Below are 72089 nucleotides of genomic sequence, written 5' to 3' on the forward strand. Positions count from 1 at the left end.
AGAATACGCCTACAGGTATAAAAATGGGCAGGAAGGCAACAAACATAACATTGATCAGAAAAATGAGAAAACACTGAAAGGAAAAAATGAAGTACTTAGTTGCATAAGAAATTAAGGGATCTTTTAATCTGACAAGGATTTTTTTCCCCAGACCCAAGGATTAGAAAAGCAAACACAGAAACTGAGCGCAATGCACAGTACACTGGTTTGTAAACTAAATATGAGGGTCTAAAAAAAAAAGTTAACTGTTTATAATGCAATGTGGTAAATTTGGAAAAACTGCAAATATTAACACACCTTTTTCTTTCATCACAGAAATGGAAAAAGTGATACTTCCGCCAAGTACGATAACCAATTTAAAAAAAAGTTTATGGATTCTGAACAAAGTAAGGAGTAAGTATATTGGCAGGCATTTTCTACACATGGGAAGCTACTCGTCTAATCTATGGTAGTAATATGCTGCAGTGCCTGTATGCTGGCCTTTCATCTGCGGTGAGTAACCTACCACCTACGCCTTACAACCAAGTTTCAAGGAGTACAGTTCCTATCCACAACCATCGCTGCATATGTAAAACATGGTCCTTGTAAATTAGCTGCTTATAAATTTTCTTTTTTCCGGACCATCGTCTGCAGCCATGAAGTGAAGAAACTAGGGCATCAACACAACAACCACAATCCACCACACCCATATTAACTTGTAACTCCACTGCTTATGACTTCAGTCTTGCGTGCATGGGCTTTTGCCATGCACCCAAGACTGCAGGGTCTCCCCACAACCACCTTGGTGATGTGTGGTAGTGGGGGTTATTCTATAGGTGTGTTATCCTTCAGTACCTCTGCCCAGAGGCTTCCCTCCTAGGTGTATGTCTGTAGATCTTACATGGGATGGGTGTGCAGGGTCTTCCAAGTCTAGTACTTACCACTTTGTTCTTGGTTGCATGGCCTTCGGCCATGCACCCAACACTGCACGCACTCCCCACAACTTGCCAATGAAAATGCAACACAAGGGGTATATGCATGGGTGCCACATGCGGTGGTGGTTGTGGCCAGGGCCTACAGTCTTGGAAGTAAGGCCTTCGGCCGACGGCCATGCATCCAAGACTCTAGATCCTGGCCACAACCACCATAGAATGTGCCAACCATGGCAGCGTACTAATGAATATAATAATAGCCATTGGAAACAGTAATGTACGTGTCCTTACAAATCTAACAACTCCCCCGCGCACTGCACGGGCTGAAATACTGGCCTTATTGGACCCCTCATTTTCTGTGCGTACAAGGAGGCCACAGAGCATATGTCATAAAGTAGGTATAAGTGTATTATTGGGTGCATGGCCTTCGGCCCTGCACCCAAGAGTGCAGGATCTCCCCACAACCACCTCTTTGTTCTTGGGTGCATGGCCTTAGGCCATGCACCCAACACTGCACGCACTCCCCACAACTTGCCAATGAAAATGCAACACAAGGGGTGTATGCATGGGTGCCACATGCAGCAGTGGTTGTGGCCAGGGCCTACAGTCTTGGAAGTAAGGCCTTCGGCCTTTGGCCGACGGCCATGCATCCAAGACTCTAGGCCCTGGCCACAACCACCGTAGCATGTGCCAACCATGGCAGCGTACTAATGAATATAATAATAGCCATTGGAAACAGTAATGTATTCACAGAATGTTGGCAATTTCAATGTTCCCTAACACCACACGTGTCCTTACAAATGTAACAACTCCCCATGCAGTGCACTGCCCAAATACTGGCCTTATTGGACCCCTCCTCTTCTGTGCATACAAGGAGGCCATAGAACATACGTCATTAAGTAGGTATAAGTGTACTGTACGTACAAGATGTCCATACACATTACATCATGATGACCGACCCCCGGAACAAGTGCATTAATCTCCCATATGTTAAGACTGTAGCACCTGGCCACAACCACCGTAGCATGTGCCACCCATAGCGGTGTACTAATGAATATAATAATAGCCATTGGGAAAAAATAATGCCTTCACGGCATGTTGTCAATTTCAATGTTGCCTACCTATACCCATGTGCTTTCAAGAGTTACAAATTTCCTGTCCACTACATGGACTGAAGTGTTACAAATTTCCTGCCCACTACATGAACTGAAGTGCTATTGTTATTACCCCCCACATTTACTATACGTACAAGGTGTCCATAGAAATTACATCATGACGGCCGAAGAACAAATGCATAGGTCACCCATTATTTACTGTGTGAACCTTTCCCAATGCTCTGTGACACAGCAAAATAGGGTAATGAAAAAAGCATGTGTACGCTGGTTGTTGCTCCGCTTTCCGCGGATCCAAGATGTCGAGCGCATCCAAACCATCTGACGCAGAACACGTCTCGCAGCAGCCAATGGGCTGAGATGTTGCGCGTATGCGGTCATGACGGCAGCCCCTTAGCCTATCGGTTTCTTGTTCGTCGACCGAACAAGGAAGTGTGACCGCGGAGCGACCATAGATATCACTAATTATTTCAGACCTACTTTTTCATAATTATAAATAAACGTACTGCACGTATGGTGGCGAAATTTACAAAAGCACGCTTTCTGGACCAAGCCCCTGTACCTGCCGCAGATTTCGTCAAAATCCGTCCAGCGGTTTCATCTGTAGCTATGCGCAAAGTTTTTCCCCCATTCAGTCTATGGGGAAAAAAATATGTTTTGGGACCCCCCCTATAACTCCGCTCCCCCTGGACGAATTCTCACCACACTTTACAAAAATATTCAGAGTGGCCCATATACTTTTTTTGCAAAGTGCGGTGAGGATTCGTCCAGGGGGAGCGGAGTTATAAGCCGCCCAAAAAGTGCTCTTCCTATGGAAACAGCAACTTAACCATAACTACATGGCCACTACTGTGTCCATGTAATATATATATATATATATATATATATATATATATATATATATATATATCTGACATGAGAGAAGCTATTTTGACAGCCAGCAATGATATTAACAAACTAGGTCGTGTAAATGGTGTAAGGGCTTGCAGATGATCTAATGATGTGTCGTGTTACACCTGTTGACCGCCAAAGAACATAAAATAAGGCAATGGAATATGCACATGTCAATTTTTCAAACCTTAGAAGTGAAAAGATAAAAATAATGGGAATTTCCAATAAGGAGAACCAATATCATTATACATGGAAATTAGCAATCGCTAATTTGGAAGAGGTCTTGGAAATGAAGTACTCAGCAATGAATGGCATTCATAATATAAAACCTATTGCACTCTATTGGCTACAAACTTAAACAATTAAATCGCTTATATTATCATATTAATTTCATATGGCTACACTGGGTATATATATAAAAACTTATGAAATTTAGTGAAAAAGACTTTGTTATGGTTCAAAGTAAAACCAAAAACCCCCTGAAATTCGGCAGTTATGGTAAGATAAGCAACCATAACTCGCGCCACCGTACACTGCTAACACTAACACCCAGGACATCAAAGATGACATCACAAATGTCATTGATGACATCACTGATGACATCACATGGCTGGCTCTCCCTTTTTTTCCTTTACTGACCTATCTAAGCCACATAGTTTTCTTCAGTAACAGTCAGGAAGTAAACATTGAAAAGGTACTATATTTGTAGACTTATGGTCAAGTCAAATCATATGAAACATATACATAGCGGAAGACACAGGCTTGAAAGAGAGCAATCCTTTCTGTGCATGAAGATAATCATTAGGGTTATCAGCACTTTCTCATAGTTTTATTTTTATTACTCTACCTTCCCTGTATATGCTCATATTTGTATACATTATACTCACTCTCCTTTCCTTTGGGTGCAGTCACATCATGTGATGCACATACATATGGTAAGTAGCAGCTTTGAAACAGAGCAATAGTTTCTCTGCATAAAGACAATCAGTTAGGTTATGAACTCTTTCTGCTACTACTTCTGCTTTTTTGTTTACTTCACTGTCCCTGTATATACTCATATTTGTATGTGTTGTTGTCTCTTTGTGTTTTGTCTGTAATAATTATGTATTAAGTGGGTTTTATTATCTGTTTATTACATGTTTCATAGTACGGAAAACTCTAATAAGAAAGCAGTTATCATTTCACTATTCAACATGGCAAGATTATGAATATGGCACCTTCATCATGTATGCTGCACACACTGCCTATGTTTCTGCATGAGTAGCTTAGTATACTGGATAGAACTTCATAATAGAATGCTATTTATATCAATGCATTGCTTAATGCACTAATTAGCTCATGATATTTATCCCAATGATCCTTGACAGTTTTTGGTCAGCATTATAAGAATCCCTTGTACAGAGTTTTTATGAAAAGTAAATGCACATGTGATGTCATCAGTCATGTCATCAATGACATTTGTGATGTCATCTTTGATGTCCTGGGTGTTAGTGTTAGCAATGCACGGTGGCGCGAGTTATGGTTGCTTATCTTACCATAACTTCCAAATTTCAGGGGTTTTCCGGTTTTACTTTGAACCATAACGTCCCTTTATTTTTTTTTTTTATTTATTTTAAAGTGCTTTTGGTTAATTAAAACCTTATACACTACAAGAAATTTTTACGTTAACCATACCTAGTTACATATTTCACATGGAAAAACATTAGCCAACACATTTAATAATAAATTCTAATAACGTCCCTTTAACAAAGTTTTTTTCACTGAATTTCATAGGTTTTTAGTAGCGCAACTTAACCATAACGTCCCTTTAACAAAGTTTTTTCACTGAATTTCATAGGTTTTTAGTAGCGCAACTTAACCATAATGTCCCTTTAACAAAGTTTTTTCACTGAATTTCATAGGTTTTTCTTGGTGCAACTTAACCATAACGTCCCTTTAACAAAGTTTTTTCACTGAATTTCATAGGTTTATAGTAGCACAACTTAACCATAATATCCCTGACTTCATATGCATGTAACATAGAACATACTGAACCCCCAGGTAGTGATTTTGATGTCCGCGGACTACCGCCATGTCCGCGGACATATCGAGAATCTGAGCGTGGTGAATGTAAATTTAAATAGTGTGCCCCATTTCCCCTTTGAAGTTGCCTCTGAAAAGAGCCTTTTTTTTGTTTTTTTTTACAGATGCTTGACAGACACCTGTTATTTTGTATTTTTGTTCCTGTTTTTTTTTCTTACTTTACTCCTAAAATCTTCACATAACCTTCTCCAAACCAACCCTTACATTCCAAAATAGAAAGGCATTTCCCGTAAAAGATAAAGAGATGCCATCTTCTTTAAAATTAACAGTATTACTAGCATCAATATTCTCATTATTACAGAAGAACATACCAGCTCTAAGCATGAAGGCACACATGCCTCGGTTGATGACACACCTAGCAATGTTTTGCTTAGGACAAAAAACTGAACTATTGTCCCATATTGCCCTAGGTAGTAATCCTGAAAAAATTACTTTCGCATTTGGAAGGATCTTCATTACAGCTTGAACCAAGCGTTCCAAATCAGCCAACAAAGTAGGGGCACTGACGTTGCCCAAATGGAAAGCACCATAGTGCAAAACTACCACATGCGGACTGTTCATCGTGGCCATATCCTCACAAACTTGTACAATTCCCTGTACATTGCAATCAGGCACAGTGCTCCACACCACCTCCACTCCTTTCACAGCAAAGTTCTTTTTCAACATGACTGCATCGAGCGTACTGTTGTAAACCATGCACAAACATATCTCCAAGCACCAACACCCTGACTTTCTCTACTTCTGCCATCTTCACCACACACGGTCTCTTTCAACACAAATCCACAACCTCGACATCTGATTGGCTAATCCGTACAGTCTTCTTTCCATGTTGGATTTGCTGGAAAACCCCGGATGTAGCACACCCTGTCCACAGACAGCCGCGGTGTCCGCGGACCGCGTAACTCTTCGACACCCCTACCATTTCCACTTTACTCTCTGTGCCATTCCCTCATTGCATAGAGCTAAGCAGTCACACAATGCGAAGAACGTCCTCAGAACACCCCCATTTTGTTTATTTTCGAACATTTCAGGACAATTATCATTTCTTTATTCAACATATTAACATTACAAATATTATACTTTCATCTTGTACGCTGCACACAATGCTATGTTTCTCCATTAGTAGCTCAGTGTACTAGATAGAACCCCATAATACAATGCTATTTATATCAATGCATCGTTCAAAGCACTAATTACGGTATGATATTTATTGCAATGATCCTTGACACTTTTTTCGCAACATTATAATAAAAATCCCTAGTACACAAATTTCATGAAAAGTAAATGCACATGTGATGTCATCAGTGATGTCATCAATGACATTTGCGATGTCATCTTTGATGTCCTGCGTGTTAGTCTTAGCAGTGCATGGTGGTGGCGCGAGTTATGGTTGCTAAGCTTACCATAACTGGCGAATTTCAGGGGTTTTTCGGCTTTACTTGGAACCATAACGTCCCTTAAACAAACTTTTTTTATTAGCACGCAAACAATATACAAAGATGTAGTGTAAACAGCAAGTTCTCACAGATGGCTTTACACAGAATGTTGCAAAGTAAGCATTTATGCTCGTTCACAGTGAAGGTCAGCTGCTTCCATTTTTTTCTCGCGGCCCGGAGAGGGCCATGACTCCCAGTATAAAGTTCTATTTTCTTTTTACCTTGACAGACAGGGATTGTGCTAAAAGACCTCTTTTGAAGAAGTGTAGCAAAAACGTAAGACACGATAAAGATGAAATTTCTGAAACGAAACCACTTTTGTATATTATATCACTTTGAGAAAGATCGTTGGCACACGCGGAGTCGTAGTTTGGGACTGCACTACACTTGGACAATGGAAAATGCAATTATAATGTAAGTAACCCTTTAGAATATTTTATACCGGAATATAATAACAATAGCGTGGCATTAAAGCCCGGTCAAGTTGTACTTGTTCGTTCAATGTGGCATATTGTTTTCTACCGTGCACTATCACTGCTGAATTGATCCCCTGTCGTTTAGAGGGCTCTGAAAAAGGCAGACGACACAGGATGGGTTAATAGAAATAATTTAACCGGTCTGTAGCCGGTCAAGTGCTCTACTCGCTGTGCCACTTCACTGTAGCCGGTCAAGTGGCACAGCGAGTAGAGCGCTTGCTTTGACATCTGTGCACAGCTTGCTAACGCAGGTTTGAATCCCGGCACGGCCAAACTCAGCCTTTCATCCTTCCGTGGTCGATAAATGAGCACCACACACCGTGGGTAATAATAAGCAGCGCTGAGATACCTGACGGTTCTTAGCGCTATATAAATGCGAAAATATTATTATTTTATTATTAACATACTCTGTTGCACTATCTTCGCTAGCAAATAGTTTCATGCCCTAATAAATAAAATGAATATTTTTAATAAAGATTGGCTGGTGAGACTAATTTATGTTTTTTAAAACAGGTACGCTGCCCCATTTTGCCAATGTCACAATTTTCAGACTCCAGCGGATGGATTGTTCAACTGCCAGGTGCAGCTCCATGTAAGCAACTTCATGACCCTCACCATTTTATGGGACAATCGCCAAGGACCAATATGCCCTTACACAGTACTAGCGGCTAGAAGCAACATACCAACCATTATGGTGGTGTAATGCCTCGTTGTTGGAGCAACCTTCCGATTATCAGTGCGACCATTTACTGCTTTTATCATAAACCAACAGCCTATCTACTGCAAAGGAACAGCGCGTGGCTCAAAATAAACTTTTGCTGATCGACAGCAGAGACAATTGCAAATCGCTGAATATTCACTAAACATTTCATGCGAAATAAATGTACTTTACCAAATGTACAATCATGCTGTTTACTTTTGAACCACAGTTTCATATTCCGAAATGTGGTGCACTGTGTTCTAAGCTGATCTAACACCCTCTGTACCGCAAAGGAACATCGCGTGGCTCAACATGAACTTTTGCGGATCGACAACAAAGACAAATGCAAATCGCTGAATATTCTCTAAACATTTGATGTCAAATAAATGTACTTTACAAAATGTACAATCTTGCTGTTTGCTTTTAAATCACAGTTTCATATTCCGAATTGTGGCGCGCTGTGTTGTGACATAATGTGTGTTGTCTTCCGGGCTCTGTGTAAAGTCGCGTAGGATTGGAGACGACTGGGCGCGTTTGATGACGCACCCTGTAACGTCACGGAGAGAGGCAGGGAATATGAATGCTTTCATAATGTCAGGCTTAGGGGCGGGAGATATGATTTAGTGTCGCAAAAGCAAGTCAGCCAGGTCAATAGCGCCAGTCATAAGATTATCACATAATGTCGGCGCACACCAGCCTGATTTATCGTTTCTTTAGTGGACAAAAAGTCGGTTGAGGCCCATAGGAAATTGTACTATCAGCGGACAAAAGGAGGGTTCGTAGAATACTTTCAACCTGACAACGAACAATACAAACAACGTTCTCAGAACACCCCCATTTTGTGTAATTGCAACCATTTCGGGACACCGCGAGTGTTCTTAGAACACATTCAACTTGACAGATTACAATACGGATAGCGTCCTCAGGACACCCCCAGTTTGTGTATTTACGAACATTTAAATACACTGCGAGTGTTTTTAGCTCAATTTTACCTTCCTTGCGAACAAAAAGGACACATACTCCGTCCTCTGAACACCCCACCATTTAGTTTATTTACAAAATGTCAGAACAGCTGTGTTCTCCGCGGACAAATCGAACACAAAAAAAGCGTATAGCACATAAAAAAAAAACATTGAATCTATCTCATACTCCCCCACCCTTCCCAAACATTCTTACACACCAACACACTCCACTAAATACAATTTTTAATCCAAGTTTCACCGCGCTGTCCGCGGTCGACGGCGAAAACAAGATGGCGGGCGCCACAGAAAATCTGACGCGCTCCACGCCCCACGCCGTCCAATCAGCGAACACGTCGCATGTCCGCAGACATGACGCAAGCCCATGGGCCAATCAGGGTGCTGTCCGCGGAGCGAACAGGGAAGTCCGTCCGCGAAGCGAACACAGTTATCACTAATTTTTTTGCCTTACATTTTGGTCATTTTAAAAAAAACTACTGGACGGATTTACACCAAATTTGCAAATGCACGATTTCGGGACTAAGCCGCCGCTCCTGCTGCAAATTTGGTGTAAATCCGTCCAGCGGTTCGGGCTGTAGCCGTGCGCAAAGTTTTTTCCCATTATTTCTGTATGAAAAAACAAAAGTTTTGGGACCCCCCCTATAACTTTGCCCCCCCTGGACCAAACCTCTCCAAACTTTGCAAAAGAATTCAGACTGGGCCATATACTTCTTTCGCAAAGTTTGGTGAGGATTCGTCCAGAGGGAGCGAAGTTATAAGCCACCCAAAAAGTGCTCTTCCTATGGAAACACCAACTTAACCATAACTACATGGACGCTACCGCGTCCATGTAATATATATATATATATATATATATATATATATAATGTTAGCCATGTCATTGTATGGGGAATTTAGAATACAAGACATTTGTGGGTCTGGGGTTTCGCCAAGTTTGGACTGCATGTGCCCACGGGAAGGAGTGAAGCAAGCGTAGACTCCCACAGTGCCTGTACAAGATGGCAGGTACTCCTTCTGAAGCTCTGTAGGCAGCCCAACGCTGAGTGGCATACCCTGCTCCCACCACAGCACAGGAACCGCTCTCACATCGGAAAGGACCATAGCAAGGATTCAGAAGGCAGTGGGAGCCACCCCTGGGAGCCGGAGCATCCACTAATGCTGATATAGAACAGGTGAGTATAGAGATGAATATATGTGCTTAAAGCGGATGAGTGCGGGGAGCAGATGAGTGCGTAGAGGGGATGAGTGCCTAGAGGGGATGAGTGCCTAGAGGGGAAGAGTGCCTAGGGGGGATGAGTGCATAAAACAAGTGAATGTATAGTACATGTGAAGGGCAGACAAGAGTACATGCGTGGTGGCTGACTGGAGCGTGCAGAGCGCGAGGGACGAGCCGGAATATATGAGTGCGTGGAACAGACCACAGTGTATCGAGCAGACTGGGATGCATGAGTGGATAGGAGTGCATGGAACGGACTGAAGCGCATAGAACTGTGTGATGTATATAGTATGATTGAATACAGAGAACGCTTGAAAGACCATGCAACACACCATATCACATCACCACGCTTACTCTCTCCTTTACATCACCACTCAACTAGAACACAGAGATACTATGACACCGTTCGGTATAACTGTTCTCATACCAACATCCGCCGCTCACTCCACATCATTCTAAGTAAACACTGCTGGTTACTCACCCCCCAGCCAGGCGTTCTCCTCAGGCCTAACGCAGCCACCTCCGCTCTGGATGAATCCTGCCAGAACGAACACATACTCCTGATCTCTCAACCACCACACCTACCGCTAGGAAGCAGCTATTACACTGATACCGCATGAGCTGCACACATACCCGGTGCCCACATGCACCTTTTTGACTCTCCCTACTCTCTCTACTGATCTGAACTTCGGTTCCCAAGGGCGATCAACCTACCAGCGCCTTCAGACCATACCAATGGTATATAAGGTGCTATATAAATGCAAAATAACAATAACAATAACAATAACATTTAAGATGGTATATTTGGAGGCCTCGGTAAAAATGACAGCAATGGATGCCTTGTGCAGCTCCCAGAATAGAGTTTGGGCAGGAATACCGGCCAAAGCAATTACCGTTACCACCACTTGGTCCGGCGGAATTACCGCCGGATCACAAGTGGTGGTGGCGATGTATGTCCCTATTTTTTCTTGGTCCATAGGTCTCAATGGTGCATTTTCGGCGCAATTACCGCGGCAGTAATTGTGCCATGATAATTGCGCCGAAAATGGGTGGCCCTTTGTTCTAACCTCCCTGGCACGGCTCGAGAAAGTATGGACAATCTCACTATATGTATAATTCCTGAAGGCAGATCCCACATCATTACTATGCAACCTAAGTAGAGCTGATACCGAATTAGACAGCACAGTTTTTCAGGGAATATATTCAGATCTGTGAAGAATTAGTCAGGGAAATTGGTTGTTACACGGAGAAATGCAAAGAGACAACATTTACGCAAAATGTGAAATATAAAATGTGAAATTATGATTGGTGTCAAAGCCAGATTGTTTCAAGCAAGGTTAATACAATGGAAGATAACATCCAATCCATCCCTTAATTGAGTACTCCCCAATCCTATATATTGAACACTTTCCAAGGGCTGGAGAAAAAGCTTATTTAATGAAATGTCACTTTCATTAGCTTGATACCTTTGAAAGACTTGGGGTGCAAATGGGCAAACCAAGGCACGAAAAACATTGCACAATTTGTTTGCCAAATGAGACAGTGGAGACGTTGAAACACGTGTGTGCGGCGTTCCTTACTACTATATCACTCAATATTACTCAAACGTAGAGCTGCCATCCCGCGTACAAGTATTCTGAAGAAGGGCGGCAGTCGAGACGCAGTGTAATGCATTTACACTTCCTTCCGTCCATGCACTGTGCTCCTGGGAATACAGGAAGCCTGTACATTGGACCAAATGACAGACAGCATCATTCTATGGTGCTGGGCAGTTCACTAATGCCGTGCAATTTTGCACTTAAATTACCACCGGCTGCAAAATGTGATAGGGGTCCTTTCAAAAAGTGTTTTTTTGTATTCATATATTTATTGATAAACAACACACATCAAATGAAATGTAATATAACATTTTACAAATATATATGAACGCCCACCCCTCACAGGAACAGCGAACAGTACAACTAAATACAATTTCTAGATAAATGAAGCTTGCACATTTTAAGTATGTCACCACCCATAACCCGCAGCATCATGGTTGTAGTCCCTTGACCACATATATAGTTGGCATTGCAACATTTACAATTCCAAGCACCTCTCCCAAATGCCTTCATAAAGGTTTATTTTCTTATTCCTGTACATAATGACCCATTCCATTAGAGATATTTGATGCATATCCTCTAACCACACAGAAGCAGAAGGCACTTGTTCACTTTTCCAATCTCCTATTACAATTTTCTTAGCAGACAATGACGCCCTGAAGAATCAACACCTCTGTGGCTATGATAAATCTGCTATTAAATCCTCCTCCCCCAATAAAATGGTCGTAAAATCATAATCGATATTGAGCATCAAAACTTTGTTCGTAGTCGATGTGATTTAATTCCAGAATACCCTCAACTTGTAGCACTCCCACAAAATATGTTCGAGCATACCCACTCTGCGTTTACATCTCCAACATGCCTCTTAATATAGCAAGCCCCTTTCAAATAGCTTAAAGGAATGGTGCGGTCAGAAATATTGTATCCCGAGGTTTCGGGCATGTGTTTTTAACCATGCGTTGATCGATTGTAAAAACATTTCCTATGCACCTTACCATAGTTTTTGTCTTTTGTACACAAGCAAAATCAAGCTATAGTGTGCGGCCATCTTGTGATAATCTTATCCGTTGCCGCATCGCCCAAGCAGGACTGCCTTTGCAGCACTAAATCGTATCCCCCGCTCCTGAGCCTGAAATCACCAAATCAGTGATATTCTCCGCCTTTCTCCCTGACGTTACTGGGCAGTGTTGCCAAACGCGCCCAGTCGTCACCTACGCGATATGACGCAGAACCCGGAAAACAACACACATCGTCTCACAACACAGCGCATCACAATTCGGAATATGAAACTGTACTTTAAAAGGAAACAGCAAGACTGTACAATTTATAAAGTACATTTATTTCACAGTAAACGCTTCAAGAACATTCGGTGATTGCCATATTCAATCAAAATTGAACTTTTTTTCCTTTGCTCTCCATCCGCAAATGTTTATTGTGAGTCACTTTTTGGTACACAGGGTGTTCGTTTTGGATAAAAGAAGTGCTTTGGTCGCACAGTGAATTGCAAGGCTTGTGCATCAACTTGGCACTAGACCACCGTAAAGGTTGTTATGTTGCTCCTAATCGCTGGTACAGCATAAGGGTATATCGTCCCAAAAAATAGTCAAATAAAACCAGTGATTGACATGTAGCTGCAGCTGGTGGTTGAAGAAACCATCGGTTGGGATCTGGAATCGATGACAATCGCAGAATGGCAGGATGTACCTATTTGCAAAACATAATAATAGAAATGTGTATCATTAGCCGATCTTTATTACAATTTATCATTTTACTTATTAATTCGGCATCCAGTTACAACGAACGATTAGCACAGATGTGAAACAATGTGAACAGAGAGAACACAACGTGGAAAGTACCCCACTATTTGCTTCCGAGGATAGTGCAATGGAGTATGTTCAGCTCTAAACGTGATGCGGAAGCTGAGGCTACAATTCGAGGTGCACAATTTAATGATTTATTAGCGTTGAACCTGGGAGAACTGAGTGGTGGTCTACATGCTTCTCGATGTTGGACTGCCCATGTGCCCGGTAGAAAGACCAGCACACAAAGGTTGTACTTGCGTTTCATTGCAATATGACACACAGAACGAACGAGTACAATGTAATGGTCAGCTAATGATAATTGGACTAGTTATGGTATAAAATCGTCTAAAGTGAAACTTATATTGTATTCGGCATTTCCATTCTCTTGGCGTAATGCAGACCGTAATGCAGACTTCGTTTGGGTCAATGATTTTTCATAAACTGAACTTACAAGTACCTAAGTCCAGTTTTGGATTGCAGAACCTTATCATATCCTACGTTATTACACCCCTCCTCCAATTCAATTCTTTTCGGAATGGTCCCTGTCTCTCGAGGTAAAAAAACAATAGAACCTTATACTGTGTGTGCAACGAGTGGGCTTCCTCAGCTGCAAGCAAAAATTCAAAGCTTGTGACTTTCACTCAGAATGAACATACATTCTTAGTTTGCAACATCTCGTGTCAACGCATCCATGAGAACTGGAATTGTGAAGCAAGGGCACAGGAGGAAAAATTTGGGGTTGTCACTGCTCGTTGTTCGTGGCGCTGCTGAGGGGAAGGGGAAACTTGACAATGACAGAATGAGCCCTACTACAAAATTGTAGTAGAGGAAACACAAAAACTGAGTCAAAGTGTGTCTCACAATAGCCCCACCTCTGCTTATGTCACGGCCTCCTACCCCATGGCATGTTTTCTTTACAGTCAGTACTTCTTGCATGCCTAGTATCTTATGTAGTCTAGGTCTCATCCCTTTTGTGTGACGATCAGTTATTCAGCAGCTTGGGTAACTGTATGGTAAGGCAACTGCCAAACCCCAAAGATTCTTACACACTGTTATCCATCTGGCCCTACCACGATCAGTGAAGTTCCCACAGTAGCTCGACGAAACTGTGAAATGTGAAAGCACAGCACATTGTATGGCAATCGTAAAACTGGTATTCGTTGAAAAAAAAGGAGAAAGGGGATAGATTTCAAAAGAGAAATTGCATACTTTATTTGGACATTTCATAAAAACATTGTTGGTAAAATTAAAAACAGATGGTAATCATTTGTACCGAGATTTGAACTGTTCAACAAGCTCTGCTTTAATTGTACAGGGCACGTTGGCAATGTTTTGCGGCAATGTATGTGTGCTCTGAACAAAATCATGCACAATTCCATGAGTATGCATCTCCAAGACATTAATAATAAGATATTTCACAAAATCGAATTCCATTTCCTCATATACTGGCTTGACCACACATTTTTTTGCTTCTTTTCGTAAAGGCCATAGTGTAGCGAAGCATCCCTAAGTTTCCCGCATTCCTAGATTGTTCACGGCCTACATTCTCGTTATGCGCTAATACCGCTAGTAATGTCCTATATTTCATCCCTTCGATGCCGAAATGCAATCTCTTTGGCCTGTACTTTAGGCACATATTGTGGAACACCTCCAAATCTCCTTTGAGACAGAATTCTATGAGTCCCTTCAGATCTCTTTATAGAGTTTTATCAAACACAATCTTCTCAAGGGCTTTGTGTGGAGGTGAAGATGGAATCAACCACTTCTTCTTCCATGCCTGCTCCGGGGACAAAGGGCCATGTTCACATTGGTGGAAATGTTGGTTTTCTGTCCAAGAGTGAACATTGGAACAGCGGTGCATTAGTGACCGCCATTTTTCCAGTAGAATTTCCACAGACCCATCACATGTTTTGGAGCTCCACCAAAGATGGTTGCTGAAAGACTGTGACCACTGTGAAATACTTTCAGAATCTTTTTTTTTCCCTGCAGCTGAGATTTTTTTATTGATTGATTTGGCAACATGCCATACATCAAATTGATGTTGAATATTTGGAAACTCTCTCATTGTCTTGGCTATTGAAACGTGTCTGTCCGTGGCTAAAAGGTCGATTTGCATTCCCCTCGATTGTAGATCTTCCAGTGATTTTATAAAACCAAGTTTCTCCATGGCCACTGAGGATTTACATTCGGACACCTGCACGACCACTGAACTCACAATTGTTTTACTTTCCATGTCCTGAAAGTGGTATGTGCAGTACTTAGCAGAAAATCCCGGGCTTTCACACTGTCCATCGCCGGCTAGCCTGAACCGTTTGTCGGAGAATGTACTTTGAATAGACAATTGTTAAATTTTCCAAGCTTCACTAATGGCAGGGAATAGATAATCACGTTGATATTTGTAGTACTGCGTTTTAGAAATGAAATGGAGTCCCACAAATTGACAGAAACTGGACAACTTCCTGAAACTAGAGCCACTGAAAAGTAAAGCTGCTGCACACAGTAGATTGCCAGCTGGCAGTTTCCCCAGCATCGGTTGCGAGGCCATGAACATTTTTTATGTTACATTTGACAGGTGGCATGTATTTTGAGGTTACTACCTTGTGTTAGACGAGTCACATTCACCAATGGCTTCCCACATACTTCCCCTCTGATTGAATGCACACAATTCAGCATGTTTATAATCTCCATCAAGCTACTGTCGAATACTATGTGTTTGGCCTCCTTTATTAGACTGTCATCCTGCATTAATTTTGTTTCTGACTGAACTGTTGTGGACATAACAGCCAAACTGGACATGCTATAGTTGAGATCTTTGTCTAGTTCGTCGGTCAATTGTGTTGATGCTTCAGTCTCTGTCATTTCAACATCTGTTACTTGAACGTGAATCGTAGAAAACATCAATGTCAACTGGTTTTTGGGTGGCACTTTTTTGCCGGGTGTCGAGTGTGTCAAGTGGTCTGCGACTAATTCAAAAGTATCTTCAATACATTCAGTTTCATCTTCATCTGGTGGAACAGTCGCATTGTAGCAATGGTCCAAAAATACTTTGCTGGCTTTGCCAGTCACATTAAATTCAATTTCTGGCCATTGGGCAAAGGCATCTCGAGTCTGAACACGCCACGCCTCAATTAATAGTTCCTCCATGGTGAAAACAGTTTGACAAGCAGCATCTCTCATTTGTGTCGCTGTCTGTGTCTGCATAGTCCGTACACCATCGGGCAACTAGAAGACAGGTTGGAAAAAGGATGTTCAATGTAAATCCAACATACAGTATTGGACAATTTACTTTAAAAAAAGCATATTATGAAAGCCTCAGCACAAAACACTTGCTAAAAATAGAAAGTGTTTATAAATTACATTTGTACTGGAGTGGTAGATTGTCCTCTGACGGGCCCATAGGTCAGAACACACTCTCTAGTACCTGTAAGACAAGATAGCTGCACCATGTGAGGAATGGGGGTGCAGGAGTCACTTACTCCAACACAACTCAATAATGAGGACTCAGTAGTTTGTCAAAGGGAAGTCTGTTTAATGACAAGCACAGAAAACGGGGAAACAATTGGAAATCAGCAGCGTTGCGATCACCTGTCTCGCTTCAACTTTCTCGAACTTCATTCAAACAGCAACAGTTATAGTCAAAACTCATCATCAATGACGTCTAACTCTACAAGTTAGAAAAGGTAACTTTAGTATAGGTGCTATATCTGTATATGGTAACAGAGCATGCGGATTGGATATCTCTTATCGGGTAGGCGTCTACGCCCCTCCCTCTACATCACACGTGATAGACGTCACTACAAGTACGACGTCCTATTGGTTCTACTAACTATAGGACCCTAGATAACTTGGCCCATTGTAATTGGGCAGGTTACACCCCTGGACATAAATCTACATTTTAATTAGCAGCATGCAGAATGGACACCCAGGTGCCTCGTGTCCCAAAATTCACCCTGCCTCCCTTCCATCAATCAGAGCTTTTGGGCTATATGTCAATTAGTTGGCTGGGTATGGCCTCGAAACTGTAGCCTCTTATCTGGAGAAGTTATGGCATCCTTGGATCTGGGTGACATCAGCTGTTGGTAACTCTTCGTGCCTGGTTGGTCACATGTCTGTTCACCGTGAATCTGCTTCAGTTTCCAGCTTTTTGTGTATTTGATTCTTCTTTAGCCTCGCCACCGGCCTGGGCCCCCTTTATCTTGACCTTCATGCGGCTGGCTGGTATGCTCTGCAGTTTCGATACTCCAGCGTTGCCGCTCTCCCCCTTCCTTGGGTTGACCTTGAATTCCCAGGCATGAGCTGCTCCTTGTTGAGTTTCGATTCTGCTCCTTCTCCTGGCTCTGACTGGGATATAAAACCTGGCCTGTTAGGCCTCTGATCGCCTGGCCATACTTCAGCTTTACAAAATGGAGTCACACTTGTATAGCGTGCCTTATCGAGGTAGATATATGGTTGGCGCTTGCCACTCTATTCTTCTACTAAGCATTGCAAGCAGTACTGTTTTCTTAGCTTCTTGCGTTCCAAGCCTATTTACACGTGTTAACTGGTTGGCTACTTCCATCTTGCCTCGTAGCAACGTTTCCTTACGTTTCAACATCGTCTCTTCTCCTGTGTCCATTACATCTATTTTCACAGCTGCTTGCACTGGCGTGTTATCTTTGACAGCCGTTTTGTACGTTCGCGAGTCTATCCGGGCCCTTGTGTCATTTCCACTGGCCATCCATTAAGGCACTTTGGGTCTCTTCGTGGACCGTCTGTAGGTAATCTTCATTTCATCTCAGCTGATGGTATGGTTGTCTAAGAGGGTACCGTGCAGCCCATGGTTGTCTGGTTATGGGTGTTTCAACATGTTTTTCTCTTCTGATGTACACTGAGCAGAGCCCGAGTGCTGCTCTGTGTTGGTTCATTTGCTCCTCATACGTCACATACCTTGGTGAGTACGCTCCTGGTACCTCAAAATGGGGGACAGGGGTGCCGGCCATGTCTGAGACCTCCTCTACACTCCCCCGTCTGGTCGGTTCATCAACCACTTCTGCTTCCTCTTTTGCATTTATTTCCTTTGATTCTTTGATGTCTTGTTCATCGCCTTCAGGGTTTGTACATGACGGTGTGAATGTGTGTTTCTTGGGAGTCCATATTTTTATCACACCTTTCAAACTTCCTGCTATTTTTACATGTTCGTCTTTGTTCCAGGTCATTAGCTGGCATTGTCCATTTGGGCTGCAATAGATCCATTTTCCTTCATACTTTCTTCGTTTCCTGGGATATGTAAACTGTGTTCCTTCTGGTGCAAATTCACTGGCTTTCACAAAGTCTCTTATTTCTTCATCAGTCAGGTCTCTGGGCTTCCATCCTGGTTCGACATCGACCATGATTTTCATCCCGATGGCTTCCATTGCAGTTTTCTGGCACTGTGTGATGATTATCTTGATAACAAAGACTCCTAGCAGTACCATTGCTAGTAAGGCTCCCAGAAACTTGAATATATCTGCCATCCATTGTGGGACCCATGAGAACAGGGCTCCAAACCAGCTGTCATCGTCCACTTCATCCCCATCAATGATCATCTGGTTCTTTAGGTTTGTCAACATACTTATGGCTTCTGTTAGGGTTCCATTTTCTTCATTGTGAGATGGTATAAATGTGCAACACGATTCTACAATTTTTGCGCAAACACATCCATCCATCGCTGTGATCATGTCTAGTATGATATGATATGGCATTTGTAACACGCCTATACACAAGTGTTTCAAGGCGCGACAAGGCATGGGGGGAACAAAGGGGAGACAGACAACGATCCTACTAGGCCAGGTGTCATTCAGATCATGCAAGTGCAAGGGAAGAGGGGAAGGGAAAAGTGCAAGGGTGAAATGAAGAGGGGAAAGTGCAGTACAGGGTTATTAGCATACAAGATAAGTAACAAGGGCCAGCTGGTGGCAAGTGCAAGGTAAGTGCAGACAAGTGCTGGGAAGGGGGGCTGTAGGGATACAGACACAGTCCCGCAGTGCAAGGTTTGCCAGGGAGGCAGTGTAGGGGAGAGTGGCTTGGCCAAGGACTGAGATCGGTGAGTGGCCCAGTTGCAGATTCAGTGCATTTTCAGTAATTTTAGCAGGGGATAGAGGGAGAGAAAGCGGAGGCAAAGAGGAAGGTTTTGAGGTGCTTCCGGAACCAGAGATGGTTCTCCTCAAGTTTCAGGGAGGCAGAAAGGCTGTTCCAGACGGAGGCCCCTGCAGCGGAGAGAGATCTGCCCCCAACTCGTTGTTTGGAGAAGCAGCTGACCCTGAGGGAGTTGGAGGCGGATGAGCGAAGAGCTCAAGAAGGAATATATTTAGGAAGAGAGAGTTGAAGGTATTTTGGCCCTAGGCCCCAGAAGGCCTTGTGGACAATGCAGAGGGTTTTGAACTTAATCCTCGCAGCCACTGGGAGCCAGTGTAGTGAGTTCAGTCCTGGAGAGATACGGTCCCTGGGCTTGAGGCCAAGGACAAGTCTCGCAGTCCTGTTCTGGATGAGTTGCAAAGGGCGGAGAGTAGAGGCAGGCAGATTTAGATAGAGGCTGTTACAGTAGTCCAGCTTCGAGAGAACCAGGGCTCTAGAGACAGTGAGCTTCTGGGGGAAGGAGAGGAAAGGAAGGATACCTCTGAGGAGGTGTAGCTGGTAGTGTGACTTCTTAGAGACGTCAGATATGTGAGGAGAGAAGGAGAGTGTGGAGTCGAAGATGACCCCGAGGTTTTTTGCCTTGTAGGTAGGAGCAGGAAGAGGGCCAAGAGAGGCCGGCCAGAGAGCTGAAGGGAAGGAGGGAGTGGGTGTGCCGATGAGTAGAATCTCAGTCTTACTGGCATTAAGGCAGAGGTCATTGGTGGCACACCATTCATGGATAGAAGAAAGACAGTCAGAGATGAGGGAAGGAGAAGAGGAGGCCGAGGGTAGCTTGAAAATGAGCTGGGTATCATCCGCATAGCACTGAAAGTTGGGACAGAGAGCGGCGATGCGGTGGGCAAGAAGTGCCAGATACTGGTTGAACAGCGAGGGGGAGAGGTTAGATCCCTGGGGGACACCACAGGTAGAGAAAAAGATGTCAGAGAGGAAGGACCCCAGTTGGACCTGGGAGGGTCGATTGGAGAGGAAAGAGGTCAGCCATGCCAGAGCCTGACCAGTGATACCCAGGTTATCACGGAGACAGTTGACCAGGATGGTATGGTTGACAGTATCAAAGGCAGAAGAGAGATCAAGCAAAATGAGAGCACATGGAGTGTTAGAGTCAAGGTTCGAGAGCAGGTCCTCATGGATGTTCAGGAGAGCAGTTTCCGTGCTTCTGGCAGCTCTGAAGCCAGACTGATGGTCATGAAGACTACCAACAGATTCAGCATGGAGATTAAGCTGGGAGATGGCCAGTTTCTCCAGGAGCTTTCCCAGGAACGGAGTGATAGAGATTGGGTGATAGTTAGCCCAGCAGGAGGGGTCGGAAGAGGGTTTCTTAAGAAGGGGGTACACAAGGGAGTGCTTGAGAGGGGATGGGAAGACTCCAGAGGCGAAGGAGTGATTGCAGAAGTCAGCAAGGGCAGGAGACAAGGAGTCGATGTGGTCCTTGATAGTTTTGGAGGAACAGGGGTGGACCTGTTTTGATGAGACTTTCATAGATCGGAATTGTCTCGAAACCTCGTCAGCAGAAAAAAGGGGAAAGACAGAGAAGGAGAGAGGAGGGGTGGCTGCAGAAGGGCCAGAGGAAGAGCAGGGAATGGAGGGGGGGGGTGATCGGAGGAGAGTGAGGACAGGATGCCCTGAGTTTTTTAAATGAAGTGAGAGGCCAGTGCCGTGCAGAGGGCCTGGGAGGGGACAGGAGAGGTAGAGACTGCAGCAGGGTTGTCCAGCTCATTGCAGATTTTAAAGAGTTCGGCCAAATTGTTAGATGCCGCAGAGATGCGGGCTTGGATAAGGGCTCTCTTCTTGGTGAGAACAGAGAGCCGGTATTGCCTTTGGAGCAGGCGGCAGGCCAGTTTGTCAGAGGATGAACATGAAGCACGCCATTTCCTCTCTGCCACCCTGCACTTGCGTTTAAGGGTGACGAGATCCGAATCATACCAGGAGTTTCATTTGGCTTTGGGCTTCAGGCGGATTCTCATGACAAGGGCAAGGATATCAAGAGTATCCGATATAGCAGAGTGAGAGTGGAGAGGGCTGTGTCAGGGTGGGAGTCAGCCGAAGGGGGAGGAGGGGGCGAGAAGATGGCAGCGAAAGCCTCAACTGACACGCGCTTCATGGGTCGGATGACCGAGAAGGAGGGTGCAGTGATGAGGGTGGCTTTGCCTGAGGGGTAGGGAAGGTGAGGTGGGAGGATAGGAGAAAGAGAGAGGAGTGGAGAGAGGGACAGAGAGGGGAAGGTCAGAAAAGATCAGAGCATCAAGAGTGTGCCCTGCAGAATGAGTCGGCCCAGACGGGAGAATAGGGAGAATAGGGAGAGAGAGAGTCGCAGAGGTCGCAAAAGAGTCCAGAGGGGGGACAGGAGGCATCCAGGTGGATGTTGAAGTCTCCAAGAAAGAGGAGTTGAGTGGTTGAGGACAGGAGTGAGGAGGAGAGGTCCGCCCACTCAGAGAGGAAGGAGGAAATTTGACCAGGTGGCCGATAGATAGTAGCCACGGTAAGGGAATGGCTAGGAGAGAGAGAGAGTCGGCATACAAGGCATTCAAAAGAGGAGTAGGTCTGCGTAGGAGTAACAGTGGCAGGAATCCACTCAGGGAAGATAAGGGCCACACCCCCCAGCACGGTTGGGCCTGGGCACGGAGAGGATCTTGTAACCGTCAGGTAGGAATGTGTCTAAGCTGGTGACAGAGCTGGCCGTGAACCATGTCTCAGTGAGACCGAGTACGTCAAGGTCCAGTTCCTCAAGAAGGCGACAGATATCAGAGGAATGTTTGACGGCAGAAGGAGAGTTAAGAGTGGCAATGTGGAGAAGGTTGCCATCTTTGAAGGACCTCCGGGGAGGGGTACAGATCAGAGGTACACCCTGCGGAGGTGAAGAAGGAGCACGAGAGGGGGCAGGGAGGGAGGGTGGAGGCAAGGTAGCCGAGGACAGAGGAGGGGGGACAGCGGGAGAGGAAAGGAAGTTGATGAGGCGCAGGAAGCATCTATCAAACAGGTGAAGGTTGGCCTGAGGTCCTTGGACCAAGAAGGTCCCATTAGCGTAGACATTAATGATGGCCTTAGAGGAGTGGAAGGAGGCCAAGAGGACATCCCAACGGGTGCCACCATTAATGGGAGAAGAGGAGAAAGGAGAGAGCACAGAGACCATATGAAGGGTCCATAGGTCAGGTGAAGGCACGAAAAAGAGGATGTCAGTGAGAGTTTCCTTGGAGGAGGCACTAGTGTAGGTGTCAGCGATAGGGAGGCCTGGGTTGGAGACCAGGATGTCCTTTTTAAACTGTTTCCTACCAGATTTAGTGAGGAGAGCAGGATAGTCAATGGAGAAGCAGTTAGAAAAGATAGGCGAGATAGAGAGCACCATGGAATTAGGAGGGAGTGGGGGGAAGACAAGACGAGAGCAAGCGGACAGGAAGAGAGCGGCAAGCCCTAGTTTACCACAATTTCAGAACACAGTAAACACAGTAATCCCTATCAGGTACCCAGTGGAGAGGCCCCCTAAATTTTGGAATCCTGCGAGGGGAGATAAACCCTAGTTTACCACAATTTCAGAACACAGTTAACACAGTAAACACAGTAATGCGTATCAGGTACCCAGTGGAGAGGCCCCCTAAGTTTGAGAATCCTGCGAGGGGAGATAAGCCCTAGTTTACCACAATTTCAGAACACAGTGAACACAGTAATGCGTATCAGGTACCCAGTGGAGAGGCCACCTAAGTTTGAGAATCCTGCGGGGGGAGAAAAGCCCTAGTTTACCACACTTTCAGAACACAGTAAACACAGTAATGCCTATCAGGTACCCAGTGGAGAGGCCACCTAAGTTTGAGAATCCTGCGAGGGGAGAAAAAGCCCTAGTTTACCAAAACTTTCAGAACACATATCTGTTCTGGAGGGTCATCAGTCGGATTGTTCTTAGTTCCTCTTTGATCGCGTTAAATCCTTTTATGGTAGTGTTGATGGTCTGCAATAACTCCCATCTGGTTATCTGCAGCCATTTAGCATTCACTCCAACTTGGATGTGTGACAAGAGCATTGTGGTGAATACTGTTGAGGTGAGGCTTTACAGCCTGTGTTCGTATGGGATTGCATGGAATGCCTCTTCTGATTTGGCAGAAAAGTAATTTTCTCTCTTCATCCTGGATACCAGTTCCATAGCTCTCCTTTTTCTTAGATGAGCATCTGTTTTCGGGAAACTGTCCAAATTCAGGTCATTTTTAGGGATCACTAGTGCGGGAACGTGGAAGTTCACCAGTGTGCATATGCCTCCCCAGTTCTTCGGTAGTCTTGTATATGCCTTGGATCCACACGCCCAGTAATGGTCCATAATGACTGTGGTTCCTTGTGTCATTCCTGGGGCTTCAAAGACTCGTCCACAGTTTACATTCTCTCGTATCTTCCTCGTGGTGTTACTTCTGAAGCATAGTTTCGGCTTTCTAGTGGTACTATTTGCAGGGGCCCTCCTCTGCCTTCGACCCATGTTAGCAGCTTTACCAATTTCAGCCATTGAGGTTTGCATAGCCTCTGCGAGTTCTCTATTGCTTCTTGGCAGGCTCCAAGGACCATCCATGCTCGGCAGATTACTACCCTTTCTTCCCATCCATTTGGGACACTACTGTTCCCCAGATCTGCCTTTGGCCTCTGTTCTTCCAGATTTTAGCCTCTTCTGCAGTTTTTCCTTGAACGTTCAGTCTCGGGTTTATTTCCCATCTCTTTCCTGATCCTTTGACTTCAGGGTTCTCGTATCTGATTACGTGATTCCTGGTATGCGCCCTGTTTCTTGTTTTAATGTCCTGGACGGAGCCATCTTCAACTGGGTAATCCTTTTCGGTGGCCCATATCAGTGAGGCGTCTCTTCCCATAAATTGTCCTCTGGTGTTACACATTTCTACGTGTGACATACAGTATGCTATAGGGACATCAATTTCCACTGCCACAAAGATCTTGGATTTTCCCATGCTGTACGGTAGAAGTGCACAGACTAAGCATTCTCCTTCTGATTGCCTTTGTCCTACTTCCTTCATGTGTTGGTACCATATGTTGTTTCGAAGATGGGCTGTGCTGTCCAGGTAATCATTGAGTTCATTGTCATCTTTGTGCGGGCTTCTCTTGATTATCAGCGTTCCTCTGTAGTTTGCAATAACTATGTCCTTGAATGCACTCTCTGCGTCTCGGTGGAGCAGGTTTCCTTGGCAGTATCGCTGTGGTAGGAGAAGGTTTTGCGTTTCTTTTCCTTTCCTTTTGTAATCTTCCATAGATGTTATCTAACCACCATTGGCTCACCAACTTCCCAACGCGTGGCTGTGTCGTGGGCCTGGTGCTTGCTCCTTGCGTTGGAGCTGGAGTGCTTGTTGTTATAGTCTCTGTAGTTCTATTTTTCAGCTCCTCGTGCAGTTTATTTGCTCTAACTATGAATGGGAACAAATGATCTATCAGCATTTGTGTTTTCTCTGTGAGTTCCTTTGTGGCTACTTCTGTTCTTTTAAGGGGTTTTGCTATGCCCTCTCTCTTTGGGTTCTCACTTGGTTCTCCTTGGTTACTTCCACTACTTTCTGGGGCTGGTTGTTCGGTAGGCATTCTCGTTTTCTCTGTTTGCTTCGTTTGGGGTCCTGTAGCCATTGACACTTGCCCTTGTTTGTGTGCATCCTGTGTGTGGGTGCGTGCAGTGGTCAGTGCTGCGTTTTCATTCATTCCGTGCTGACCCATCCTCCAGCTTTTCTCTTCATTCGTTACTTCAAATGTGTATGAATCACCGTTAATTACATTTAATTTTAGTTTGTTAACTTTACCATCAGGTTTTCTTGGAAGTGGAATAACTATATAGGGTCTGGGTGCTTTCGTGGGTCCCAGGCGTTCATTGTCTGGTGGATGCACTGAAATTGGGGCGTTTCGTGCACCGATAAAAAATGCAGCTCTGATTGTCAATGACAGAAACACAATGATAATTACTATGCATATACACATAATAGATCTATAAGATAGCTGGCAGCATTTCCTTCCAGGGAAGTGGGGGCGCCCCTCTGTTGGAGGTAAAACCAAGTTACTGTTCTGAGCCCCCATATCGAACATAAGTCTGTTGTCAGCGTTTAATTATTTTTCTTACTCCGATTTTGTCGCTCAACAGTTCGTGAATTACTAAAGAGACGAGTGCTTCTCAAGTGTCCCCCCTCTTGCGGGTGATGGCAGTAGTCTCTGGGTATGGAGTACAGTTATTTTGCTAGATTATGTAAAAAGGTTAGGCTAGCATCTTTGGCACGTCACATTCGTTATGCATATCTATAATAGGCAAAATCCCAGTGCACTCCTCGAATTTGCTTAGGTCCTGAGGACATGCTGGAACCTGTTCAATGCGAAGGAATGGAAAGATGGTATTACCAAAAATCACACAAAAATAGAATGCCATAAAATAAAAATAAAAATAAAAAACATTAAAAATAAAAATAAGAAAAATAGAAGAAAAATAAAAGTAAAAAAGAAAAACAAGATGGTGAAGTTCTCGTTTCCGCTCCTCTTGATCTGTCCCACGGCGGAAAGATAAAGCACTGTCTCTCTGTCTCCTCGATCTGTCCCACGGCGGAAAGATAAAGCACTGTCTCTCTGTCTCCTCGATCTGTCCCACGGCGGAAAGTCTCACTGGAACCTTCTTAGGTATTCTCGCTGGAAGTTAGATACCTCTACTTGGAGCATGATGCCGTGGAGGAGTGTGCCCATGTGTGAGATATTGGCTGGATCTCTGAGGAAGGTGATGACGTCAACATCTGCAGGCCTTCCCACCATTTCTGGATAGTCAGTCTGTGACTAGTCTGAACAGGACATTATGTGCCAGTTGGGTGTCCTCAGGTGATAGGGACATTTTGTCCTGCTTTGCTGGGTCCTGCTCACAAGCTTTTCTTTTGACTTGAACAGTCTCTGCACTTCCCTGCTGCATGGATTACCACTAGGTGATTTAGCTTAGTCCACAGCTGGTTCAATTGTTCTAGGTTTCTTAGGTCTCTGATAAAAGTGCGTGTGTGCGTGGTTCTTCCGACAATTGCCGGGCGCTTCTCGATTATTTGAAAGAACAGCACGAAGGTGAGTTCATCAATGTCTGCCTGTGGTGGAAGCATTTGTGTCCTTTTCACTGTACTCGGGTAACTCGGTGAAGGCTTCCGCGATGACAGTCAGCAGTTGCCTGATTACTTTCTTGTTAGCAGGGTCTCGAATGAAGTCTGTGACACCGGTTGCTCTCCCTACGAGTGACAGATATGATATCACCACTAACTGGAAATAAGTGAGTACATCCCACGTGGAATTTCTGCTGGGAGATACCATAAGTCCTGTAAACAATGTCTTGACACTGGTTGCTTCAGGATACTGTGATAAGTTCTCAGGAAAGTCTTGTCTGTAGTTTATCAGAGTCTTAGGTTTTCACACTGCTTGGGTGACTTGATTCGAAAGTTCGTGTTATCAACGCTGTTGTGGCTTCAGATGCGCTTCTCTTTACCCTGCAACTTGTGATGCAGAGAGTATTTGTTTTATTGTCCTTTATCACCTTTCTCTCTTTTTTCCAGTGGTAATGTCCAGTTTTGGAAGCCTCGATTTTAAAACAGAGTTCTTTTGCCTTGATTTTGCTGCTCATGCATCCTTCTTCCTCGCCATGGATCTTGTCTCTACGTGCTGAGGTTCCTCCCCGTTGTCTGTGGTTTCTTCGCGGTTAGATGTAGCTGGAGGGCTCTCTCCTATATATGGTTTAATGTCATTTAGGAAGAGCCATGCCCTTCTGCCCTGGAGTTTGACGGCAGAAGGAGTGCAGTCCTCCACGATGAAAGGGCCATTAAATCTTGGTTCGTCCCACCATTTCCTTGTATAATTTTTGATTAAAACAGCATCACCAGGGAAGATGAGAGGCACACATAGACCTTGAGTGGTGTCTGTTTCAGAACTTCCTGTTGCGCTTTGTGCTGTGTTGCTACCCTTTCGTCGTTGCTGCAGTTGGCCTGTAATGAGAGAGATGCTGGAAGTCATGGAGCTCAAATACTCCTGCATCTCGGTCACCAGGACCTCTCTAGTTGGCTGAGCATCACATCTAGTGCTATCTCGGGGGGTAAGAGAGGTCCTCATCCTTCTGCCCATGACTATCTCGTGCAGCGTGAGATGATGATCGGAGCCTGGTTGGTTCCGAAGTGCATACAATGCCAGTGGTAGACAGTGCAGCCATCTGGTTTTTAATGTGAGTTTCAACTTGGCTATCCTCTCCTTTAACAAGCCGTTGAGCCTCTCACATATGCCATTTCCTTCCGGATGATACGCCAACGAGAACTTGTGCTTTATACCAAGCAACAAGCTGATCTGTTCAAAGACTGTGTTGACAAAGTGAGCCCCGTTATCTGACCTTGTTACCTCGGACACCCCTCATCTAGGGAACATTTCCCTCACCAGAAATTTGGCAGCACAGATAGAGTCTTGGTGTGTACAGGGACCTGCTTCTATCCATCTAGAAAATGGACACACCACCACAATTAAATACCTGTACCCATTGCACACTTGACTCATGTCGACATAATCGATATGCAAGTGCTGGAATGGCCCGTTGTGCCGGGGGATAACTCCTCTCACTACTTTCAATGTGTGCCCAGCGGTGAATTGATGGCATATTAAGCAGTTCACACATGCTCCGCCAAATCCAGTGTGAACCAGTCTTCTGCGAGCGTTGCAGCAAGATTTTCTTTTGACATATGAATAGGGTAATGCGATTGCTCCAATGCTATTTTTAGTAGGGCGACAGGCATTACTGGTTTACCAGTGCTGTCTTGCCTCCACAATCCGTCAGAGGGGCTTAAGGAGCACCCTCGACGCTTCCACAAATTCTTCTCCTGAGGTGCTTCCACTTGTAGCTCCATTAGCTGAGTCTGCCCCATGTTGCTATAGGGCTCAGGTGTGGCTCGTGCTACCATCATCCTCTCATGGGTATGTGCCACCTCCACGTCCATGATTATTTCACTCTTGGATGCCATAAGCTTGGCTTCCGTGTCCGCTTCATGATTTCCACATGACACGAAATCCATCCCTTTGGTGTGGGCGGCGCATTTCACGACTGCTATGCCCACTGGGAGCTGTAGTGTTTTTATCAGCCTGTCCAATAAGGCTGCATGCTGCACTGGCGTGCCGTCTGCCCGGAGGTAGCCCCTCCTTTTCCAGCGTTCTAAGCTTGCATGCACGGTAGATGTCACATAGGCGGAGTCACTGTACACTGTTACCTCCTGGTCTGCATGATTCTCAACGGCGAGTATCAGTGCCAACACCTCTGCAGCTTGTGCTGAATAGTGAGATGGTATTCACACACTGACGAGTACCTGAAACTCTCCATTCGCTAGGTGTTTTACCACGGCCATGCCTGTATATCTTAGTCCATCCTCTTGGTTGATTCTTGATGAACCGTCTATGAAAACGATTTCACCGCCTGCCAGGGCATTTTCTTTTACCCTGGGGATTTCGTCATAGAATTCCTCATAATTCGCACAGTCGTGTATAGGTTCTCCCTCTGCGACTGGCTCAGCTATGACCGTACCTGGATTTACAATTTTACATCAAACTATTTTGATCGATGGGTTAGAGATAATCACCTCATAGGCAGATGCTCTCTGAGATGTCAGCGTGCCCTTTGGTTTTTCTAGTATGGCGAATAATGAGTGCTCGACGTACAAAGTCATGGAGCACTCCATTACAATGGATGATGCCTTCTTGATGGCGAATGCGCCGGCAGCTAGATTTTGTTCGCATGGGAAGTGGCCTCTCATAACCGGGTCCAGACTCCCGCTGTAATACGCTCGGGGCTTATACTGAGCGAGTACTGCATCATAAAATTTCCATCGGTATGTGAAAAAAGGTAGAATTCCTCTGCATAATTTGGAATCCCTAAAACTGGGGCCTTACAAATCGCCACCTGAGTTCTGCAAACCTCTTTTCCATTGTATCAGTCCATTCAATTTTTTCCTTTGTTGCCTGGGCTTTCTATAAAGCCTGAAGCAAGGGCTTGGTATACGAGCTGTAATCGAAGACCCATGCTCTGACATAATTGCATAGGCCTAAGAAGCTTTGCATTTATTTTATCGTGAGCGGCTTAGCTGTGTTCATGATAGCTTCAGCCCTTTCTGGGGTCACCTTTTTCCCCTTGTGTGAGATCAGTTGACCTATGTATAATACCTCTTGTTGACAGTATTGTAACTTTTCCTTGTCAACTTTATATCCTTTCTCAGCCAGTATAGTCAGCAGCTGGACAGAATCGCGCCTGCATTGTTCATCAGTGATGCTGCAGATCAGAATGTCGTCTACGTACCGCAAGACAACACTGTCTACTGCAATATTGCTTAGGTCCATTTGCAGGACTCGGTTGAAAATGGAAGGAGACTCAAAATACCCCTGTGGCAACCTCGTGCTCTTCAGGCGCATTTGTCTGAAAGTAAATGACGTCAGATCTTCTGAGTCACGGTGCAACAGGATTGAGAAAAACGCATTTTTCAAGTCAATCACCGTGAAATATTTTGCCTCAGTGGGTATGTTGCATAGAATTGTAGATGGATTAGGGACTAGAGGGAACTCGGCTTCAAAAATATCATTTAATGCTCTTAAATCTTGGATTAAACGCCAAGACCCTCCCTTCGACTTCTTGACGGGGTAAATCACTGTGTTACAGGGTGATTCTGACGTCACTAGGATGCCCTGCTCCATCATGGCAGAAAATTGTCTTTGCAATCCCTTCATCCGCTTCTCTGGACATGGGATATTGTCGCGCTCTTGGTAAAATTGCTCCTGGTTTTAGTTTAATTTTCCCTCTCCTGCCTCTTTCAGGAGGCCTACATTTTAGGGCCTTGTAGTCCATACTGTGACAGGCACTTGGGCCATGTCCTTTTCAAAGTACTCTGGACGTATCAGTGCCAACATCATTCTCTGAGGTACCTCCCGTTTGATCATTTTGACCCAAAATATGAGACTCACTTCCACCCTTGTCTCTTCTAGGTCAGGGGCTTCTTCGAACAGATTGTCATCAGTGACGTCAGTCACTCGATACCCTTCTTTGATGGCGATAATCGCGCACCATTGTCTACCATTGTCATCGTATCCTTCGACCAATGCTACTTTCCCTCGCACTGCGGCAGATTGTATCATTAAGGGAAATACTTGTCCCTCTTCTTCATGTATCGGTATTCTTGGTCTGAATAAAAACTCATCAGGGGTTCTCATTGTTCTGTTTGCGAGGCCTGGCAATCCTGCCATGAGCGCCCGCACGCCATATGCGAAAACATCTGGCTTTAATGGTATAGTCCTCAAGGCTATACGTCTGAGTATGCTCTGATCATTTCGCATACCGTTGAATAATGCATTCCTGGAGTAGAGCATACTATGCCCTCCTCCGTGAACGAGATGTCATATTCAACTTCATCATTAAGTCTCGACCCAGAATGTTTACCGGGGTCTGACGTGAATACAATAGGGGTACATTCATTTCGCACTTTCCTACAGAGACTGGGAGCGCGTCTGTAAAGGGAACTCTACTGTGAGCTCCTGTGTAACTCTGAGTATCTATGGCCTCGCTGGACAAGGAAAACTTGCCTTCTCGTATGCACGAGCGCATTGCACCCGTGTCAACTAAGAAGGAATATTATTTACCCCCTATGACGACATTCACTCTAGGTTCCCTATTAGGGTCTGGTGTTACTGATAGGATAGAGCACATCAGAGTCCCCCGTGAGCTTTCCTATTTCATATAGAAATTCAGCCCACTGAATACTTGTGGATTTACCCCATTTTCAGGGTTGACTCCCCCTCCGGAGTCAGTGCCCTGAGACATTTGCGGCAGTGCCTGTTGGGATTGTCCCTGTGGCAAGTTCCCCATGTTTGGGGGTTGAACCCCTTGCAGCGCACCTTGCTGCAAGCTTGGCGCCTGCTGCTGCACTGTGTAATTCTGTGCACCGCCTTGTTGTGGGACGGCAGGTTGATTCACCATGCCTGTTCCGATTCCTTGGCCATTTTGCCACATGCCTTGGCTTTTGCACACGCGCGCCACATGTCCTGTCATTCCACACAGCCAACACACTGGCGGTGGTCGGGCCATCTGTCCATCTAGTGTAGCTGGACTGCCCATCTGCGCGTTCTGAAAGCCACCTTGATTACTTTGAAAGCCTCCCTGATTACTCTGAAACCCTCCCTGATTACTCTCCCTCTAAATCCCCTACCCCTCGGGTAAAATCACGCGCTACCCTGGTTATTCTGGGATGGGTTAGCTGCTAGTTGTGCGCTTGGTTCAACTGGGATTGTCAGCATGGCCCCCTCGAGAGCATATTTTGAGAGTTTCTTTTGCACCAGCTTCGCTTCCTCACCTTTACGAGTTGCCTCTTTTGTTCGGTTCTTTTCTTGCAACAATCTACAGTAGTGTGCAATTGTCAACTGTATATCGGCCCATTGTTTGGCTTCTATTCCTACCAATTTCTTGAGCTGTTTTTGCAACGGTTCAGGCAACCCTTGGCACAATATATGGTAGAATACAGGGAGAGATTTCGTCCAAGACTCATGCGTTTCGAGCACCTACGCATCTTGAAAATTCAGGATATAAATCAACGGATCCTCTGACTCTTTCATTTTCCGAGTCATTATAGCTCCCATATCAGACGTGTCTGGGTACAGCGTTCGTAGCGCTTTCCATACTGCTGCTCTACAGTTATTAAATGGCGCTTTGCCATGGGAAGTGTTAATTATGGTTACCCTAGGTTATCCGGCTCGTTTCCATACATTGTCTGCCCTTTCACCAAGTATGGCGATTAGGAGGCCCTTAATGTCCCCTATAGCTAAGGTGACTCGCCCCGTCATTTTCTCTAACTCATGTATCCACTTCTCGGCTCCCGAAGTCAACATTGGAAGCTTGTTTTGCAGGTTTTCTCGATCCAAATGCGGCCATGGAATATATTGTGGTCTTGCTCCCCCCTTTTCAAGCAGTGGGAATTGGAATGCGCAGTCTTCCTTCTCTTTCCCCATAGCTCTCCTGTCTATCGCTGGGGTAGCATTCCCGCATCTCTGTCTACTTGGCAATGCCCTTAATCTGTCTGCATAGGTAGGTGCTGGCACCCCCTCTGACCGTGGGGAGTTCCCTCATGTCGGCCAGGCTGCGCGACAGACTTCGATGTCCTGGGTGCAGACTCGCTAGCGTCTGACCCTCATACCCCTTGGTCCCTTGGGAGACGCTTTTTGCGCCATCTCCCTTCTTCATGTGCCTCGTCCTCTGTCTCTTCACCAGAGTCGGATGCTAATTGCTCCCAGTTCACGCAACTCCTTGCATCTGCTTCGTCCTGACCAATCTCCAGCCTGTCTAGGGACAGTCCCCTGCTCCCACTACTTCTGGTGACATCCTCAGTGTCATATAGCTGAGTGCTTTCAAAGTGCTCGTCTCCCCTTCCCCCTTGGGAAATTTGTTCCAGCCCCATCTCATTGTGTATCTTATCGATTGTTACTCCGATGCTTCTGGTGTCGAAGTCATCTTCAATATTCATCTCACTCGTACCTGGTACTGAGTCATTTGCAGGAAAGAATTCTTCGATGTCTTCCCATTCTACAATAAGATTGGGTTTTTTGACTTTCTGCTCCAAATATTCAAGATCCAGTGCCCTCTGTCTGTTCTTACGTTCTATTTCCTCATCTATTTCCTTGCGCTTCCTCGCTTCTTCTCTAGCCTTATCTACTTCCCTCATCCTTTCGTTTCTACGTTCCTTTGCCCTTCTAATTTCCTCCTCGTCTCTTCTCTTCACTCTCTTCTCACGTACCTTTTGCTCTTCTTCCAACCTTTGCTTATTCTGTCTGTACTGATCATAGGCTGCCTTCTGTTTGCAATCGAGCTGCTTCTCTTGCTCTTCGCGATATAGTTGTTCTCGCTTCAGCATATCCTTCCTTCTTATCCTTTCGTCCCTCATTTCCTTCTCCTTTTCTCTCTCCCTTCTTTGCGTCTCATCAGACTTCTCTCTCGGTCTCACATCATCACTTCATTTTCCATCGAGTTTCAATAATATCTATCCTCCCATCCATTCGTCTTTTGCGAAAGCTATCTCATCTGTTCTGTCTTTACTTCCTTTCCATTTCTTTCCCTCTCTCTCCTTAACGAGAGGTGCACAACTCTGTGCCTGGTCATTCCCTTCATCATTGCGTCTCTCCTTGTCCCTCGGAACTGCGGAGGCAAGATTAATTTCATGGTGCTTCCCTTTATTGTCGTCTATACTGTACGTAGGCGACTTATATGCGGGGTTGCTATACCCTGTGGCTGCCTTTAGTTCTCTTAGCGGGTAAAGTCCCTCGGACTGACTTCCCTCGATGACTGGCTCAGGCGGGGCTGGAGGCGCGGTACGCGTCTCACCCCCCTCCGTGCATACGTTTAATATCTAGTCTGCGGGTAGTTCTTCCTCCTTCGCCTGTTCGAACATCTTCCAAAGTTCTAGAACAGCGAGGCGTTTCTCTAATTTTTTGCCTGTGTATGTGGCGTGTAGGTAAGTCGTCATGTGTTGTAAAACGGCTTTAGATAAGGACCCCTTTTATGGCCAAGGTATAAACATCGTGTGGGCGGTACCTTTAACCCACTCCGCGCTGTACTTTTTAAGCTTAGGTACATGCTTGGGTAACAGCTTACACAGATGTGCAAGTGGGGTAACCTCCTCCATTCTCAATTTTGTTACCAACAATACTTATGCAGTGTCACCACGTTCACCAGCATGAGCGAGCACCAAGTACACAAGCTCCAATCCAATCTTTTCCCGCCAAAGGTTTATACTATCAATTTACTCAAAACATCAATTCATTGGCGATTCCCTCTCAGTTACAGAATCGCGTAAAACCAAATTTTATTTCAAACAATCAATGATACAGTTCTTTTCACATTTGACATACATCCGAACACATATGACAGACACTTGACAGACTAGATGGACACCACCGGTCATACATATACCTGCCTTCTAATCAATACCCCGCCATGGAGTTTAAACAAACCCCTTTGATGCCGTCTTTAAAAGTCACCATAGTCTAATTGTCCCCCATTATGTGGGCTCTGGGTTCACGTTTCTTCTGACCGCTGTATTAAAGCGCAGGAACAAGGCGAATCCTTACTTTTTTAATCTCAGGTGTCCCTCCTGGTATCCTTCATTTTCTCTCGGGTGTCCCCCCGGTAACCACTTGTTTTCTCTCGGGTGTCCTCCCGGTAACCACTTTTTATCTCGGGTGTCTATCCCGGTAACCACTTTTTATCTTGGGTGTCTATCCCGGTAACCACTTTTTTTATCTGGGATGTCTATCCTGGTAATCACTTTTTATCTTGGGTGTCTATCCCGGTAACCACTTTTTATCTCGGGTGTTTAACCCGATAACCACTTTTTTATCTCGGGTGTTTATCGCAGTAACCACTTTTTATCTCGGATGTCTATCCCGGGAACCACTTTTTTTATCTCGGGTGTCTATCCCGGTAACCACTTTTTATCTCTTATACTTGAGTCATTAACCCCTTATATATATACAGTCTTCTCTACTTCTGACTATTTTATTTTTTTTTCTCCGCCACCCTTCGTTACCTTTCCCTTACTTGTTCTAATGCCCACAAGACATTTGCCAAAGTAACAAGTTTATTGTTTCACTCACCGCTCACATCACATCTTTTCCTCTCTGGAACCTCGGGATCACCGCTCTTTCCTCTTCAGCCTCTTGCAGTCTTTTCGTCCGATTGGCTGCCCGTGGGAATGAGAAGGGTTATGCTTGGAAAGCAGGTTCCTTCAGACCCACTGCAGATTTTTCTAAATTATTCTATCATTGTCCACGGGAAGCTTCTCAGTCTACTCAGCCGGAATGGCGAAAGGACTTGTGATATTGCCAAAGGCCTAGAGTTACTTAGTGCCGTCGGTCTATAGGTGTCTTAGAATTATATAATCAATAATCGATAGCCGTAACCATCCTCATGCTACCAAGTGTACTGGAGAGGCGGATTGTCCTCTGACGGGCCCATAGGTCAGAACACACTCTCTAGTACCTGTAAGACAAGTTAGCTGCACCATGTGAGGAATGGGGGTGCAGGATTCACTTACTCCAACACAACTCAATAATGAGGACTCAGTAGTTTGGCAAAGGGAAGTCCGTTTAATGACAAGCACAGAAAATGGGGAAACAATTGGAAATCAGCAGCACTGCGATCACCTATCTCGCTTCAACTTCCCCGAACTTCATTCAAACAGCAACAGTTATAGTCAAAACTCGTCATCAATGACGTCTAACTCTACAAGTTTGTCACGCAATATAATTGGCTAGAAAAGGTAACTTTACTATAGGTGCTATATCTTTATATGGTAACAGAGCATGCAGATTGGATATCTCTTATCGGGTGGGCGTCTACGCCCCTGCCTCTACATCACACGTGATAGACATCACTACAAGTACGACGTCCTATTGGTTCTACTAACTATAGGACCCTAGATAACTTGGTCCATTGTGATTGGGCAGGTTACACCCCTAGACATAAATCTCCATTTTAATTAGCAGCATGCAGAATGGACACCCAGGTGCCTCATGTCCCAAGATTCACCCTGCCTCCCTTCCATCAATCAGAGCTTTTGGGCTATGTGTCAATTAGTTGGCTGGGTATGGCCTCGAAACTGTAGCCTCTTATCTGGAGAAGTTATGGCATCCTTGGATCTGGGTGACATCAGCCGTTGGTAACTCTTCGCGCCCGGTTGGTCACATGTCTGTTCACTGTGAATCTGCTTCAGTTTCCAGCTTTTTGTGTATTTGATTCTTCTTTAGCCTCGCCACCTGCCTGGGCCCCCCTTATCTTGACCTTCACGGGGCTGGCTGGTATGCTCTGCAGTTTCGATTCTCCAGCATTGCCGCTCTCCCCCTTCCTTGGGTTGACCTTGAATTCCCAGGGATGAACTGCTCCTTGTTGATTTTCAATTCCGCTCCTTCTCCTGGCTTTGACTGGGATATGAAACCTGGCCTGTTAGGCCTCTGATCGCCTGGGCATACTTCAGCTTTACAAAATGGAGTCGCACTTGTATAGCGTGCCTTATCGAGGTAGATATATGGTTGGCGCTTGCCGCTCTATTCTTCTACTAAGCATTGCAAGCAGTACTGTTTTCTTAGCTTCTTGCGTTCCAAGCCTATTTACACGCGTTAACTGGTTGGCTACTTCCATTGCCTCGTAGCAACATTTCCTTACGTTTCAACATTGTCTCTTCTCCTGTTTCCATTACATCTATTTTCACAGCTGCTTGCACTGGCGTGTTATCTTTGACAGCCCTTTTGTTCGTTCGCGAGTCTATCTGGGCCCTTGTGTCATTTCCACTGGCCACCCATTAAGGCTCTTTGGGTCTCTTCGTGGACCGTCTGTAGGTATTCTCCTTTTTGTCTCAGCTGCTGGTATGGTTGTCTAAGAGGGTATCGTGCAGCCCATGGTTGTCTAGTTACGGGTGCTTCAACAGGTATTGCTCTTCTGATGTACACTGGGCAGAGCCCGAGTGCTGCTCTCTGTTGGTTCATTTGCTCCTCATATGTCACATACCTTGGCGAGTACGCTCCTGGTACCTCGAAATGGGGGGCTGGGGTGCAGGCCATGTCTGGGACCTCCTCTACACCTTATCTTTCTTTCTTACTTTTCATTGAAACCTTCTTTACTCTAACGTCACCAACAGCAAGCTGGTGCACCGACTCGGATCCACGTGCCTCCCGTTCTATATCCGGATCTTGTGTACATCCCTAGAAAAGAGTATTCATTTAGTCCTTCGCACTCATGGCTTACACAGATAAACTCGAACATCGTGCATGTCATTTTGTCAAATTATACATTTTGGATTTCACCTGATTGATGGTTAGCTTAATCAATCTAAGTTGACTGTACGAAGAACACTACTTGAAATGTTGCACTCAAGCAATTTGCAAAAACCGCTTGTTTCTAATATTGCCACAGTCTAATAGTATCACATCTAAGACCGACTTTCTTTCATTCGAAGGTACTGTCACTACGCATATCTCTGGCTCCGGATCGACTATAAGGGATGATGTAATTGTAGTGGACGCTCCAGCATCTCCCTGAAACACAGTACTTGCATTAGTATGGATGAAAAAATTGGAAATTGAACACACACATTGGGACGCAGATATTGGTACATATCAATAGCAAAACATTAATGAAACATTGTGTAAAAGAATGACACGATATGTAAATATGATCAGATTATCTCATTCAATGGAACTGTCAGTACGCATACCTCTGGCTCTGGATCAACTACAAGGGATGATGTGATTGTAGTGGACGCTTCAGCATCTTCCTGAAACACAGTACTTGCATTAGTATGGATGGATATATTGGAAATTGAACACACACATTGGGACGCGGACATTAGTATATATCAATAGCAAAACACTAATGAAACATTGTGTAAACGAATGACACGATACGTAAATATGATCAGATTATCTCAAATTCCATGCATAAAACAAGTCTGGAACAGAATTGCTAAGTAAGACTACCTGATACTCGCTTGAAGTGGGTGATGACTCCATGCAAGACATGGATGCTGAATCTTGTTCCTTCATATTCAGTGCATAGTCATGGAGTTGTAAAGGGAAAATATTATTTGATTTAGAAATGGTAATTTATTTTGAAATGTTTTTTATTAGCATTTTTGTTAACAATAACTTGCAGAAAAAAGAGGAGAAAGGAAAGAAAAACACAAAATAATATAACAACAAAACAATAGGTGGTCTTCACATTAATGTGACATCAAAACAATAAGTGGTCTTCACATTGTTAACATCGGGGGGTCAGGTCTGTGGGTGGTGTGGGAGGAGTCCGGCAGAGGGGGAGACCAGGTTGTTCAATAGCTGTGTGTTTAGGCATAGTAGTTCAGTACTCAGTCATTGTAGCACCAAAGGGACTGATGTTTGGTACTCACAGGGGTTTATCATCAGATGGGTGAAACACATTCCATACCAACACATCCCAGGCCTCGTATGCAGGGCTTTGTTCGCCCCTCTCCTTTGCCACACTTTCACCCCATACAGTGGCCTCAGAGCCCGACCAGCGCTCAAGTTCAGCGTGCCATTTGGTATATTGTGGGCCCCCAGGTTTCTTCCATGCCATAAAAATGGTTCTCTTGGCCAGCACACATGCCATATCCATTAATTTGACTAAGTGCCGGAATTTGCTTACCGTCGTATAGGAGCCTAAGAGGCATGTCTTTGATGTCCACTCATAGCGTGTCAACCCCGCCCTCCTGCATGTCTGCTCAATTCTGGCCAGAAACCACACACCCTCAGACATTCCCAGAACATGTGCATTATGTCAGCGTTTTCTGATTTACACCAAGGGCACAGTGAGTTAGCAGTAGTGCTGAACCTAGCGATTCTGTCCGGTGTCATGTATGTCCTGTAGAGGACGTTCAGTTGGATCAGACGGAACCTAGCATTTCTTGACACTTATTGGGGATATGCCAGGATTCTTTCCCACTCATTCTCTGTGATAATGCTGCCTGCATCCACCTCCCACCTCTGCTTCAACCGCTTGTTCTTAGGGTTCGGCCTCTCTGAAAGTTGACCATAGAGCCTAGACACCGGCCTCCACCAATGTCCTAGGTTGTGAAGTAGTGTTAGCAGCGGTGCTGCCTCCGGTTCCTCCGGCCAGGTTGCCCATGTGTTGCTCGCCACCTTTCTGATCTTCTGTTACCAAAGAAATTGACCTGTGGGTAGTCCTTCCTTCTATCTAATGTTGTCAAAATCTTTGAAAGAGCCCTCCTCGTACAGATCTCCCCAAGTGTAAATATTGTGTCTTTCCCATAACCTGATCGTGGGTAGATCTGCCCCAGTGACCTTGAGGTCTACAGCTATCGGAGTATCAGGTGAATAAGGGTGGTTTTGTCCCATTAGTTTCAGTGCTCTTCCCCAAACCTTCCTCCCCAGCAGCACAACCATTGGCTGCATCGTAAGGCAGTCCAGTGGTGCCCATAGTACCTCTTTCAGGTGCACCAGTGCCACTCGTGCTTTGAGTATGCTCGTTTCTGAGGTGACCTCGTCTGCCAGCCATTTGGCCACATGGCCAAGTTGCACAGCTAGGCAGTATCTTTCCAGATCCGGCAGCTGTATCCCGCCCGACCTGTAGGGTAGCATCATGGTCGCCAGTGAGAATCTATGTTTGGAGTGGCCCCATAGCAGTTCCCTCCGTAGTTTTTCCAGTAATCAGAAGAAATTAACCGGTATGTAATAATGAACATTACGGAAATAGTAAAGGAATCGTGGTAGGACTATCATTTTAGTTATGGCCACTTTGCCCATAACCGACAGTGTCAGCCTACCCCAGAATTTCATGGAGTTACGGAGCCCCTGTACAGCCACCATCGTGTTACCACCATGTGTCTTCTCCGGGGTGTGCCAAATGTTAACTCCTAGATATTTGAATTTGTGTTTAAGCCACTATAGCCCGACCTGTGGGAAGGCCTCCTCGCTCATTCTTGCTAGTCCTGCTAGCGGAAATATGCATGATTTAGCAGCACTAAAGTGGATTCCCGATACCCGGGCAAAGTTTTGGAGCACATCCATGATCACAGGAATGTTTAGGTGTGGGTTTCTCAAATAAAGAAGTACATCATCCGCGTACAGGGACACAACGTGATCTACTCCTGCCACTCGTATGCCCGCGCCAAAGAATTGCTTCCTTATGTAGATTGTGATGGGCTCTAAGCCCAGGATATAAAGCATTGGGGATAATGGGCAACCCTGGCGTGTGCCCCTCCGGATGTCCCACAGCGCTGAGACAGTCCTCCCTGTTTTGACCTTTGCCAGCGGTGCCTCGTATAGCAGTTTGATCCATTTTACGAAGCCTCTGCCCAGCCCAAATTGGTTCAGGGTGGCAATCAACCACTCCCAATAAATGGAGTCGAACGCCTTCATAGCATCTAGGGAGATCACTGCATATTGCTCTTGTTCATTTGCAGTCTGTGCGATAATATGCTGGAGTCTTCGTAGGTTCCCTGTAGTACTTCTGCCCGGCACAAACCCATTTTGGTTGTTGTGCACTATGGTTTCTATAACCCTTGACAGCCGTTTTGCCAATATTGTCGTGAGGATTTTGATATCGTAATTTAGCATGGCAGGCGGTCTATATGATCCGCAATCGTGTAGGGGCTTCCCAGGTTTCGGAATCGGGACCACTAGTGTTTCACGCATACATTTGGGTAGTATACCCGTTTCGTATGCTTCTTTAAATGTCTCGTGCAGCAAGGGCGCTAGCGCAGAGCCGTAGGCTTTGTAAAACTCCAGGGGCAACCCATCACTCCCCGGTGTCTTGCACATTGCCAGCGATTGTATCGTCTCCTGTATGTCCTTTACTGACAGTTCCTCATCGAGCATATCTCGCTGTGCCCTGTCTAGCGCAGGTAGTCCTATTTCCTCTAGCATATCTTGTATGTCTTCCTGAGGTACCTGTTATTCGTGGTCGTACAATTGAGAGTAGAAATCTCTAAATGCTTCATTTATAGCTAATTGCAAGGTGTGTAGCGTGCCAGAGTCATCTCTTATGGCTATAATTGGGTGTTTTGGGTTCTCCTTTTTACACAACCACGAGAGCAGCCTCCCCATTTTGTCTCCCTCCACGTGGGCTCCGGTTGTCTTAGCCATGTAGTCAAACCTGGACAATCTGTCTCAAGCTCCCCGGCACTCCTCTCTCACTTCAGCCAGTTCTAGTTCCACCTCTCTGGATTTTAGGGGGCTGGCCTCTAGCTGCTTGATCTTACCTTCTCCCTTTTCAAGCTCGTCCCTGAGCATCCTCCTTACACCTCCCACCCTGGGAATTACTTCTCCCCTGATCACCACCTTCAGTGCCTCCCATGTGGTGTCCCATCTCCTGACGCTTCCCACGTTAGTGTCCCTGTATTCTACTATTCTGTCTCTAAGTTCTTCCCTGAAGGGGATATCGGTAAGGGCATCTGTAGGCATGCACCACAGTGGTATGGGGGGTCTTGGGCCTCTTAGCCTCCATTTTATGGTCAATGGCGAGTGGTCTGAAATTGTTCTGCCTAGGTAAGTGGCCTCCTCCACCTGGGGCAGCTGAGCCCTGTCTAGCAGTAAATAGTCAATCCTGGTGTAGAGATTGTGTGGAGGCAAGTAGTTTGAGTATTCCCTGTCCGTTGGATGCAGTTCTCTCCACACATCCACCAGATCAATACTCCTAATCACCCTATTCAGTGCAGTCGGAGTAGGTGGGGGCCCCTGCAGCGATGGGCTGGATCTGTCTAATGTGGGATCACGCACGCAATTGAAGTCCCCACCCCATATAAAGAAGCAGTCTCGGTATGGCGCCAATTTTGCTCCAAGCGCAGCCAGGTATACTGCAGTGCAGTGATTGGGGAGGTAAGCGTTCACTATGCAGATCTCCTGCTGTTCTATACTCCCTATCAAGTATCTTCCTCCTGCATCGGCTTCTTTTGTCAGGAGACAGATTGGGACCCCAGCACTAATCCAGGTGCAGATCCCTCAAGCATATTTGGAGTAGGAAGCCCCAAACCCCTGTCCACCCCAGTAATCCAACACTCTGTCATTTCCTTCAGCAGTGAGGTTTTTCTCCTGTAGTAGGGCTATAGAGGCCTTCTTCCTCCTCAAGTAGGATTTAATTCTGTTTCTGCGTATGTACGAACCCACCCCCCTCACGTTCCAGGTTAACACTTTCAGGTCAACTGCCATTTCCATTCACAGAGAGCCCCATGCCTCCCGCCCTCCTCCCTGGTCCCCCGCCACCTCCTGGGTGCTCCCCCTGCACATTCTTCTGTCATTCAGAACCATGTAACTCCCCGGCTCCGGCCCCCCTTGAACCCTGCCTCCACCCCCTCCCAGCCCCAGCAGCCCCCTTTTCCATTACCGTTCCACCCCTCTGTGAACTCGTTTTGAAGACCATATGATATAACAGCCAACACTTTAAACTGAACAGTCTGCATCCAACATGTGCAGAGACCAACTGGCCTTTCACCATTAATGAAAAACTGCGCTCAGCAGCCGCGCTCCAGTCACAGCACTCGAGTGCTCCCGCATCTTCTTGACCTATCCAGGTCTTCATGTGCGAGTGTGTGCGGTGTCAGCAACAGGCTGGCACCTGACAGTTCGTAGGGGTAGACCGTTCCCTGGAGTAGTGTTCAGGTATTGTCCCGTCTTCATGTCAGATCTTTATACGCCATGTAGTCTAGTGTGAAGTGCGCTTCATGGTGCAGTAGCTCCCTGTGCAGGTGGCCCTCCCCCTGCCACCATGCTCATTTCCAGTTTACGTTTTCAGGTAACTCGTTCGTCGCCCTGGTCCAGATTGTTGTGCTCCATCCACATCCTGGCCGCTGCTGATGTCTCCAAGAAGACCGGCTTCCCTTTGTGGATTACTTTAAGTCTGGACGGGTACATCAGCATGTATTTAAGCTGGAGCTGCCTAAGTCTTGCTTTTATTGGTACAAAGGAGTTTCTCCACCGTTGGACTAGTGGTGTATAGTCAGGATATATTGCTATGCTTGAGTTGTTGCGGCTGATGACTCTGCCCTCTGTTGAGAATTTAAGGATAGCTTCTCTGTCCCAGAAGTTAAGTATTTTCGCTATAATGGGACGCGGATATGAGCCTGGCGGTGGTCTTTTCTGCAAGGACCTGTGGGCCCTCTCCACCACAAATCCTTGGGACAGTTTTTCCGCCCCCAATACCTGCAGGATCAGGTTTTCTACAAACTAGTAGGGTTCGGGCCCTCCATCCCTTCCGGGACCCCTAGTAAGTGCACATTGTTGCGCCGAGCGTGACCTTCGGCTTCCTCGGCCCTGGCCTCCAGAGCTGCGTTCTTTCTTTCCAGCTCTGACAGTCTATTCTCCAGGTTACTGGTAGTGGCCATAGTGTCTTTCAGGTCCTGTTCAGTATTTGTGACCCTTTCAGTGAGATTATGGATGTCTTGCCTCATTAGTAGCATGTCAAATTTAACTTCAATGATTTTGGTATCTATAAACGTTTTCAGGGCAGCGATTGCGTCCAGTACCTGGCTGTCTTTGGTTTCGGCTTTCTTATCTGGTGGGGCTGCTTATGTCGCTGTTTTGCCCTTTGGTTGTCCCTTGGACGAGGCAGTGTTGAATGAGTCCATGATTGTGGCCTTTTCTTTATTCTTTCCTCTGGACTGAGAAATGTTGCAGCGCTGCCTGTCTCGGTTACGCCTGGCTTCCCCTAGCTCTGTGTGCCTCCTGCAGAGGGCAGGTGGTGTAGTTCACGTGGAGCACTGGTGTTCCAGTCCCTGCTGCTTCCCAATTGCGGGTTTAAGGCCCAGCACTGCTCGTGTGGCGCTGTTTCAGGATCACGTCCAATTTTACCCTGCCACCTTGCCAACTGGCGGTGCCTCTTTGCTGCATGCCAGGCACAGCACCGGCCCAAATCGACCAGTGCCAGCTATTCCTCTGCGTGTCCCACAGGAGCCTGCTGCTTTGGGCGCAGGGCAGTGATTTGTTCAGGGCGTCTAGCGGAGCAGCTCCACATTCCAAGCTTGTTGTGTTGAGTGGTACAGTACTCTTCAGTACTCTTCACAGTGGGTGGGGGCATACAGCCTGCTGCTCGGCAAGATGGCTCCCAGCGTGGTGGATTACTTCCTCCCTCCTTCCGTCCCCCACTCCAGTGCTAGTTCACCGCCGCCGCACTAGACCTTGTGTTGCTTAGGTGCCTGGGTCTTACTTGTGGGCATTAGTTCCCAGTGTGACCTGAGGTCCCTCGCACACCGTGGGTGCAATCCGAGTTGTTGTGCCCCCTCCGTTTCCCAGGCAGCCCAGGCCAGCCACTATATTCTAGGCTCGTGTGCTGTTCCAGTATAGTGGGGTCAGCCAGGTGGGGAACCACTCCTGGGGGGGCGCGAGCCACACTCCAGTCCACGGCACGTCTTCTGCGCCTGCAACGCACTCCCAGCCTGCTATTATTGCTGCCCCTCACTTTGACCAGCTTCGCGTGCCCAGACAGGCACTCCTACGTCCCTGCACCTTCTGGATGGTTTCCGTGCATTTTCACCCGCTTCTCAAACGCCGGCAGAGTTCCTGGCCCTGCAGGTGCAGCTAGGGCCAGCTGTTGCGTCTCCCCTAGCTCCGCTGCACCTTCTCTGTGCTCCTTTTCCGACTCAGCCACGGACCTCCATTTCAGATGCGGCCAACCGGGGGAGGGGAAAGCCTCAGTAGGGTTGGTGCCCACCGACAGGACCGCCCTCTTTTTTCAGCAGCCCACCACAGGAGCGCTTTGGCAGATTCGGCACCTCCTCAGCACCATTCGTCTCTAGCCCCAGACCAGGGCACTTGCTGCAGGCCGTTGCCGCACTGCTAGTCACAGGGCCCAAGTGTCCTGGTGAGCCCCTCCCCCACAGCTGCCCTCGTCCTCGCTCAGGCTGCCATTTCTTCGGCACCCCTGGGGCTCATCCACGGGCCTCGTTGGCCTGGATGCAGGCTCTGATTTTCCTCAGAACTTTGCCCGGAAGCTGCAGAAATGCTTGTGCTGTTAAGCGCTGCTGTTTTTGGCCATATTAGATGCAATTAATGGCGAGTTAAGTATCTTATAGTAGGATCAAGACCGGAGCTTAGCCCTGACACAGCCTCACGCTATGAGCTCCAGCCACGCCCCCGATTTAGAAATGGTAATATTAAAAATTGGCATGAAAGGAGACTGATTACGAGAACATTATGCTTATTTCAAAGCATAATATAGCATAGTTATCTGGGCCCGTAAATCAATTTTCTATGAGCGTTCTAAAACCAAGGACTGATGTTTAGCAAAATGGTCTCTATTTAAAAAGCAATACAATCTTATACATATGGAAAGTATTATAAGTGACATTTACACCTAAAATACCAATCAATCCATTTAGTTACCAAGGCCTATAGCTAAATCCGAACTGTGACTCACCTGAGGCGGCATGTGAACAAATAGAGTTGGAATAGCATTTGGGAGCAATTTCCTAGTCGTTCTGAGTTGATTCTTCTTTGTGTACAAGGATGTGTCGTACATATTTGGGGTAAAGTGCAGGCTGCAGATGCGGTATCGATCACCCCTCTTGTCCTCCAAGACTTTTTTGACTCTACTTTCAAGCTCTTCTGGCGCACATCCGCAATATCTGACCCATTCTCTAATTCGATCTACAGTCTTTGGGTATACATGCATTGTAGTGCTTTCAGATTTCTCATGGGTCTAAGAAGGACAACCAAAAATCGAACATGCAGGCATTGTTGTAAATTCTGCAAAAAAAGGTTACCATTATTCGAAAATTACTTTGCATAAAAACGTGAGAAAGAAGGAATTATACCATACATTCTTCAACGCAAGCTATGTTTTGGTCACCACAGCAAAACCATTGCAGCGTGGGCGGCTGTATTATATGATAACTTTCATAAACATTTATTTGATGTGACGAAAATCAGATCATGTTACTCGTCCCTTGAATGTGCTATCATGCATCAAAAGGAAATATGCTTATATTATAGAAACGATCCACTACGGATGCAATTCGATGCCAATTGACACTGATGACAATTGATATATCGATAACATAACAAATTAAACTCAAGACAATGGCAAAGAGACAAATGAACATAACACTACTGAGTACGTTACTTCGAAATTGATAGAAATTTAGAGTTGAAGGAGATATGATTAAGATACATGCCCTTACCTTGACCCACAAACAGTTAGATTCAGCCAGCAGAGTAGTTAGTGGCAGGAGAACAGGGAGATGTTCACAGGTAGCACGACGACAAGCAGATTAGCATTGGTCACCGGGATTCTCAGGTAGCACTTTCACGAGTTGACTTGCAATGCTCAAAGATGCTCTCATGATAAATATCAAGTGGTTTATAAAGAATTACAAAAAGGGGTGTGTATGTGAATGAATGACGTGTATATGTCGTGATATTATGTGGATTGCAGGGGCACGGCCTGCTTCAAGGGGAGCCTGTCTGGAGACACGGGGTCTGAGGAGGGCATGTGAACAATGACCCCTGCGCGTTAGATACCTTTGAAATGTACATGGTGTTTGGCACCTTGGCCGTTCGCGCCCCTGACAGCACCCTTTGCAGCGCACATCCACCGGTGCCAACTACCTTTGATAATGGAGGGGGGATGGATGGGCCTGGGGTGTGCAGATAAGGCACCGGAACACTGCTGAATGGAGACACACTTATGAGGATTGCAGGGGCGCCGCCTGCTTCAAGGGGAGCCTGCCTGGAGACACGGGGTCTGAGGAGGGCATGTGAACAATGACCACTGCGCGTAAGATACCTTTGAAGTGTACATGGTGTTTGGCACCTTGGCTGTTCGCGCCCCTGACAGCACCCCTTGGCAGCATACATCCACTGGTGCGAACTTGCTTTGAAAATGGAGGGGGTGAATGTGCCTGAGGCGTGCAGGCAAAACCCAGAAAACTGCTGAATAGAGACACTCTTGATTCACTGAAAAACTGAAACAACCATTCATAAAAGTTCTGTTGTGTTTTATTTTGTTTCTTATTTTGATGGCACAAAACTACTACACATTGTAAAGTTCCGGTTGCAGCACAGTGTGGGAAAATCCCCTGCACTGACCGCTGTCACTTGGGAAAGTTTCTCTAATGGCACCAACGACACAGGCGGGTATTACTCGTCGAACGCGGTGTCCAAGCCTCCCATGAAGCCACCATGTAAACGAACGATAGGCCACCAGCCTGTACCACCTGTGAAAGAGAAAGATACAAACTGTTTTTAAATGACCAAGATAAGTGTATTAAACCTTAGTTGTCAATGACAATTCTTGTATCCAATGACATTGTTGCCAGTACAAATGCTACCTAGGCACTGTACAATATTGAACGACTATTATACGACTATTACTAGAGAATTGCAAGACTAAATTGGTATGACAATCATATATTGAAGTTACGACAATATAGGAGACAACCATGAAATAGTAGTTGCCTAAGGGACATCACAACCAGCAGGCCTCCAGATAAGCGTCATACCAGCCGTTTTTACGAATTAAAATCATCTTGTACATACCACAGCTTTGTTCTTTTCCTGCTACATTTACACACCAGTTTAGAGCAGAGGACAGTGCAAAGGTCAGGTTACTTGTCAGAACCCAGAATCCTTCTTTTGATTTTTATCTACAAGGATGAAATTGCAGGAAAGGCCTCTGGAACATACATTTGTTTCTTCAAAGCCTTTCAGAAAGAAACAGCAGACCGTGATTTAAGGAATGGTTTCTTTCAGTAATGGTTTCTTTCTGTTCAGCTTCTGCTGCGTTTTGTGCCAAGAAGCTCACTGAGCAAATAAAAGCGTTGTGCATATTACTTTTTCTATCATGTTAGGATCATATCATGATTAAGATTGAAAACTGTTTTACAATTGAGAATTATCTTGTTTAACAAATTGCTTTTTTTTTTCAATGAAAGCAAACAGTCTTATCTGGAGCAGTGACAACCAGAGTATACTTACTCGTTACTTGGATTCCGAGGGCAGACTGTTGAGCGAAGTTCGTGCATAAGCACCATCAAAATCCTCAACATGACCGTGTGAGGCAGGCTGCCCTGACGTCTGGCAGCTCGGTAACGCATTGCGGCCGTGGCTCGCCTTGCAATATGTAGGACAAGCATCCAGAGTTTTCCCGGCAGCAGCAGTTCTCCTCCTCGGTTGGCATTAGCGTGCACCGATTGCAGGTACACCAGGTGGAAACACCATCCATGCGACTAGGACCAGGCTCTTCATCTCTTCAATCATCCTCCCAACTGTCGTCTGAAGCCCCATCATTTCCGCATCTTTCTCTTTCCAGTAATTCCACCTCAGAAATACTCGGGCTCGTACTGGTAGGGCATTATTGTTGCCATTGTGGGGTAAACAAATGAAAATAATTTATAGCGTTGGTACTGGTATCTGTTCGCACGGGCTACAAGCAACAAAGGTAGCTGACCAGAGCACAGAAATGAGTCACAGAATACTCAAAGAAATACAGTGAGAGGAATGGAATAGAAAATCTGATGTTGTGTGTTATGAAACGGTCTGTTTATACTTATTGAGGAAAGAGGTGTCCTGCCATTTCCATGGCGACACGTCATTAGCTGAAGTGCAGAGAATTTTGACACGAGACGTGCTTTGGCGTTGTGAAATGGGCGGTACGCGTCTAGTGATGTCAGGCTCAGGGGCTGGGGATATGATTTTGTGCCGCAAAGGCAGTTCTGCTTGGGCGATGCGGCAACTGATTAGATTATCACAAGATGACGGAGCCATATAGCTTGATTTCGCTTGTGTACAAAAGAGGAAAACTACGGTAAGGTGCATAGGAAATGTTTGTACAATCGATCAACGTATGGTTAAAAACACATGCCTGAACCCTTGGAACAATAATATTTCTGACCGCACCATTCCTTTAAGTGGACTCTGTTCAGAATTTTTATCTGTCTTGACCTTTCTCCAAGGTTTAATGATGTCATGTTCACGTCCCTGCACATATTGTCCCATCTACACATACTCATTTCAGATTCAATTGCTTGTGCCCATTTGTCAAGTAGATTTTCATTAACTATCTTGTATTTGGCCAAGTCTTTACAAACTTTTGAAGCAATATGACCATCGAATTTGAATGACTTCAGCCAGTCTGCAAAGTCTCTGCTCTCTTCTGAAATCCTCCCACCAACAGTCCTCTTTATTCTCCGGTACTCTGCATATGTGCAATATTCTAGTCCTCTTTCCATTTTTAGGCTACTAACTGTCTTCCATTTTGTATTACTGAATAGGTCGCCAGGACAATGGAATCCCCACAGGAACCAATTTGGCCAGAACAGCATTTTGCCTACCAATGTAATCTCAGAGTTCAGCCATAATGACAGTTCTTTAGAACAGAAGACATCCTCCTTGGTCAATGTCACAAGTTTACACCAACACTCTCTCAAGAACTTAGTCAGTGGATATGATTTGTAACCACTTGCATCTTCAGAAGTCAGTAGTGCCCTCCATGATAACGGTGTACATCTATTTGTTGCTGCTTGTGTCCAAACATCAGTCAAGTCCTCAGTGAAAGGAAACAGGTGTCTTACCGAGAATGCAAGATGATAATTTGTAAAGTGCGACCCCTAATCCCCCTTTTTCACTTGATAGCTGTAGCTTCCACAACTTCAAGGGAGGCTGTTTTCCATCCCACAAAAAAGACTGTATCCTACTCTCTATTTTCTTCATTTCCTTTTTCCTTGCGACAGGGGGATCATACTTAGGATCTAATTTACATGTGGAGCAGTAGTCATCTTAATTGAGTTCACTCTGCCCAAAATCTCAGCCCTAATTCTGAGCATCTATCCAGGTCTCGCTTCAGATTCCCAATCATACCTTTCAAATTTACCTCCATCATGCGATCCACATCCTTTGTTAGCCAAATGCAAAGATATCACATTCTCTCTGTGCACCAACTAAAACCATAGCTACTCAACTCTGGACTGGTACAGGCCTCTGATGCTGCGATTGCTTTGATTTCTTCCAGTTTATATTCCATCCTGAGTAATCATGGAAGATGTCAATTTGTCTCATTTCCGCCGGAACTGATGTGCCCACATTATGTACCACCAGCAACATATAGCCATAACGTTTGCGATGCCTCTCCAAATTGGACTCCTCGAATCAGTGGATCTCTTCTAATCTTCTCAGCTAAAGGCTTCATTTCAAGAATGAACAACAATGGGGAGAGTGGACATCCTTGTCTCATGCCCCTCCCATCTGTAGACAATCCATTTTGCATTCATACTGGCTGTTGGTTTTGAGTATAACAGCTTTATCCATTGTATCATAGTTTCCCCCAAACCAAAATCTTCCAATGCTGCCTCCAGGTACTTCCATTCTATACGACGATCAAATGCCTTGTCACCATCTAGTTACAGGACCTCTACATCCGTTGACATTTTCTGACTTTCATATAAGTTCAGGATCAGCTTGCGCGTGTTTTCAGATGCGTGTCTACCAAGCCTGCTTTTCTGGGGTCAATAATCTCAGGTAAAAAAAGTTCTCCAGTCACATACCCAAAGCCTTTGCCAATATTTTATTGTCATGTTTATCATGCAGATTGGTCTATAACTACTCAGGTTTACTGGGGGCATGCCTTTCTTCAGAGATGGAGAAATAGAGGCATGCCTACTAGTGGGCGGGAGCGACCCCTTACTCCTTGACGAATGCAGCATTGCAAGCATTAGTTCATACACTACTTCAGGCATAACCTTGTACAGCTCAGCTGGTAGTAGGGGTGGACCTGGATATTTCCCTACGTTCAGGCTATACACAGCTCTCTTTAGTTCTTCTATACTAAGATCCTCTTCCAAACTAAGTCTCTTTTCCTGGCTGAATCTCTTTAAGTTGCATCCTTCAAAGTATTCCTTCAAGGTATCGATATTCATATTCACTTCAGAAGTATATAGCTTGGTATAATATTGTCTGGACTCTCTATTGATCTCTTTTGGCTCATATATTAGACCAGTGATGCCTTTCTATTGCACTACTCGACTTCTCACTTTCCATAACCCTTAGTCGATGAGCCAACAGCCAATCACATTTCTCTCCACCTTCATAGTGAGAGCATCTCTTTCTGAACAGGAGCCTATCTGCCCTTTCCAAAAGTATTTTCTCCAGTTTGCATCTCTTGAGTTTTAAATCAGAACTAATGCTACAGTTGGATTTTCCATCAATTGTTTTTCCATTTTATGGATTTCTTCCTCCAATATTTTCACCTCCACTTCCTTTATCTTCTACTTCTTACTTAAGAGACCAATCAACATACAACGCATGTAACATTTAAGTGCCTCCCAGACAGACTCCACAGGCACATCATCAGAGTTAATTGCATGGAGAGGATGTCAACACTAAAACTCACATGCCCTTTGTCTCATCCATGTAAATGCCTTATCTGCAGAGCGTAGTGCAACATGTGAGTCTAACCAGAGGCAAAATCGCAGTTTTCTTTTTTTTATTTGTTTATTTTTAAATCAAGGCAGGTTGACAATTACAAAACATTATGAGCAACAATTTAGGCATGTCGATCCCCAGTCCTTTTCTCCAGATCTCCCCCCCCCTTCCACCGCTCCCCGAGACTGGATTCCTCCTCCTTGGGTTGCCCGTTTTGCGCCTCATCGTCTATGTGTCTCCTTCAGGGTCCACCGGGCCTTGGTGGGTTTGTTGGTCGGGGCGGGGAATCGCTGGTCATATTCTAGTATTGGGGCCCAGATATTCTGAAATCGGTGGAGAGTTCCCGCCTTTGCTGCTGTCATCTTTTCCGCAATCAATATATCCCAGAGCTTTGTCCACCACTGGGCCATGAGGGGGCCTTCTGGTGATTTCCAAGAGCGGGCCAGCACTGTTTTCCCTGCTAGCAGACAGTGGGTCAGTAGTTTTGCTCTATTTCCGGAGCGTGGGTAGAACTCCCAACAGGACTGGCTCTGGTTCTAGCGGGATCGCCGTTCCGGTGATTTGTGTGATGGTTCCCAAGCATGATTTCCAGAATTGCTGGATCTTTGGGCATGTCCACCACATATGAAAAAAGGAGCCTGGGTGGCCGCACCCTCTCCAGCAGGAATAGTCTAGTTGAGGGTTTATATGGTGGAGTCTAAGGGGCGGGTAATACCACCGTAGCATGATTTTATACGCGCATTCCCTGTTGGTGATGCAGGTAGATGAGGCATGTGTTCTAATCCAAATGTCTACCCAGGTTTGGTCTTCTATTGGGTGTCCCAGGTCTGCCTCCCATTGGGCCATGCAGCGAGTTCTCGTGATCAGGAAGTCGCACAGAAACCGCCTATATAGGGTGGATACCCTCCCACGAGCCGCGAGGTCCCCAAGTGTGAGTTCCAGGGCGGTGAGAGGGCGCGTTGCTGCCTGCAGAGTTTGTTGGTGCGAGCACCAGTGGCGCAGTTGGATATAAGTGAATCTGTCCCTTTCATGGAGTTGGAACTTTTCCTTACATTGCTCAAATGTGAGCGGTGCCTCTCCCGCGTATAGCTGGTCTATGGTCTCCAGGCCACCATTTATCCAGTTTTGGAAGTGGCGGGGGTGCGCTCCAGGTGAGAATGCCAGATTATGAAAGATCGGGGATCGTGGGATCAGACCTCTTGGCATTCCCTTTCATTTCAGTGCCCAGTCCCAGGAGCTTAGAGTATGTTTAGTTGATAGTAGGAGGTCTCCCCAGTGCGCTCTGAGGGGGAGTGGGATGTGTGGCAGAAATCGTAGGGGTAAGGGCACTTGTGATTGTTCCAGTTGTACCCATCTAGGGTGGTTTATGATAGTTTGCCACGCCTGGATCTGTGCTAATTGGGCCACCACTCTGTAGGCCTGCAAGTCTGGGACCCCCAACCCTCCCAGTCTGGAGCCCCCCAGTAGCGTTTTGAGAGGGATTCTCACCCTCTTACCTTTCCAGATAAATTTCAGCATCTTTCTCTTTATATCACGAAGAGTTTGTGCCGGGATCGCCACTGGAAGGGAGGCGCAGGCGTACAGGAACCTCGGAAGGAGGCTCATCTTACAGGCTGTAATGCATCCCAGCAGTGAGATCTCCTGGGTCGCCCAACGTTTCAGGTCTCCTTCCAGTTCTTTGAACAACCGGGGAAAGTTAGCTTTATATGTGTCTTTTGGGTCTGCTGGGATGTGGACCCCCAGGTAAGGGATAGCCCCTTTTTCCCACGTAATCGGGCACATCTTGGCCAGTGGTTCTTGCTCTTTCGGGGTGAGGCCGATGCTTAAGGCCGTTGATTTGGCGAAGTTTACTGCAAAGCCTGAAACTTCTCCATAGCTGGCTATTTCTCTTAGTGCATGTTTCAGGGATGAGTGGGCCTCTGAGATCGTGAGCAGTACGTCGTCCGCATATAGGGCGATTTTGTGTTGTGTGGGGCCGACCTGCGGGCCCTTGATCCAGTCGTTTCGCCTAATTCTCTGGGCAAAGGGCTCCATAGTAAGTGCAAAGAGCAGAGGCGACAGCGGCCAGCCCTGTCTGGTTCCACAGGACAGGGGCATTGGAGCCGAGCTGTGTCCATTGATTCCCAAGAAAGTTCTTGGTCCATTATAGTTGGCCAGGACCATTGTTTGGAATGCTGTCCCAAAGCCAAAGGCCCCTAGGGTGTGTTTCATGAATGACCAATCCACCCTATCAAATGCCTTGGCCGCGTCCAGGGCCATTAAGACCAGTTTCTGGGAATTCCAGGAGGCAAGGTCCACCTGGTTTAGGGTTCTCCGGATGTTGTCTCCTGCCGCCCGGTGTAAAATGAAGCCTGCCTGGTCTGGGTGGATGATCTCCGGTAGGACGCGACTCAGGCGGTTCGCCAGAATTTTCGAGTATATGTTTGCGTCTATGTTCAGAAGTGCAATCGGTCTGTAGGAGGTCAGGTTTCTCTGATCTTTTCCTGGTTTGGGCAGGGGGATGGTAGTTGATTTCTGCATCGATGGGGTTACCGATCCCGTTTCCCTAAAGGAGTTGAAGAATGTTACCAGGGGGGGAATCAGCTGGGGTCTGAACAATTTATAGAACCTGGTCGAAAATCCATCTGGGCCCGGGGCTCATGTTTTGAGCGACTCAATCTCTTCCTCCGTAATGGGCTCCTCCAGTTCACCTCTTGCCATGTCGGGGAGTCGGGGCAGTGCTGCCTTTTGCAGGTATTCTGTTTGTTGCGATAGGTTCCGTGGGGTTGCTGTCATGATCTGGGTCAGATGGTCCACCGCTAGTTGTTGTTTTTTAAGTTCTGAGTATTGTATTACTACATTGGAGTCGCGCAGGCCAGCAATCACATTAGTTTGTCTCTGTTTGGCCAATTTGGCCACCAGAAATTTATTCGCCTTGTTGTTCTTCGCGTAGTATGATTGTTTGGCCTTCGCCATGAGTAGTGCGGTTTGTTCCGCATAGTGGGCTTCTAGTTTTTTCCTGGCTGTGCGTATGGTGCGCTGCGTCCTGGGGGACCAACCTTTTTTCTTGTGGACTTCCTCTGCCTCCCTCAGCTCTTCTTCCAAGGCTATCTGGGCCTGTCGCCTATTCCGGTGGTAGGCCGCTCCCTGGGCGATCACAGTGCCTCTAATCACTGCCTTCCTGGCGTCCCAGTTATTCGCCACAGAGGTGTCTGAGGCCGGGTTTGCATCGAAGACATTTTTAATCCCCTTTGCGATCTTGTCTCTTGTTGCCATATCGTTGAGGATCGGGTCATATAAAGACCACTGACGTGGGTTGTTGAGTTTGGGGTTCTGGGCCCAGAGTTCTAAGATCACTGGAGGAGGTCGGATATGGCTCTTGTGCCGATGGGGTCGATCCTCGAGAAGGTTCGGTGGACGTATGAGTAAAAGGAGTAATCTATTTTGGTGGGGTGAAGCACCCACCACGCATCCACTATCTCTAAGGATCTGAACAGCTGGAGGAGGCTCAGCACCTGGGTAAAGTAGCTTGGAGTCGGGGGTGTGATCTGTCTTTGATGGGGTCAGGAACCCCATTGAAATCCCCTCCGATTATCGTTTGGCCCTCTACGAAACGTGCGAGGGAGGAACCCAGTGAGTTATAGAAGTTCGATTGTCCAGCTTTGGGGGCGTACACCAAGATGAAGATGTATAGGTCTCCTAGCAGAAGGCATTTGACCGCTATGAATCGGCCTTCTGGGCACGTTTTTGTTTTCAGTACCTGTGGGTTTAAGTCCTTTCTGAAGAGGATCGCGGTGCCTCCCTTTTTGGTTGCTCCAGAGGCGATAAAATTGAAGTGGGAATAGCCGGGAGCGAAGTCGGTTAACATCCGCCGGTAGCAGGTGGGTCTCCTGAAGCATGGCTACCGCTGCTCCCTCGTCCTGGAGTTTTAGTAGAATTGCCTTTCGCTTGCTAGGAGAGTTCAGTCCATTGACGTTTAGGGAGAGAAGTCTCAAGGTCTGATGGTCTGATAACACTTCTCTCCCCATCATTTGGGTTGGGGGGGAGTCACAAGAGGGTGATTCAACCGCCATTTCCGGTGTGAGCCATTAGAGTATCATCCTGCACTTGAGGTTTTAACTTGGGACCCCAACGGGGGGGGCCGCAACTTTAACTAGTGGGTGGCCCGACATTGTGAGTACGGACGCACCCTTGGCCAACAGGGCCAACTGTCCAATCGAGTATTGTGTACTGTGGGTTTCCAAGGAACTAGAGTTGGAACATTTCCTTGGAGTAGGTATGAGCCATGGGTATGGCCCGCCGCCACCGTCGTTGAGATATATTAGTTTAGAAGTGAGGTGGTGGATCCCTATTAGGTGAAGCCAGGTGAGCCGAGGCTGGAATAGTATCGGTTCCCAGGGACGTGGAACCACCTTTGATCATCTCCTCCTGTTGTTCCGCTGTATTTTCGACCATAATGACCGTCTGGGCTTCGGGGAGGGGGGTGGCTCAGGGTCCCCAGCCCCCTCTGGGTTCGGCTTGGAGGGCTCTCGTGGTGAGGTCGGGTGCATGATTTTATCTGCGTCTTCCAGGTGGCTAATTCGGCGCAGGGTGCCTTTATATGAGAACTGCAGAGCTGTCGGAAATAACCATCTGTATCGGACGTGTTGGTCCTGGAGGAAAAGTGCCAGGGGTCGGAGAGCTCTCCTTTTCTGAAGGGTGAGTAATGAGAGGTCTTGATAAATCTGAAGTGGGGTGCCCTGGAAGGTGATATCATCTCCTTGACGGCTGATCGCTGAGATAGCCTCTTTGGTTGTGAAGAAGTGGACCCTGGTAATAACATCGGGGAGGGATCTGAGTCCACTCCCCGGCGTGGGCGTAGCCTGTGGGTTCGGTCCAGCAAGAGCTGGGATTTGTCTAGTTCTGGGAGTAAAGCCTCGAAGAAGCTCCCCACGTAGTCCGCCAGCTTGTTGTCGGGGATGGAGGCTGGGATGCCCTGGATGCGGAGGTTGTTGCTACGTGCCCTGTTTTCCAGGTCCTCCTGTTTAAATTCCAGCATCTCGTATTTGTGTTGCAGGGTATTGATGGATCTCTGGATTTCCCCTAGAGTGGTTGTGTGATCCCGTGAATGGTCTTCGATTTCTCCGAGCCTCTGCTCGACCTCCGTTACCCTCTGGTCCGTCTGCTCCACTTTGGTGGTGAGTTCTGAGAGGCAAGAGCGGAACTCAGACTTAATGTCAGCCATGAAGGCCACTACGCCCCCTTTGGTAGCGAGGGCACCCCTTTCCTCTTGGAGTTTCTGTGGGGTGAGTTTAGGAGGGTCTTGCTTCTTACTTTTGTCCGATGTGGCGAACATGGTGGTTATATCCGTGCCCTTGTTGGCCTTCATTTGCTTGGACATGATGGTTATGTGGAGCGGTCTCGGCTGAAGAGGTCACAGAGTTTTCCGGAAAGTACTAGGATTGTGGGGGAAGCCTCTAGGGGTGAATATTGCTCCAAGCTCCCTGCTTGGTCAGGTCTTGCAGGTTCCTGAGAGTTGTTGGGGCAGCTGGTCGTGTGTTTCCACAGTTAGCTATCGAGGGGCATTCGAGCGTGTTAAGAAGAGCTGGCGGGAACAGCCGTTGCCCCGAGGCGAACCAGTTCACTGGGTGGGTATATGGGCCGGGGCGCCCCAGGAAGCGTTGGTCCGGGAGGGACCCTGGGCCATTGCTGGGGTCCCCTGCTGATCTGCTGTTGTTGCACGGAGAGGGGGCTTTGCTTAGTGGGACATACGAGGTTAAAGCTTATCTGGGCTGTAGGAGCGGCCCTGGGGCATCCGCTCAGTGCCCCACGCCCCCGGAGCAGATCAATCAACGGGGAGACCCTGGTCGCCTCCACGCGTTTCTCGTGTGTGGCCACCGGCTGGAGCTGGGAGAAGGGCCGACGTCGATCCTTAGGGTGGGGGGGCACCTGCAACGCCCGACGTTCCTCCGGTGTGCTCGTCAAGGCTCTGAGTCAGCTCGGGAGGAGAGGAGGGAGGGAGCCAACTTCAGCATATTGCCCGCAGCCGAGCATGCGAGCGCCGCGTGCCCCAGGTATAGGCCACGGCTGGATCTCTCGTCTCGGCCCCGGCTGCCTCCGACTCGATCTGGGCGGCTCTTTGTCGGCGGGTCTGCGGGCCTCCGCGGGATGTCAAGCACCCGTCTGCTCCTCCTCTCCAGCTCCCCAGCACTCTACACGCCCGTCACCGCGAGGTTCGTAGTTTGCTGCTGGGCTCCGGCGTGGCCGCCATCTTTCTTTCCTCGGATGGTGACGGGCGCTGGGTTTGGCGGCCAATTTCGGATAGAACGCTCCCGCGTTAAATGATCATTTTGGGCCGGGTTGTGCTGTGATGGTTCCGGTCGCCTTGGATGGCATTAGTGGCTCGGTACCCTCAAGGGAACCGCATGATTTTGATGGCGGCGGCGGGCATCCCACAGGCGGCTTCAGAGGAGCGACCACATCGATGGCGCTCCAAGCCACGCCCCTCGCAAAATTGCTGTTTTACAGTGGGAGCCATTTTTTAACAGCCAGTTGTGTACCAGTAAGGCATAAGAGGAGTGTGCCTTGTTTCTGCTCTCCAGTGGATTTTGAATCTATTTGGAGGTTGCATGGATGTACAGGAAGGGATATACATTCCCGTTGTGCGTTCCTGCTCCAGCTTCAAACACTGCATAGTTGTACACCAGAGTGACATTTTCATGCTTGCATAAAATCAATGGATTGCTAAATAATCTTTCTATGTTGTGCCCCTTTACATATCAATCCATTGTAACTGCTTTCTGCCATGCATAAATCTCAGGAAGCATTTACACTTTTTGCTAAACGGAGTACAAAAACAAGGGGTGTAATTTTCTAAAGAAGATGTAGTTGCATGAAGGGGGTCACACATGATTGCATGTAAGTGCATTAGGTTTCCCTCCTTGCAATTTGCCACTTTGCAAGGGTACCTCCCCATTACTTCACCTGAAAATACTTCCTATAGTCTTACCTCTTCTACATTCAGTTCTTCATGCATTTACTGCTTCTTATCTTTACTTCATCCTTTCACATTGTTAAGATGGGCTCCATATGACAAGGTTAGCTGTATGGTAACAGTTGGGCTTAAGGGGGAATAGGAGGAAGAATATGTGGGAGAAAAGAAGGGGGAGTACAGGGAATCTCCCCTGTTAAAACAAAGTGAATGATAGAAGCAGTGAACGACAGAAGAAGTAAAGGTATGAAGAGGTAAATGTGATAAAGTGAACATATGCCAAAGTGAATGCAGAAGAATGTTGGTGAGGTCTGGTATGCCAGATCTCTGGGGGTTACTATGAGCTTACCCGTTCAGCTCCCAAGGCCCAACAACTCTTCCCCCAGAACAAACGGAGGACTCAGCCAAGGGCAAGTGAGACTTTCGTTTATTACAAAAACCACCAGGGATCATACAGGAAATTCAAAAATCTCAAGAGTCACCGCTCCCAAACGCGTCTCAAACCTTTTTGTTGCAGAGTGTCGTCACAACATGGGCCCTTCCCCTAAAAAACTATTCCACTTTCTGGTTGGGTGATCGGAGTGGTATACAGCATAGATTTCCCCCAATGGATCTTAGTTAATTGGCCCTCTCAAGTCAGGTGGCTGGCCTGCCCCTTCCCCATGAACCTATCTATTACATATTGCAGGGTCACAGGATTACCATTGCCCGCCCCCTCACACCCACCCCTGGATTTCTGTATCCTGATTGGCTAGAACTGGTCTCCTGATGCCTGGGACCCGGCTCTGTTATCAGCGCTCTGTGTGGTATCCGCATATTTCCCAGGATCTAAATTCACCTAATCAGAAATCTTCTAATTTTTTTTCCTTCCAATTGGTTAGGTAAGTGGGTACATTTTAACACATACATAGGGGGTTGGGGTAAGGGGATAGGATAAGGTAGGGGAAGGATTGGGGGGGAGTCTCTCCCCGCTTAATAAATAAAATTAAAAGAAAAGAAAATTCAAAGATTTCATCTTTAGGTGAAGTGGATTCGGTGAAATCAAGGACATCCCTCTGTGCACCTCTTCAAGGTGATGAGAATGACTATGTGTTCCCAATGTATCTGTTAGCTGTACAACTTTTGCCTGTGAGAGTGCTCTCCATGTCGCAATGTTGTTAACTTGTTCATGTCTCACCTCATGTCTGAGGTGCTGAGAACTGTTCGTCTTCCCACCGCTGGTGAATAACCATTGTCTAGCTTGGCCGCATCACATGGATGAGGACCACAAAATCGCGCTCTTCTGGTGTGCAATTTATGAGGATTTATTGTGGTTTCTGCAAATGGCCCCTCGTCGTTTTAGGTTTGCAATGTGCTGCTTGTCTCAGACCTTGACTGTGAGCCCCGGCCTTCCTGTTCTGTGCAGGCTGGTTCTGCTTTCCCTTGTCTCTCGACCTGAGGCTTGTGGCCTTATGTGATCCTCGTTATACTCATACTATGATTTCTGTACACCTATATCGTGCTATGCGTCCTATAGGTTAGTGGTATTTGGTCCTACCAGGCTCCTTATGGGATTCTGTAGTTCTATAGGGTTAGTTGCCATAAGCATCTGCACGCTTGCTCTGCATCTCCTCATTGCCTTGTCTTCAGCGTTTCTGCACTTGACTACTGAGAAAAATAATAAAAGCTTTTGACAGTATGTATATGTATCTGTCCTCTATCTATAGAACTGTATAAGCATGTTCTTCATGTACACAAGTGTGTGTTTGTGTAACGTTGTGCATGGTTGCGAGTGTGCTTCATGACTAACGTGGCTACGTCGTGGTGCCACTAAAGACATCAGCACAGTGGTTTCTCTGCATTAGTCAACATCATCCATCTAGGCATTTGGGTCAATAATCAATGTTGAAGCACTTGTATCCATAAAGACATTGACTGGTTAAGGTTTAAATTAAATAGCTGTCTGAGAGAATATTGTTCTGCATATGTGTCAGTCACTGGTCCTCCTGGGGCCTGGCCGAATAGTGAGTGACTTTGTGCGTTTTTGACTCTTTGGGCCGTCATGTTCATGGGGGCGAGCAGGGGCAGTCCAGGGACCCTAGGTTCAGTCCCCCCCCTGGTCGACATGTTGACCAAACCTCCATACTTTGCCACTCTTGTTTTAGTAGCCATTTTCATCGTTACTCCCCCATTGTACCATACCCACTTCCCACAGTATCTGTTATTGTTGAGTGGATTGTTGAATGTTATTATCTCAGTCGAAAACAGTGGGCATTTCTTTATCCTTGCCCTCAGGTTATTTTTTTCTTCTACTATCTTGTCTTTTTTTTAATTCTGGTGACGCTTCTGATTCTGATGAGAAATAGTTGTCTCTTTTCACTCTACTCACTTCTACTGCTGGTGTCATGACTTCAGTCGGGCGGCGTTTCTTTTCTTTATGGTGATGCCATTAACAGTTCCACCACGTCTGACGGCCGTCTTGGAGCACCGCTCTATTGTTTATCCAAGATGGCCGCCGGCGTTACTACAGCCGGCTCACTGTGGCGTTCCTTGCGTTGCATCTTCACTGTGTTCTTCCGACTTGAAGGTAACGCTTGGTTTTTCCCCCCTACGTGTGTTCTCTCCTTTGATTCTTCCCTTGGCCTGTCTCCCCTTGGTTTCCCTTTGGCTGTTTGCTCCGGTGCTGCTCCGTACCGGTCTCTCTCACTCACTCTGTTCCCTCTCCTCTCAGCCCTTCAGCCTATCTTCCCTCCCCCATGCTTCTCCACCCTTATCGCCTGGGCGCTAGTTGTTCCATACTTCCTGGAGCTATTTGCGAGCCTTACTGGCTATTTCAGGTGCACTTACCACGGCTGTTTCTCTGGCGATCCTTCTTCCCACTTGTGAGTCTCCTCTGATCCCTCCTCTGGATCCTATTGAGCTGCTCTACGCTGAAGGATTGTTCTCCTGGACTTCTCATTGCCACTGACACTTTCATCAGAACAACTGCTGCAGGGTTTTTTCTGCCCTTTTGGGCTTTTTACCTGCTCAGGGGCCGGCTCCCGGGAGTCCCCGCTGTTCGTGTTCCCTAGTTACCCGACAGTGTGGCATCCCAGGGAGCTCACCCCTACTTACGTCAAAAGAAAGAAGCAAAGAAGACTGATAAAGCACAGACCCGAAGACGTCCTGGAAGAAGGCCGGTACTACAGGACAGGTCCACAGACGATTCGGGTGAGGAGGAAGGAGGGGATAGTTCGACCAACCCGGATATCCTTGACAGAGTGCAACGCCCAAGAACCCCTATGGCTTCTCTCGAGCAGTACCAAGAATTGGTGGCAGCCATTCAGGGGCTTACCGTAGAGGTGCAATCTCTCCGGTCCGAAAATCAGTCTCTGCGACAACAGGTAGCAGCTCGTGAGGATGCCCGTGGAGATCTACCTCCCCTTCCCTTACCTTGCGGGAAATTCGACGGAGATCCAAAGACATTGAAGGTATTCTTGGATGCCTGTCAGTTATATTTCACCTTCCGCCCTCGTACTTATGAGACCACCAGGGCCAAGGTGGGTTTCCTAGTGTCTAATTTAACGGGAAGTGCCTTGGCATGTGCTTCACCATTGGTATTACAGGCTGATCCAGCTACTGCTAATTACGATCAGTTTGTGCAACTCCTAAAGTCTCGCTTTGACCGACCCGAGGTACAGTATGCCTCTTATGAAGCAATCCTCGATATCAGACAGGGTCCGCACGATGTACAGACTTATGTTACCTCCTTCATGCAGCTTGCCACAAATGCCGGATGGCCTGATTCTGCTCAACAGACTTTGTTTCGTCGCGGCTTGCATGAAGACATAAAGGATGAACTGGCACGTATTGCACGACCTCTGACGTTTGAGGAACTAGTGTCCCTCGCTCTTCAGGTTGAGAGAAAGAAGACAAGAAAGGAGACGTCCACGACCTTCTCCCTCAACCTTCTCCCCAAACCCTTCTAGGGAATATCCAACCTCATCCGCTGGGGAGGAACCGATGCAAATAGGCACCACCCGAGGACCTTTAACAGCCGAAGAGAAGAAGAGACGAAGAGAGCTAGGCCTCTGCATGTATTGCGGTTCTAGCAAACATCTGCTCCGTAACTGCCCTGAGGTTCCTCCACGCCGCCAGGGAAACGATTCACCCCGAACCTAAACAGGGATAGGTCCGGGGGTGTTGGGATGAATCCCTGTACCAACACTTTGACTCCTCTTCCCCGTGAAGACAATCGTCTGATGGTATTTCAGGTTAAACTGTCCCGGGATTCCTCTACCTTCTGGGAGGCCTTAGCCGTGTTGGACTGTGGGGCAGCGGGGAATTTCATTGATGCATCCTGGGCTCAAGAGAATGATGTGCCCATCGTCCCGAAGAACCTACCCATTCCGGTGGAAGGGGTGGATGGCCAGCCTCTGTCCTCAGGACCTGTTACTCAAGAGACTCTGCCACTTCGGGTCGAATTGTTTCAACACCAGGAGGAAATGGCATTCGATCTCATTAAAGCAGCGCATTTCCCGGTGATCCTCGGGATCCCGTGGCTGCGTAAACACAATCCGAAGATCGATTGGTCAAACAATACTATACAGTTTCAGTCGCATCTTTGTCTTAATGAATGTCTAAACAACAAATACCCCCTAGACTCCCTGCAGAAGAGTGATTCCGTGCTGACAGCTTCACTCCATCAAGTACCGGAACACTATCAGGAGTATGCGGAGGTCTTCATGGACAAGTAACCTCACTCCCTTCCTCCTCACAGAAGAGAAGACTGCACCATTGAGATCCTACCAGATGCGTCTGTTCCTTTTGGAAGGATGTTTCCCCTATCTTTACCCGAGCGGAAAGCTCTTAAGGAATACCTAGACTGTAATCTACAGAATGGGCTCATCCAGGAGTCCAAATCACCCGCTGGAGCATCGCTATTCTTCATACCGAAGAAGGGATCATCGGAACTCCGTCCTTGTATCGACTACCGGGGCCTAAATCGCCTTACCGTTAAAGACCGTTATCCTATGCCGCTAATTAAAGAGATAATAGAAGCTGTCCAAGGTGCGTCTGTCTTCACAAAATTGGATCTTAGGGGAGCGTACCACCTGCTCCGTATAAGACAGGGTGATGAATGGAAAACGGCATTTAGGACCCCACTAGGGCATTTCGAATATCGAGTTATGCCTTTCGGTTTGGTAAACGCACCTGCTATATTCCAGCGCTTTATGGGTAAATTGTTTGCCGACCTCCTATTCTCTTCAGTGGCGGTGTACTTGGATGACATCCTCATTTACACTTCCTCTCTTCCTGAACATAGAAGACAGGTCCGGCAAGTACTGGAACGTCTACGGGAAAACAAGCTACTGGTAAAGCCTGAAAAGTGTGTCTTCGAGGCCCGTTCGGTGTCTTATTTGGGTTTTATCCTTTCCCATGAGGGCATTCGTATGGATCCCTGTAAGATACAAGCAATCACCCATTGGTCAGCTCCAAGAAACGTTAAGGAAGTACAGCGTTTCCTCGGTCTGGCCAATTCTTATCGCCAATTTATTTCAGGCTTCTCCAATATGGTTCTTCCTATCACATCGCTCTTGAAGAAGGGCGTTATCTTTACTTGGACACAAGAAGCGGATTCTGCTTTCCAAGCTTTAAAGGAGGCATTTACCTCGGCTCCCATATTGGTACAACCGGATCAACTTTTTCCCTTCATAGTAGAGACGGATGCCTCAGGTGGAGCCATAGGAGCTGCTCTCTTGCAAAAGGGCAAGGACGGACTTGAACATCATGTGGCTTATTATTCAAAAACTCTGTCACCCAGTGAAAGGAATTATTCTGTCATCGAAAGGGAGCTATTGGCTATCAAACATGCCTGTGAAGAATGGCGTCATCTTCTTCAGGGAGCCATGCATAAGTTTACAGTCCGTACCGACCACAGTAACCTTCGTATTCTCCAACAGATGGAATGTCGCAATGCTAGACATGCCCGTTGGGCATATTTTTTCTCTCAGTTTGACTTTGTGATTACCTATCTACCAGGCAAACAGAATATTTTAGCTGATGCCCTGTCACGCAATCATGGGTCGGACTATGAGGCAGGTTCTAGCCACGAATTATTGTTAGCGGGCAAAGAGATTCGGACTGTGGCAAATACTTTTCTACGCAAAGTCCAGTGCGAACAACACAGTGCACCGATGAAGACAGAAGTAGCATCCGAATTGGAAGAAAGAGAGGGGATCCTTTTCAAGGGTCAAGCCTTGTACCTGCCCAACAAGAAACACCAAAGACTGGCCCTTTCATGGTGTCATGATTCGCCCATGGCCGGTCATAAGGGCATTCGAGCCACCAAGGATCTGGTGTCCAGACTGTTTTGGTGGCCAGGTTGGAACCGAGACGTACATTCTTATGTATCTACCTGTGCCATCTGTGCTACCAATAAGTATCATTCATCCAAACCCCTAGGTCTTCTGCAACAGGAACCTGCTCCCAAACAACCATGGACCCACGTTTCTACAGACTTTATTGTGGACCTGCCTAATTCTGAAGAGAACATCGTCATCATGGTGACTGTGGATTCTCTAAGCAAACTGGCTCACTTCACTCCCTTGAAAGGATTACCTACAGCCCCTGAGACAGCCAAGACCTTCCTGAAAGAAATAGTGCGGCTTCATGGCCTTCCAGAGACCGTGGTGTCCGATCGAGGCCCTCAATTGACTTCCCAGTTTTGGGGTGCTCTCTGTAAACAACTAGGGATTCAACGAGCCCTTTCATCTGGGTTCCATCCACAAAGCAACGGGCAGACGGAAAGGCTCAATCACACGCTGGAACAATATCTTCGATGTTTCTGTGGCAGAAAGCAAGATGACTGGAATGTCTTTCTCCCTATGGCTGAGTTCACCTATAACAATACCAAACATTCAGCCATTAATATGTCTCCCTTTGTTTGCACATTTGGTTACCATCCGAAACATCTGCCATTGGCAGAAATCCATCCCTCAAAATCACCCGCTCTTGACCACCTCCTGAAGGAACTCAAAGACACCCATGCGCTAGCCAGTGAAACCTTGGACGCTAGCCGTCATGCTTATAAAATATGGGCTGACAAGAAGAGGAAGGCTGCACCTTCTTGGTCGGAAGGTGATAAGGTTTGGTTAGCCACTAAATTTTTACCTCGCTGGACACACATAGGGAAATTTGCACCAAGATATATCGGACCCTTTCAAATCAAGAAGAAGGTAAACCCTGTTGCATTTCGCCTTCAGCTACCTCCCTCCCTTAAACAGGTGCATCCCGTGTTCCATACCTCCCTTTTGAAGCCCTACCTTCCAGATCCATATAAGAGAAGATCCAAGAGGCGATCTAATGATGTGCCGTCTGAACCAGCTGAATATGAGGTGTCACATCTGGTAGATTCCCGCTACCATCACGGTAGTCTACAATATTTGGTTCACTGGAAGGGTTATCCCATCGAAGAACGGACATGGGAGCCTGTGAGACACATTCACGCCCCTTGACTCCTTAGAAAGTTTCACAGACTGTATCCGGGCAAGCCTGGGGGCCCCCCATGTAGAAGGGGGCATAGTGTCATGACTTCAGTCGGGCAGCGTTTCTTTTCTTTATGGAGACGCCATTAACAGTTCCACCACGTCTGACGCCCGTCTTGGAGCACCGCTCTAGTGTTTATCCAAGATGGCCGCCGGCGTTACTACAGCCGGCTCACTGTGGCTTTCCTCGCGTTGCATCTTCACTGTGTTCTTCCGACTTGAAGGTAACGCTTGGTTTTTCCCCCCTACGTGTGTTCTCTCCTTTGATTCTTCCCTTGGCCTGTCTCCCCTTGGTTTCCCTTTGGCTGTTTGCTCCGGTGCTGCTCCGTACCGGTCTCTCTCTCACTCTGTTCCCTCTCCTCTCAGCCCTTCAGCCTGTCTTCCCTCGCCCATGCTTCTCCACCCTTATCGCCTGGGCGCTAGTTGTTCCATACTTCCTGGAGCTATTTGCGAGCCTTACTGGCTATTTCAGGTGCACTTACCACGGCTGTTTCTCTGGCGATCCTTCTGCCCACTTGTGAGTCTCCTCTGATCCCTCCTCTGGATCCTATTGAGCTGCTCTACGCTGAAGGATTGTTCTCCTGGACTTCTCATTGCTACTGACACTTTCATCAGAACAACTGCTGCAGGGTTTTTTCTGCCCTTTTGGGCTTTTTCCCTGCTCAGGGGCCGGCTCCCGGGAGTCCCCGCTGTTCGTGTTCCCTAGTTACCCGACAGTGTGGCATCCCAGGGAGCTCTCCCCTACTTACGTCAAAAGAAAGAAGCAAAGAAGACTGATAAAGCACAGACCCGAAGACGTCCTGGAAGAAGGCCGGTACTACAGGACAGGTCCACAGACGATTCAGGTGAGGAGGAAGGAGGGGATAGTTCGACCAACCCGGATATCCTTGACAGCTGGTTTCTTTCCTCCCTTTTCTTCCAATTCTATTGATCTCTTCTTTCTCTTGTTAGTATCTATTTTAGGGAAGTCGTCTATCTTCACGTCCTTCTGTGGCAGTACTAGTGCTGGCATATTGATGTGCACCAACGAGCAAACTCCTCCCCAGTTGGGTGCAAGCTTCTTGTATGCCTTGGATCCATACGCCCAATAGTGGTCCATTAGTACTGCTGTGCCAGCCTTCATTGCTGGATGCTTTTCTGTGCACCTACACTTTGTGTTATCTCCAACCTTTACTGCACCATCATTCTGGTAACATAATGCTGGTTTCTTCATTGGTATTATGGGCATTGGTCCAGCTTCATTACCTACCCAGGTGAGCAACTTGGTGCTCGCATCCCAGTCTTTCAGGCACTGTGTTTACCAGTGCTTGTAGTAGGGTATGTGATTTGCTACCTACTACTCCTTCTTTACATCCTTCTGCGGTGTATACTTGGCCATACACAAGCATCGTGGTCTCTTCCAGCATTCTGGTTCTCCTCCTATTTTCTTGATCCCCCCTCTTCAGGCAGGGTAATTCCTTCAGTGTTATTGTTTTTGTCTCTCCTTTATGTGGGTCATCAGTTATGGCATTTGTTTTAATAACCATTTCCATTACCTGTGCTGCTTGGATTCTAGTGCAGCTTGAAGTTATCAGTTGCCTGCCTGAAATGCGCAAAAATGAGCATTGATGTATTAGTATTATATGATTTCAAGCCCTGTAGACCATGTCGTCTGTCATGGCAAAGATGAATAGTTGTTCCCACACAGCCTTAACTTAAGGACGGGTGGGTTTCCTCTTTCTAGTTGTGGGTACACCTGAGCCAGATATGCTATGAAAACATGGAAATACACATAAGGATGGCGTGCTCAAGACCTGTTGGACCTTCTAATAAACTGGACAAATTGCCCTGGAAGGTGTCAGGTTTGGGATCAGTGGGAAGCATGGAAGAAATGCAATAAAAACAGTCACACTTTCACGATGAATGTGTGCGGAAAGAAAAATGAACACACAGTGTACCCTCGCTCTGGATGTGTAGGAAGTCCTTGCCCAAACTCTGATACCCATGAGCAAGTACCCATTGGGTGTCCTCCGCTCTGCAGTGCTAATTCTGAATTATTCCTCTGCTCTTCTTGCTGAGGATCGTTGGCCCTGTCCATGTCGGTGCCAGGTGAGGGCAGTGCTTTGTAGGGCTTTATGTCGCCTAGGTGATTCCAAACGTTCGTCCTAATCAGTTTAACGGCTCTCTCAGTTATTGCTTCCACAGTGTGGGGGCCCGTGAACCTTGGCACATCCCACCTGTGGGAAAAATTCTCAGGAGAACCTGGTCTTCTGGGTATATGGGTGGCTGATTACGTAAGTCCTTGTGGCTTTTTACGCTGTCACTTTCTTCTCCAGCTTCAGGCCTCTCCTGGTGTCTTTGCAGTTTGCGAGAAATACTGTCTTACTCCTTATACTTATACTGTCTTATAATTATACTTATACTAATACTTATACTGTCTTATACTGTCTTCTCCTGGTTTTCATCCTTTCTATCAGATAGCACTCAATCTCTCTTCTTGACTCCCTTTTGCTCCTCCCCTACTATGGTCCCATGTCGTGTTTCTCAGGGTTCGGCCCTCTCCCGTTCTATTTAATGCCTACATCCAACCTTTGACTAAGCTTGTCTTCTCCCATGGCTTCGGTTATTATTCTTATGCTGACGACACCTAAATCTTGGTCTGTTTAGATCTGTCTCTCCCTAAAGCAGCGACCAGATTTCGGGGGTGCCTTGAGGTCATAGGAGAACGGATGACTAACAACTGGCTTAAACTAAACAGGGAGAAAAGTGAGGCGCTGGTGGTGGGGCCCCATTCTGCTGCAGCTTTCTGGACACCTGCCTTTTGGCCGCCTGGTCTTGGTCCCCTTCACTCCCTGGCTTCATCTGTGAAAAATCTTGGAGTAAAAATATCTGCATCGTTATCTGCTGATCTCCAGATAGGCGCTATTTGTCAGAAAGGATATTCAGTTAGAAATTCTGTGCAAAATCCTTCCCTCTACATTTCAAGTGCCAGTGGTATCTTCCTTTGTTTTGACAACTATGGACTACTGTAACACCTTATTTTTGGGGCATCCTGCTTATCTTCTGCAGCATCTTCACCCCCATGCCTAGGCGCACTCATTTCACGGTGCTCCATCAGCTCCACTGGCTTCCTGTCGCCAAGTGCATCCAATTTAAAGGACTTTGCTTGGTCCATCGCACATTCTACGGCTCAGGAGCAGAATACCTGCAACATTTTTTTTTTAATATTTCTTTTTGAATTCACTCTGCATTCATAAAGAAATAATTTCTGTAACAGAAATATTTTTTTTTATGAAGGCAGAGTGTCTACAAAAAGAAACTTTCTTTTTAAGTCTGAAGGCTCCCCTCACCCTATGACATGCAAGACCCCAGGCTGGAGGCCTCCATGTCATGGGATGGAAGGAGCCCTGTGACTTCAAAAAGACATTTTTTCCGTTATGATTCGGTCCATAAAGGAAATAATTTCTTTATGAAGTCAGAGTGACTTAAAAAAGAAACAATTTGTTTTTGAAATAATAGGGCTCCCCTCAACCGCATGTCGTGTCTGTGTGTGTGTGTATTTTGAAAGGGTGTACACTTAAATGTGTAAGTGGCTACCTGTGTGAGTGTATGGTAAAAGGGTGCACCATTAAATGCATGTATGGGTGGCTGGGTGTATGTGCCTCTATGGTGAAAGGGGGTGCACTTAAATGTACAGGTGGCTGCTTGGGTGTGCCTAGATGGTGAAAGGGTGCACACTTAAATGTATGGATGGCTGAGTGTGCGTGCGTGTATATGGTGAATGGTGTGTGTGCCTGTGTTCAGGGGTGCAACAAAACCTACATTTCGAGGTGGCTGAGCCTTCAAATGTTGGGAGAGGCGCTAACTTCACGGGCGGTGGGGTAGGGGCAAACTTATTTGTGTGGGGACATCTAACTTCTTTATGCATTTTAATGAGACTATTCTAGTGCAACTTCAATTTTACAAGCAGTTAACTATCTCCTTTAAGTCTGAAAGCACCCACGTATGGGCTGCTGTGAGAATGACCGGTCTCCTGTTCCCTCTCTACCCTTCCAATCACTCTCATGGCATGCAAGTTCTAAACCCACATCATGATTTAAATTGCCTAAAAAATGTGGTGTTTGAATGCAGGTACTAACAGTGAAATGCTGTACGTTAGTTATTGCTGGGCCCTTGTTAACAGAGAAACCCAGGTGCGTTTAACATTTGTGTCCTGTTCTGTCCGGCAACTGCTCTGAAGGGCAGCCAGGTTGAGTCAACATAGCCCAAAATTTCAGGGGGGAGTGCTGAAGCCCAGTCAACTCAATTGTGTGGTGCCACTACTTGTGTGTAATGCCTTGATTACTTATTGGTAATCGTCATTACCCCCAGCCCTATTCTTCCTCGTCCCCGTACTTGTGTATGAGGCAGTACTTGTGTATGAGGCTCTTTGCCTCATACACAAGTACTGGGATGAGGTAGAGATGCATGGAGGTAATGCCTAACTCCGATAACAGTAATCTTCATTACTCCTATTCCTACTCTTCCTCATCCCAGTACTTAACTATGAGGCAAGGAGCCTAATATGTAAGCTCTGGGACAAGGAAGAGGGACATGAAGGTAATTCTGGGCCAAGGGGTTGATTTTGGAGGTTGGGCTGGGGTGGCAGGGAGAGGGGTTGTGTGGGGGGCGGGATTGTGCGATAAATCATAATAGTTGTCCATAAGCAGGCATGATATGTGGTATTAGTGGCTAGAGTCATTTTGGTGCAGTCCGTCTAGTCATTCCTCAGTTTAGTATTACTTTTTTATTACTGCACATTTCTGATAAAGCAGTCCTGCTAAGTGTAATTACCTGGCTAGACTGGCATTTGGGTACTACCAGTCTAGCCGTTTCTTACGGTGGCATTGTATATCTTTCTGGGCATCTGTGATAAAATTATATGATATAAGTCATTTATAACACGCCTTTACAAGTGTTTCTAGGCGTGACAAGACAAGGGAGGGAAGATAGAAGGAGGACAAGACAAATAATCTTACTTGTGTCATTCAGATTGTGCAAGTGCGCGAACAAGAAATGCAAGGGGAAAGGTCAGGGGGAAGTTCAAGGAAGAGGGGAGGGGAAAACAGGGCAGTAATGCTCTGAGTAAGTGCAGCACAGCTCTGAGTAGTGCAAGGAGAACAAGGGACTGTAGGGTTACAGTTACAGCCCCTCAGTGCGTGGTAGGCCCGGAGGCAGTGCAAGGGTGACTGAACAAAAAGAGCCTGGACTCAGTGAGACTCTGAGGGTAGCCAAGCAACCAGTCAGTACAGCAGCCAGGTAGGTCAGGTAGGTCAGCAGGAGAGGGAGAGAAAGAAAACAGAGGAGAAGAGGAAGGTTTTGAGCTACTTCCGGAATGTAAGGTGGTCCGTTCAAGTTTAAGAGGGGCAGGGAGGATATTCCAGAGGGAGGCACCTGCAGTGGGCAGAGATCTACCCCGCACTCTCTGTCTTTAGAAGTGTCTAACCCTTAGAGAGTTGGAGCTAGCTGGTGGAAGGGCTCGAGAAGTAAGGTATTTTGGAAGAGAGCGTTTGATGTTGTTTGGGGCTCAATCCCAAAAAGCCTTGTGGGCAATGCAAATGGTCTTGAACTTGATCCTTGCAGCAACCAGGCGCCAGTGGGGACATTTCAGGGATAGTGAGATATGATCCATGGGCTTGAGGCCAAGGATAAGTCTTGCAGTCCTGTTCTGGATTAGTTGCAGAGGGCGGAGAGTAGAGGAAGGCAGATTGAGAATGAGGTTGTTGCAGTAGTCCAGCCTAGAGAGAAACAGGGCTCTGGAGACAGTGAGCTTCTGGGGGAAAGTGAGAAAGGGAAGAGTCCCTTTCAGGAGGAGCCTCTGGTAGTGGGACTTCTTGGCGACGTCCAAGATGTGAGGAAAGCTAAAGTGGAGTCGAAGAGGACACTAAGATTGTTTGCTTTGCAGGAAGGCAAAGGAAGAGGGCCCAAGGTGAGTGGACAGAGTGAGAGAGGGAAAGCACGGGCAGGGGTCCCAGTTAAAGGGATCTCTGTCTTACTGGCATTAAGGCAGAGATTGTTGGAGGCGCACCAATCCTGAATCGCGGATAGACAGTCAGGAGTGAGCGAGGGAAGAGAGGAGCCTGAAGGAAAGCTGAGTGTCATCCGCATAACACTGAAAGTTAGAGGAGAAAGTAGAGATCAGGTGGCCAAAGGGGCCAAGTAGAGGTTGAAAGACCAGGGTGAGAGGATAGAGCCCGGGGAACACCACAGGTAGAGAGAGAGGTGGTGGAGAGAAAGGGACCAAGTTGGACCTGGGAGGGGCAGTCCAAGAGGAAGGAGGTCAGCCACTCCAGGGCCTGATCCGTGATGCCCAGGTTCTCATGATTGATCAGGATGGCGTGGTTAACTGTGTCGAAAG

Source organism: Ambystoma mexicanum, chromosome 10, assembly GCF_040938575.1.
Source record: "Ambystoma mexicanum isolate Mex_15411 chromosome 10, UKY_AmexF1_1, whole genome shotgun sequence".
Classification (NCBI taxonomy): Eukaryota; Metazoa; Chordata; class Amphibia; order Caudata; family Ambystomatidae; genus Ambystoma; species Ambystoma mexicanum.